The sequence below is a fragment of the Ananas comosus genome, linkage group 2 (genome assembly GCF_001540865.1).
Source record: "Ananas comosus cultivar F153 linkage group 2, ASM154086v1, whole genome shotgun sequence".
Lineage (NCBI taxonomy): Eukaryota > Viridiplantae > Streptophyta > Magnoliopsida > Poales > Bromeliaceae > Ananas > Ananas comosus.
Genome location: NC_033622.1, coordinates 3,596,382 through 3,668,470, shown reverse-complemented (window position 1 = coordinate 3,668,470; position 72,089 = coordinate 3,596,382). Strand labels below are relative to the sequence as shown.

The following is a 72,089-nucleotide window of genomic DNA, read 5'->3' as shown; positions in this document are numbered from 1 at the left end:
GGAGTCGTGGCAATGGGCACGGGCGGGCGGCCGGGCCGGCGTGCGGTCGTACACATGACAGGGCCCCGCCCCCCCCCGGCTCTCCCTCTCTCTCTCTCTTGTCCTCTCTATGCGTGCGCACGCGCGGAGGGGGGGTCGCGCACATGGCGGGCCCCTTCCCCACATGGCTCTCTCTCTCTCTCTTCTCTTCTCTTCCCCTCTCCCCCCCGGCTCCCTCTTTCTTTCTCTCTTCTCTCCCTTTCGGCGCGTCGTGCTGCTGGTAGGGGCGCGGTTGCGCGTAATCGTGCAGGGCCCCCCCGACTCGGTCTCTCTCTTCTCCTCCTCCTCCCTCTCCCAACCTCCCCCCGGTCTCTTCTCTCTCTCCACCCCTCTCTGTCTCTCTTCCTCTTTTTCTCTCCCTCCCTTCCCCTTCCCCTTCCCCCGCCTCTCTCTCTCCCTTCTCTTCTCTCATCTCAACCCTCTTTTTCTCTACCCCCGGCTCTCTCTCTCTCCCACCCTTTCCTCTCTCCCCCCCTCCGGCTCCCTCTTTTCTCTCTCTCTCCGCTGCCTCGCGGTGACGCACAAGGTTGCGACGGCGCCGGACGCCCTCCCTGCACACATGCCAGCGGGAGGCGGACACAAGTGTGGCGCTCCGGCTCGATGCGGGGTGCTCGGCACTGGGGGCGGACGCACTGGCTCGGCGTCCGGGCCGTGGGCGCTAGGCGAGCACAACACGCGGGAGTAAGCGCGGCAGTGTGCGCGTGCACGCGAGAGGCGGGCGAGCGCGCGCCAGGCGGCGAGTCGTGGCAATGGCACGGGCGGGCGGCCGGTGCCGGCGTGGGTCGTACACATGACTAGGGCCCGCCCGCCCCCCCGCTCTCTCCTCTCTCTCTCTCCTCTTCCTCTCTAGCGTGCGCACCGCGGAGGGGGCGGTCGCGCACATGCGGGCCCCTCCCCACTGGCTCTCTCCTCTCTCTTCTCTTCTTCTTCCCCTCTCTCCCCCCGGCTCCTCTTTCTTTCTTCTTCTCTCCCCTTTCAGCGCGTCGTGCTGCTGTAGGGCGCGGGTTGCGCGTAATCGTGCAGGCGCCCCCCCCGCCAGCCATCGCGTCTCTCTCTCTCCTCCTCTCTGCTCACTCTCCCAACCTCCCCCCGGTCTCTCTCTCTCTCCCCCTCTCTTCCTCTTCCCTTTTTCTCTCCATCCCTTCCCCTCCCCTTCCCCTTCCCTCCGCCCTCTCTCTCTCCCTTCTCTTCTCTCATCCTCAACCCTCTTTTTCTCTCACCCCCGGTCTCTCTCTCTTCCACCCTTTCCTCTCTCCCCACCCTCCCCCCTCTTCTCTCTCTCTCACGCTCGCGCGCGTGACGCAACAAGCGTTGAGACCGGGCGCGCGGACGCCCATCCCTGCACACATGCCAGCCGGGGCGGACACAAGTGGGGCTCGGCTGCGAGCGGGGTAGCCGGCGACTGGGGCGGACGCACTGGCTCGGCCCGTGGCCGTGGGCGCAGGCGAGCACAAAAAAAAAAAAAAGAAAAAAAGAAAACCTACAGTGGCAAAAAGTCGGGACTCATTGCCTCCTTTTTGCACGCGGGCCATGGCAGCCGAGAGCGGTAGACGCGGGCGTGCAGGAGACAGGCCGGGGCACGGCCGTGGCTGGGCCAGGGAGCGGGGCGGGTGTGTGGCGTTGCGCGACAGCGCCGGGCCGCGGCGCAGCCATGGCGCGCTTGTGGGATGGGCCCAGCTGGGAGAGAGAGGTTTTTTTTTTTTAATCCTCTCTCTGCTCTCCTCAAATTTTCTTTTCTAAATTCGTCTAATTTTTCATTTGTTTTATAAAAAATTAAATATATAAATAATTTTTAAATAGTTAAATTATTTATTTAATATAAATTTTAATTAAGAATGAATAAAAAAAGATTAAAAATATATAAAAAAATACGTAAAAAATTAGAAATAAAATATTAAAAATGAAAAAAAAAAATAAAAACAAATATGATAGATGGAAAGAAGAATAAGGCAAAACTGTAAAACAACTAAATCATTTTTTCTTATAATTCTTAACTTTTTTTATTATTTTTTTATGTTCATCCTCTCTCTCTGCACACATTGGCCTGCGGGGCGCAGGCGCGTCGAGGGCAGCGGTCGTCGGGTACTTTGTTCCTGCAGCGGCACGGGGCTTGGCGGCCGAGGCCGGCCCTTGGCGTTGGCCGGACACGACGAGGGCGAAGGCGCGGGGCGAAGGGGGCGCAGGCGCTGCGAATCGGGCTGCAAGCCGAGGGTCGGAGGGCACGGGCGCGGCAAGGCGGGTCGCTCGGGCTGGGAGTGCGTACCGCTGGCAGCTGGGCACAGATGCCTAATGCGATACACTTAGCCGTGCGCAGTTTTTTTTTTTTGGCTTTTTTCCTGTGGGACCCCAGTCCTCTGTTGTAATCTCTCTTTTTTTTTTTTTTTTTGCTATGGTCCATAACAAAAAAATAAATTTTAGATTAATTTCGCTCCGCCGCAATGCGGAGGTCACGCGGGAGTAAGCGCGGGTGGCGCGGCACGCGAGGGCGGCGAGCGCGCGCACAGGCGCGAGTCGTGTGCAAGGGCACGGGCGGGCGGCGCGGTGCCGGGCGTGGTCGTACACATGACTAGGCCCGCCCGCCGCCCCCCCTCTCTCCTCTCTCTCTCATCTTTCTCTCTCTATGCGTGCGCACGACGCGCGAGGGGCGGTCGCGCACATGCGGGCCCCTTCCCCACTGGCTCTCTCCTCTCTCTTCTCTCTTCTTCCCCTTCTCCCCCCGCTCCCTCTTTCTTTCTTCTTCTCTCCCCTTTCCGCGCGCGTGCGCGTGGGCGCGGGGTTGGCCCGTACATGGCAGGGCCCCCCCGACCCCGACTCTGCGTCTCTCTCTCTCCTCCCCTCTCTCTCCTCTCCCAACCTCCCCCCCGCTCTCTCTCTCTCCACCACTCTCTGTCCTCTCTCCTCTCTTTTCTCTCCATCCCCTTCCCCCTCCCCTTCCCCTGTCCTCCCGCTCTCTCTCTCTCCCTTCTCTTCTCTCATCTCCCCCTCTTTTCTCTCCACTCCCCGGTCTCTCTCTCTCTCCACCCTTTCCTCCTCTCCCCACCCCTCCCGCCCTCTTTCTCTCTCTCTCTCGCCGCTGCGCCGTGCACGCACAAGCGTGGACCGGCGCCCGGACGCCTCCCTCACACATGGCAGCGGAGGCGGACACAAGTGGGCGCTGCGTGCGCGAGCGGGAGCGCGAACGGGGCGGAGGCACTGGCTCGGCCCGTGGGCGTGCGGCAGGCGAGCACAAAAAAAAAAAGAAAAAAAGAAAACCTACAGTGCAAAAAGTCGGACTCATTGCCCCTTTTTGCACGCGGGTCCATGGCAGCGAGAGCGGTAGACGCGGGCGTGCAGGCAGCAGGCCGGGCACGGCGTGGCGTGGGCCAGGAGCGGGGCGGGTGTGGCGTGGCGCGACGCGCCGGCGGCGGCAGCCATGGCGCGCGTGGGTGGGGCCCAGCTGGGGAGAGAGGTTTTTTTTTTCTCTCTCTTCTCCTCAAATTTTCTTTTCTAAATTCGATCTAATTTTCATTTGTTTTATAAAAAATTTTAAATATATAAATAATTTTTTAATAGTTAAATTATTTATATTAAATATAAATTTTAATTAAAATGAATAAAAAAGATTAAAAATATATAAAAAAATACGTAAAAAATTTAGAAATAAAATATTAGAAAATAAAAAAAATAAAAAAAAATACATATGATAGATGAAAGAAGAATAAGGCAAAACTGTTAAACAACATAAATCATTTTTTCTTATAATTCCTTAACTTTTTTTATTATTTTTTTATTTCATCCTCTCTCTCTGCACACATGCCTGCCGGGGCGCAGGCGCGGTCGAGGGCGCGTCCGGTCTTCCTCTGCGCGGGCACGGGGCTTGCGGCCGAGGCGGCCCTGGCGTTGCCGCGACACGAGCGGAGGGCCGAAGGCGCGGGCGAAGGCGGGCGCAGGCGCTGTCGAGGGCGCAAGCCGAGGGCGGAGGCACGGGCCGGGCAGGCGGGCGCGGGCGGCGAGTGAGCGTACGCTGGCGCGGGCACAGAGCCTAATGCGAACCTGCTAGCCGTGCGCGTTTTTTTTTTTTGGCTTTTTTCCCTGTGGGACCCAGTCCTCTGTCTGTAATCTCTCTTTTTTTTTTTTTTTTTGCTATGGTCCATATACAAAAAAATAAAATTTTAGATTTAATTTCGGCTCCGCCGCAATGGCGGAGGTGCATACTTGACGGCACTGGAGATGAGGAACCCGGTAGGGAGGGGGACCAGAATAATCAGGGCGCGGGGAGTCGCCGCAGCCGTGGCACGGCCAGGTGCCGGCGATCAACGGGCAGAGGAGCGGAGCGGAGGCGGGTTCCGGCCAGCATTTTTTTTTTTAGCTTACTTTTTCTTTTTTTCTTTATAATCAAATCTAATTATTTTTTCTTATTATAAAAATTTTAAAATATATAATATTTTCTATATAATTTTTTAAAAATAATTTAGATTATCTATACATATATTAACTGGGGAATAGAAGCTTCCCTAAAGTTTACAATTTTACAATTAAAAAATTTAAAATTTTAGCTTTCAAATATTAGATTTTAAATTTTATACCCTCCCCCTCTCTCTCACTCTCTCTCTCTCTCTACCTAAATTTAAAGTTAAATAGTTAAAATTTAAAAGTTTTTATTCTTTAAAATGTAAAGTGAGTTATTCCATGCATATAAAGCTTTAGAATTTAGAAAAATTAGGATTCAACAAAACTCTATATAAAATCATATATTCAAAATATACAAACTGAATTAAGATAAAATGTATTTTCTAAAATTTAAATTTTCAAATTTCAGGATTTAAACAAAAGGGAGTTAGAAATTTAAATTTTAAATAAATTACATAAATTTTCCGCCGCAAAGCGCTGGCCTACACTAGTATACATGAAGTGACACACTGTAAAGTTGTCTTTTCATACTAATCCTTTCATCAAAAGTCACATTTTTTTATATTCACCTACTAAGAGTTGCACTCTTTGATTTAGAATCACATTCACTCATTAAGAGTAGTATTTATTCACTAAGGATTGTATCCATCCACTAAAAATTAAATAATAAAATATATTATTTCAAAATTTTCCCTACACTCTCCCCTTCCCCTCTCTCATCCCAACACGATGCGATGAACAATAATAATTAACTTATGCAAACAACAAGAGTTTCATCTAAGGCCTCACCCTCCCTCTCTTTTGGGTGACTTGGATGGTGAGAGTCGGGACGGTGCGTGAGGCGTAGTAGCTAGACAGTCCTGTCAGATCCGGCGATAGCGTAGTGCGGTTGCCTTCTTTACCCTTTTCTTATCAATGCTTAGACTATTATGTGGTTCAGTTTATGATGATTATCTCGTTTTATACTTTGAATAAAAGTATTTCAAACACTTGGGGTTCTATGTGAAGTAAATGATTTTCTACACCTCGAGATAGTTTGTTTTCAAACAATTAATTTAGAGGTTTTCGTGTAGAAAACAGTTTTCAAAAGGTTTTCTAGCTTTTGAGACTCTAGTATTTCAAAATAAAGTTTCCAGCTGGGAAACACTTCAACTGATAGATATGGAATGTTTATGGATTATGTAATGTACAGTTGTAATTGTAATTTGTGAGTGGATGTGGTTTGTGACTTGTATTATGTGTGACGTCGTGCAAATACAGGGGAGACTATTTGTGTGGATAGAAAATTCTCTGTATTTGCGGCGGATCTGTCATCCCTTGAGTCAAGGTTTAAAAAAAAAACAATTGCCTATATTTCAGTCAGCTTTACGTGAAGAGATCCTGGGGCATGACAATATGAGGCCTCGCACGCTAGTAATAATAACTGGGGTAAAGTATTTTGGGCCGGTGGTTTGGCCCAACGAGTTATTATTGCTAGCAGGTCCGGTCATTGCTACGCCTTTGGGGAAGGAGCTTGTGATTGACCGAGTTTGTAGGAGTATGGTCAAAATGGACAATAAGAGTTTATTGGCAAACCTCCATGTTATGGACATGCATGACTTTGATGTGATTTTGGGAATGGACTGGCTTTCGTCCTATTTTGCTACTCTAAATTGTCAGGAGAAATGGGTGACATTCAACTGTAAGGACTGAGATTTTTGACTGTGCAACTAAACTCTCTGTTGACGATGTTTATGTGTGTAATTTAATTACATAAGCACTCGTCAAGTTTCAGGANCCTGTATTTGTGGCGGATCTGGCATACTCTGGGGTCAGGTTTTCAAAAAAAAAAAAAAAAACTCAGACGCTTTTCCGCTTTGTTTTAAACTGAAAAGGGACCCCGGGGCGTGACATCAACATTCCTGGGGAGGGAGATTTTATTTTTCTCGAGAGTGGAGCTTACAACCCACTTCCGATTATTTCTTGCTTGCAGGTTACTCGTCACTTAAGGAGTGGCTGCACTGGATTTGTGGCCTTAGTGAAAGATCTAAATTCAAATATTTCGAGATTAGAAGACATTTCGGTAGTAAATAAATTTTTAGATGTATTTCTCGAGGACCTCCCTGAGCTACCGCCTGATAGGAAGATTGAATTTTGTGTTGATTTAGCTCCAAGAACATATCCAATTTCGAAGACGCCTTACTGAATGTCACCAGTTGAGCTCAAGGAATTGCAAGTGCAATTTCAGAAACTTCTGGACAAAGGATTCATTAGACGTAGTGTCTCTTCTTGGGGCACTCATATGCTTTTGTCAAGAAGAAGAATGGTACTCTAAGATTATGTATCGATTATTGCTAGCTAAATAGAATCACTGTGAAGAATCGATACCCATTGTCTAGAATTGACAACCAATTTGATCAGTTTCGTGGTGCAGTGGTCTTCTCCAAGATTGATCTACGTTTAGGATACCATCAATTGAAGATCAAAGCCAAAAATATACTCAAGATTGCTTTTCGCACACATTATGGGCATTTTGAGTTTCTAGTAATGCCTTTTGGATTAACCAACACTCCAGCCGCTTTCATGGATCTAATGAATTGAGTTTTCAAACCTTTCTTGGATAAGTTCGCAGTCGTCTTCATAAACAATATTCTGATTTATTCTAGTCCAGTGGAGCAATCATTCTAAATGGGAAGCTACTTGGAAGTTCAAGAAGAAGGTGAGGACGAAATATCCTTAGCTCTTCGAGAGCCAAGGTATGTTAAGTTCAGAGGACTATACTTCTTTTTAAAAGGGGAGAATGTAACAACCTATACTTTATTTTTTTTGTTTTGACCCCTATTCTTTTAAAGTTTGGGCCTTTTTGTAATTATCAATTGTTGAGGGACACATATTGTATCTAATTAATTCCTAATTCTATTTTGCTTTCTATTCGTAATAGCCACCCTACCCACCTTTCTTTCTCTCTCTTTCTCTCTCTCACCTGACCCTCTCTCATACTCACATCCGTACGCCTTCCCCTCTCCCACACGCGCACGCGACGCCATTCATCACCATAATCGTCGTCGTCATCCGTGGCTGTCGTCGTTGTAGTTGTGTTCTTTAATCTCTATCTGAATTTTTGGTTTGCCGTCGACGGCATCTTGTCATCGATATTACTATCTTTGAAAAGGTTCGTTTCTTTCATTTTTTTATCCCTATTATAATCTTGAGAACATCTAACCTTCTTGTTCATGGCTATATGATTATTTCCGAATACTTATCTCTTGATGATTAGAATGAAAACTATTTAAATCTGATTTGCTTTGATCTAATTTTTATCGTTTGAATTGAACTATTTAATTTTATATCACGTATTCTCCATATGATTTAATTGCGTAAATTTTGTATATTCTATATACTTATTGGAATGCCTGTTACCTATTTGATAAAATGCCTAAGAGAGGGCGAATTTCGATTTTGTTTTCAATTTGATCCCATCTGATTGTAGATTGTAAAATTTTATTCCTACGTGTGAGAAATCCTCTTTTCAAATATTAAAACCTTCGTTTATTATTTGAAACTCCATTCATGTTATGTTGTTTCTTTGAACAGTTGTCACGCCCCGGGGTCCCCTTTTTGTTTGAAACACAGCGGAAAAGCGTTTGAAATTTTTTTTTTTTTTGAAATCCTGACCCCAGAGTATGCCAGACCCGCCACAAATACAGAGATTCCACTGTTCACACGGACAGAGTCTCCCCTGTATTTGCACGGCGTCGCACAAGTACAACAGTACAAACAGGATACAACCACAACTATATGAATATAGAAATTACCATACGTTCATACATTCACCATTCACATCACAGATATGCATTCAATGTCTAAATATAAATCCATAGAAAATCCTTTGAAAACTGTTCCCTACACAGGAACCTTCATTCTTTAAAAATGCTACCACGAGGGGTAGAAAACTTTTTATTTTACAAAATCCAGAAATCCACATTTTCAAATGTAAATGAACACTGAACCACATAAACCAACTAGACTATTCATCAGCCAANAGTTGCACTGTAAAAAAAAAATCTCAGTCCTTACAACAGTTTAATCTTTGAAACTCTTCATCTTTTTAATTGTTAATTAAGTTTCGTCGAGCTTATTATTCTAAACCTCTTTTGTGCTCCGTTCTGACGTAACTGCATGCCTTTGTAATCAATATTGTCAACCTATGTGAACCTATCCAAATTTAAATTTTTGTACAAGCTCGTCTTCTAAATATGTATGTTATTTTTGTAATTTTATTTTGAGTAGCTTATAGAAAATCGTATTTTTCTATTGTAGGTTCCGGTGATTGATTTCTGTGCAATTTTCGACTGGCAACATCTTAGCTTAGAAGCTACTTTCGAAATAAGCGACTGGACATCCATTAGTTTTTCGTAAAATATAAAAAAATATTCTGATTGTATGAAAATTTTTATTTTATAGATTTCAAAATTAAGGGTTAAGCATATCATCACATATTTCTGTAAACTGAGTTTCAACTGTAATTGAAAGGTTCTTTTAGCAAAAAAATTTTGAAATTTGATAATATGTTCTGTAAATTAGCAACTGGATAAGTGTTTTAAATTATAATGTCTCTTTGTATTCTGTTATACTAATGTTGGTCAATGTCGACATGTATTATGTTATAGAAACTACCTTTGTTTCTGTATTGCACCTTCGGGTGTCTGTGCCTATCCGCACCTCTATTCTGTATTTGCGCTTTCGAGCGTCTCTCTTTTGTATATGCACCGGGTGTCTTTGCTTTATTTTGCACCTATGTGTAGTGTCCCGGGGGTTTTATATCGGATTGACTATAGTATTAGTGACTGGTCGACATATTTGGAGAGCGTCGGACTGAGTCAGAGCCGTTTTTGCACAAAATGGATACAGAAATGGACTTGGTGCACTTAAATAAGCAAAACTAGAGTTTTGCCAATTTTGGGCGCCCAGAATGTGGTTTGGGTCGCCCAGAACGTGGTTTGGGTCGCCCAAATCTTGAGTGCTGAACTGAACTAAAACTGGAAGCCAATTTGGATCTTGTGTTTCGGGCGCCCAGAAGTGAGCCCGAATATTCACTTTGGATTTAACGATTGCGTTGACACGTGTATAGTGGTAGGTGAGGTACGCCGGATCACGTTAGGGGCACAGTAGACTGTAGGCGGAGGAACCGAAGAAGGAGTTTTGTACGGGCTGGAGGATTCGGACGCCCAGTTCTTAGTTTCGGGCGCCCGAAAGTTCTGTTTTCTGCAGGGACAGCAGGTTTGTGTTTACTGTTCCTGGGGCTTACTGGACCCTTCTATCTCTCTATAAAAGCATGGGGATAACCCCCTAAGCTAGTTTTTCACCATCTTTCACAGTGAAGCCTAGATTTTGCACTCTAGTCCCTCAAAATACTCCAAATTACCCAATTCTACCTTGAGGATTGCAGTTCTAGGAGTTTTCCAGCAGCGACCTTCGGTGTTTTGGCTCGTGTGCGACATAGAAAGCTCCGATTGTTGCGAAACTTGGTTTTGTGGTTAGTGGACTTCTTGGAGTTTTCTTAGAGTCCATTTTAACAGCATTTGATCGAGGTTTGTATGGTCAATTTGACATTTTTCTGAGCTGCTGTTATGCTTGAGCTGAAATTGGAATTTTTATGGTTTTCTTGGATCAATTCTTGGAGGAAGCTGGAATGTCGACCAGAGAAGGTTGCTCCATCACTCTCTACTGGTTTTGGGACTTTTCTTTACCTGAATTGAGGATTGGAAGGCGGGTTTGACATTGAGCTTGTAGAGGATTTAAGCTTAAGGGCTGAAATTGAATGTATTGATGGAAACTTTGGATTTTTTGTGCTTTGATCCTTAGAGAGGTTTGTTGCTAGTTGGAGACTGATCTTGGCAGGGGTTTTTCCAACGACTTCTCACCTTGGTCGGATTCGTGCTTGAGGTGGGTTAATGTTTACCAGAATTTGCGGATTTCCTCCTAAGCCTATATGTTGACAGCATGTATTCTTGGATTCGTATAGCATGTTTAGTAGCTCAATTCGTTGATTTGCATTTGTTCTTGAATGAAATCTGAATTGGAGCTAAAATGTTAGTTAAATTATACATGTTGAACTTGGAATTGACTTAGGAGAAAACTATAGATTCTACACTGTCGTTTTCTACAAACTACCAGATTTAGTTTTAGGAGCTGTAGTTTGTTTGTATCGCCGCAGTTTGTAGGCGGTGGATACCCAGAATAGTGTAAAATGAAATTACGCTCGTGCTGAGATGCCGAGTTTATTTTCACAGTAGTGTATAGACTATTCCGGACTGTCGGGTGCCATTGTGGTTGACGGTAAACCCAGATTGCTATTTTTGCATCGGATTGTGCCGAGGGCACGTAGATTATGGTTGTTAGACCAGTTAGACCCTTCTGTATTGATTACAGTCTGTGAGAGCCTGATTGAGCTCGGCAGAGATACGCTTGCATACTCGGTTGGGTAGCGCCCACAAGTGCCACTCCGGAGTCGAGCTTTGTGCTTTTGCGTTGTTGTCGGTTTGTCCTAGTTGGACTTGCTCTCCACTGAAGACCCGGTGTGGTGGTAGTTAGTGTAGCTTCGGCAGGCGGGACGGGTGTGTTCACAATCCCTTCTGAGATTGGGTTAGGACTTGCATTTTCTACAGATAGTTAGTGTTGGATTACGATAGTATAGTGGCATATAGCTGTAAAATTATTCTAGCTTTCTTTACTATCTTTGAGCATACCTCTGTAGACTTAGTGGGTGAGCCGTTGAGGTCGGTAACGGTACCCACTGAGAACTATTTTTTTTTGCAGTAGTTCTCACACCCTGTTGTGGAACCCTTTTACAGAGTCTTCTTCTTCGGCTGCTGCTGTTGCAGATACTGATCGTGAAAAGGGAGTCGCGAGTTAAATCACTTCCAGTGTTGCTGCTGATCTAGAGATTTATCCGCTACAGGTAGTGTTAGCTTTTGGTTCTTGTACATAATGATGTTAGATTCTCGCTGGAGCGAGTGTTTTTGTATCTGGATACTATGTATGTATTTGAACCGATGTTATTTACATATATTTTCTTTTTAGCAGCTCTATACTATCGGTTGTAGTGTTGTATGATTACAGGTACAGGTACAGCTATCGCTTCGTATACAGGAAATATTTCTTTGTATACAACGGATTTGTCGGCGTGCCCGGAAAAACCAGTAATCCGGGGCGTGACACTATGGGTGCCTCTGAATCTCACTATAAGATCACACAATATAGTTAGTTGCCGGAAACTTAATTTTTATTTTATTTATTTGCTGAAAGAGAAAATATTTTGTAAATTTATAGTTCCTATTTGATCTGAATTTTAAATTCAGATAATCTTTATTTCTAAAATTTTACAAATTAAAGATCGATCACTTAAATTAATTTTTGTATATATTTATTTGTATGCTTAATCCGACTAATATGGTATATGGTTGCTTACTCAGGTATCAAGATTGATTTGCCTGGATGGGGTCGGGACCGAGTTAACATTAAATGTAGTTAGTGTTTGATTTTAGTTTCTTTTATTTTATGTTTAGAATATGTAAATGTGAATTTTTGAACTTCGTAAATGATCATTTGTTTATCTGCTTCTATTTTGTTATTTCTACGTAGCTACATTTTGTTATTTATGGTATTTAGTGACCAAATTTTTTTTTTGTGTTTTGCAGTAAAATTTAGTTTTATATATATGTTAGAATTCATTTTGAATTTAGTTCTGTAGTTATATATTTTGAATTCATTTTGAATTCATTGTTATATATTTTGTTTTTTCTACGTAGCTACATTTTGGATTTAATGGAATCTTTGTGATCATCATTTTGCCTATTTTCTTTCTAGTTCTGTAGCCATGTATATCTATTAATTTAGTAGATATGCGGGCATCTATTACGCCTCGGATTTGGGGCATAACAGAGAGAGATAAAAAGAGAGTCCAACTATGGTACTTTTGCAAGCACCAAACAGGTTTTTCACCGTTAGATCTATCCCTTTGACCAATTCCACCCCTTAAATCATGCCATTCCACCAACCACCCATTTAATCCTAGAGAATCACTTTTATCCTAACCATATAATTAAGTCTTCATTTAAAGACCAAAAATCCATAAGCACCGATGACTTGTACTTTTAAAAACATAGAAGCTCAATTTTATAAAGATTGGCTAGGATGCTTTTAAAAGCACTAAGACTTAGTTTGGTATTGAGACCTATCTAACGCTATTATATAAAATAGAGTTGAGAAAAAGTATATAGGAATATACTTCTGTATTCTCCGGTGGGACCGCAGAAAATATATCATAACCGACTCATCATGATATACGGAACACAATATTACATATAGAAATAAACAAAATATTTTCGCCTAAGTAATTAGTGCTAGTAAAATTTTCACCATTGTATCTATATCTTTGACATCTTTAAAAAAAGAAAAATGAAAATTGCCAAGCTAGCCCTGAGTGAGCAAGTAAAGATGATAGCACGTGCGTGGGCCCCAATATTTATGGTCCTTGTATGGTTAGGTAAAATGGAGTCGTCGTCAAGAACAGGGGGAAGCTGTATTGGTGGGTCCCTCCTCTCATCCCAAGTAGAAAGGTTCATATTTGTACAACAGATTTAGATTTTCCCTCTCCCTTTCAAATTTTCCCTCTCCTTTTCAAATGTCCCCGGAAAAATTGATTGAGAATGATTTGGCTTTTCACACTTGAGATGGCGACAGTTTTCATTCCGTTTAAACACAGTCCCCTGTAAAATTTCAAAATTTTCTTGTGTCCTTAAATATCTAATATGATTTTTCATATATCCCTATGGAAACAATTAAGGGGTCAAATCATGTAGTACAACCATCTAAAAAGTTTTGCCCGTTTACTTTTAACTATATTTATTTTAAAATTTGTTATTTGTTATTCAGATTTTTTTAAAATTTTATAGTTAATTACCATCTAAGTTTATGTATTTACCAATTTAAAGTGACTAATGGAGATAATACGTACTCGTGTCTTGTTATTTCAATATGAGCAATTAACGATAGGGGTCCACCGCACCAAAAGAGAATGCTTTTCCCTTTCTTTTTTTTTTCTCTTTTGTTTTTTTCTTGAAAATATGTTGGTAATATTGGGTTCACTTAGGAATAAGATTCATCCTAAAGTACTAATTTCATTCTCTTGAGGAATGGTGGGTATTCTCATATTAATGGATTGGGATAATTATAATATGTCTAATCTCTTTCTTTTTTCCTACCCGCTGGCTAATTGATATTATTTTTTTTTACACTCTAATCTTATATCTCTCTCTAAACATATTTTTCTCTCTAAAATTTAACTTTTTTTCTCTCTCTAAACTAAGCTTTCTTTCTCTCTCTCTTTCTAAAATTTCAACTCTCTTACTCCCTCTAATTTCGACTATATTTTTCTTTCTATTTTTTTAATTATGCTCTCTCTCTCTAACTTATACTCTCTCTTCCTTTTTTCTAAAAAGATGTTGAAACTTTTGATAACATTATCTAAAATTAATTAAATAAATAAATTAATTAATTGTATATTTTTTGTAATATTAAATAACATGGCTAATTAATATTACCGTGCGAACCAAACACAGAAATTCCACATTCTTAGTAATAGAATGAATAAGAACAAGATTCTCGGATATCTTTTATTCCTAGTAATCATTCATAATGCGAACCAAACGCACCCTAAAGTTAAGCAGGATTTGTACCGAGGACATATTGCCTTGAGGTGGTGGCAGAGAAAGCGGTAAAATGTAAGTGATACTCATATTCTAATTTCATTAATATTCTTCCATCTAATTCAAAAGAAAAAGATATATGAAATTTGATTTCTATTCAATGGAGGAGAGAACAATAAATGGATAAGAGAACAATATCGAAAATATATGAAATTTGATTTCTAAACACTTCAAGTGGTATAGATCATGTTCAATGGTGCCGATCATCGATTTGAACGCTCCATCATCGAAAATAAATGGGTGACAACGGAGCCCGTTTGCTATCGATAGTATTCTAGCTCAACTATATATATATATATATATATATATATATATATATAGCAGGGCTACTATGCTATTAGGAGCACAGCAGCCTTTGTGCTCCTAATTCTTTAACCGCCCATCAATTTTGATGGATGGTTAGGATAAGAGAGAAAAGAGAAATTTGAGAGAAATTCAAAAGGAAGAGAAATTGACTGCTATACTATCTATATTACCGGAGCTCCAATACTCTAATCTTATTTTCAATCTTAGAGTGTTCAAATTAACGATACATACCATTAAATATAATATAGGGTATATGAAGTTTTTATGAATAAAATTTTAGTTTTTTTTCGACATCGTTTACTTAGTAAATAAATTATGTCAAAATGGACGGTGAAAATTGAATAATCTTTAAAATTTGATTATAGGACTTTTAAATTCAAGATCAAGAATGTTGACCTTAATCTAGATAGTTTAAAGTATTTTCTATCAAAATTTGAAGAAATTTAGATTCTTCTACACCGTTAACTCCAAACTAGCCATAATAGCCATTGAAAATTGACAATTTTGAAATAGTTTGATCATAAAATAAACTATGTCGAAAAAATATAAAATTTTATCTCTAAAAACTTTAAATATGCTAGATCAATTTTAACGGTGTGGATCGTTGATTTGAACACCCTAAGATCGAAACGAGACTATAGTACCAAAGTCCTGATACTATAGATAGTATAGGTGACTGGCTCTCTCTCTCTCTCTCTCTCTCTCTCTCTCTCTCTCTCTCTCTCTCTCTCTATATATATATATATATATATAGAGACATGCACACACACACTAAAAGGCCCGGTTATCAACCATCCCCAACACAAGTGGCAAAGGATTTGGTGGTTCGTACCCGATGTCCCAAATTCGAATCCTAGTTGATTCACATTTTCAGGTAAATTTATTTCTAAATGAGATAAACAAAACAAATAGCATACTACATATCTCTCCAAAAAAAAAAGAAAAGAAAAAAAGGCCTGGTTTAAGTTTTTAGGTTTGATCAATTTTTAGATATGTTATATCCTCAAATCTATGTGGGTTTGGGCTACTACCAAATAACTACCGAACAAAAGGTTTGGCGATTTTGGGTTATTCATTTAAGTGGTGTGATGCAACCAGGTTATAACTCTTATGAACATGATGAGATTGCGAAGAGTTATTATAACGTGGCATGATATTTGATATATATTCAAAAATAGTTGGGTTTAACAGGTGCAGCTTAGGAGTACGGATTCAAATAGTTGGTGCACTCAAAATAGTAGGGTTGTAGAGCCACGAGCCCACGAGTTAACTAGCATCGTGCATAGATTCTGATAAGTGAGTTTGCCGTGACTCAAAAGAAGCTTAAGAACATGCATTGGATGAGAGCCAAAAGTGTCTCTCTACGATACTTAGGAGAGTTTAAAACGAACGGAACTTACCTGGATTATTGGTCATCTTGAATTTACTATCTAATCTTTTAAAAATTTTGATTTTACTATACAATTTTTTAATTTGTTTGATCTAAGACAACCAACAGTACTCTAATTTCAAAATTAAAGCTATTTTTTTACTTTAATAAATTTATAGTTGTATGAATTATATGAAGTATACTAACTGAACTTATAAAAATAAATGATCTTTTCAAATTTGAAGTAAAAGTGTTGTTTGCTAATTCAAATCCAACAAGATTGATTATACTCCCCAATCTTTAAATTTGTTTGATTTGACTCAGTAAGGAGCAATTTGATTTTGAATTTTAAACTATTTTTTTATTTTAATGAATTTATAGTTGCATGAATAATATGAAGTATACTAACTAAACTTGTAATGATAAACGACACATTCAAATTTTAAAGTTAAAGTACTTTCGTGTAGTATCCCTGGTGTTTGACTGCCTTTGAGGTTTCCGCATCTGAGGTTTGTCGACATGTCTGGAGAGTGTCGGAACAAGTCGGAGTTGTTTTGGCGTGAAATGGACGCAAAACGGACTCAGGACGATACGAAAGCAGAAATCTGACACTGAAATCCACAAAGTGCAGGAGTTCAGTGTTGAGTACCGGTACCTGAGAGGAGTACCGGTACCCCTGCTGGATGGCAGAGATGAGAGCTCTCGAGTTTGCGTGAGGAGATGCTGACTACCGGTACTAACCTATCGAGTACCGGTATCGAGCTCGGGTACCGGTACTACATCGGGCTGGTACCAGTACCCAGTGTGCGAAGCTGCGGGCTGAAGACCCGAGTACCGGTATTCAAGTGGAGTACCGGTACTCTAGCTGGATCTTTGAGTAGGTAAGGGGTAGTTTGGTCTTTTGATTGGTCGTTCAACCCAATGTTCCTCCCAACCTTTATATTCATAGAGAGAGTTGTAGGGCAGGGGTTTTAATTCTCATTTCTCTCTCTCTAGCTTGTGGATACTGTACATGGAGGAGGTCGCGGCTCGAGCTCGGGGGGTTTTCGACGTTGATCCGGAGGGCCGTTCGAGCGTGTGTGCGTCACGGTTGTGCCGTTGGAGGTCGGGCGAGCGCGTGGATTCCCTCCTTTCGACTTCTCGCCGTGGTTGGACAAGCATTTGAAGTAGATTAATGTTTACCGAAATCATCGAATTACCTCCTAATCCTTAGCACCGTCAGCATGTTCGTCGGTTTGGTTTCTGTTTGCTAGCACTTGAATTCATGAAAATTGTATGTTAAAGTATTAAATCTGAATTTGGAGTTGAGCTAGTGTTTGTATACATGTTGGACTTGGAATTGATATAGGAGAAAACACTCTAAATCCTTCATCGTCACTTTTCTGAAAATTACCAGATTTAGCTTTAGGAGCTGTGATTCTTTTGTATCGTCGCTGTTAGTATGCGGTGGATGCCCAGATTAGTGTAGGATGAGTTTACGCTCGTGCTGGGATGCCGAGCTCGTTTTACAGTAGTGTGTAGACTGTTACGTACTGTCAGGTGCCGTCGCGGTTGACGGTGAACCCAGATTTTTATATCTTGCATCAAATTGTGTCAAGGGCACGAAAGCTTTGGTTGTTAGACCAGTATGACCATGTTGCTTTGACTATAGGCTGTGAGAGCCTGATTGAGCTCAGCAGAGACACGCTCGCATACTCGGATGAGCCGCGCCCACGAGTGCCGCTCCGGAGTCTGGCTACGTTGCGCTGCATTGATGTCGTAGTAGTCTGGTTAGGACTTCGCTCTCTACCTGCAGCCCTCGGGGTGGTGTTCGGTGTAGCTTAGACAGGCGAGATACGCATATCGCCATCCCCAGTGAGATTGGGTAAGTGATTGTATTTTTTCTATATCTACAGATAGCCAGTGTTGGTTAGCGATAGTATAGTGGCATAAAGTTGTAGGGTTTCCAGCTTTCCTTACTATCTCTTGCATATTTTTCTGTAGACTTAGAGAGTGAGCCGTTGAGGTCGGTGACGGTACCCACTGAGGACTACTCTATTTGTAGTAGTTCTCACACCCAGTTGTTGACACCTTTTTGTAGAGCCTTCGTCCGCGGCTGCTGCTGTTGTGGAATCCGACCGAGGCAAGGGAGTCGTGAGTTAGAGCCATCCCTTCCCTGGTTGATGTGCTAGAGGAGTACCTTCCACATGTAGTTTTGGGTTCTTTTGTACATATGGTCACGTTTTCAGGATATTCGCGGGAGCGAGTGGTATAGTAGACATTTTGTATATACAGGAACCCCTCGAAGTTTATATATATATATATATATATATATATATATATATATATATATATATATATATGTGTGTGTGTGTGTGTGTGTGTGTGTGTGTGTGTGTGTGTGTGTGTGTGTGTGTGTGTTTGTGTGTGTGTGTGTGTGTGTGTATGTGTGTGTGTGTGGTGTGTGTGTTATTTTCAGTTTAACAGCACTTTACCTTATAGTTGTAGCTTGGTTTTTTTTACAGGTACAGCTACCACTTCGTATACAGAAAAAATTTCTATATATACGGCGGATCTGTTGGCGTGTCCGGAGAAACGTGGTAATCCGGGGCGTGACAGATTAAGTTGGTATCAGATCTTAGAATTAGGTCGTTGGGACCTAGGAACCCTAAGTTTGGCAAACTTCAGGAGATCTGGACGCGAGAGGCGTGACTTATCGCGAAAGTCGGCGATTGTATTATTTTAACTCTTCCAAGAGTAGAGTGAGTGACTGAAGGAGTGTCTGTTTCAGCGAATTAAAATTATGTCGGCTGCAGACGGCATAATTTTTAGGAGGTCTTCTAGACTTTCGCTTGATTGAGTCGAGAGTTGGGTGTGTTTTGTATCTGACCATTATTTTGGTTTCGGGTAGCCATGTATCGACGTAGAGGTCGACCGCCGACGCGAGATCGTGACGCGCCATCAGAGATGCCTGAGCAGGCAGGGCCGAGTGCACCCCCTGATCTGAGAGAGCAGTTGGCTGCCCTAACTGAGGTGGCCAGGCAGCAGGGGGCATTATTACGGAGGATGTGTGAGACTTTTACTCAGCTGCTGAGTACAACGCCCAGAGCACCAGAGCAGCAGGTGCCACCTCAGACTACTCCAGTGGCTGCACCAGCCATAGCTGTACCTCCACCAGTAGCAGCTTCTACCGTACCAGTTGTACCTTCCAGAGAAGTGTCACAGATGTCCGAGGCTGAGCAGGAGCAGATGACCGAGAGGCTTGCTCGCTTCTGTCGGTTTGATCCGCTACACTTCAATGGCAGTTGCATGGAGCCCTGGGTTGTAGAGGGCTGGGTGAGTGCGATGGAGAAGCTATTTGAGGATTTGTTTATACCAGAACGAGAGCAGATACATCTAGCTGTTCACTGTTTGGCAGGTGATGCCTACGCTTGGTGGAGGAGGATGAGGTAGACTCGTGGATTGGTTGCTCTACAGATGAGGTGGGACGAGTTTTGTGGATTGCTGTACTGGCCTATTTCCCAAACAACGTGAAGCAAAAACTCGAGGAGGACCTGAAGAAGCTACAGCAAGGGGAGCGGTCAGTTCAGGAGTATACTCGTGAGTTTACATGGCTTCTGAACTGTGTACCGTTCGTAGCCAGGGATGAAGCCCACAAGGTGTATCTGTATGAGCGAGGTTTGAGGCCAGAGATCTTTGTTCTGGTTCAAGCGCAGAGGCTGAGGACCTTAGATGTGTCAATTGAGTAGGCACTTTGGGTAGAGAGGGGAGCTGTATTAGTCCGGGAGCGGGCATTGGTACCGGAGTAGAGTCAGGATAGGAAGCGCCCGGTCCCTGATGATGGAGGACAGTCTAATAGCAGGCGTCCGCCGAGGCCTCTACGATCACGCTCTCAGGGTCGTGGGTCTTCGAGGCGACAGCGTTCTAGGGGACCTCGTTAGCAGAGACAGTAGCAGAGTGCTCAGTAGTGTGTGATTTGTGGGGGACCGCACGGCCTCAGCCATGTGAGCAGAGGGAAGGCAGGTGTTATATTTGTGGACAGCCAGGGCATTTGCAGGCAGCCTGTCCCCGAGCAGCATCACCAGCACCTTCGACGGCATCAGCACCGCCGGCACCCCAGCAGACCTATGGAGCGTCGCCGAGCTATCGTCAGGATGACAGAGTGTCAGCTATCGTCAGGATGACAGAGTGTCAGTGCCGTGACAGAGTGAGCGGCAACAGCAGGCCTCGAGTGCTAGGGTGTATGCAGCCCAGGTGGAGGACTCTACAACAGCCGATCGGGTGGTGGCAGGTATCATTTTGATTTCTGGTAGTAGAGCTCGTACTTTATTTGATATCGGTGCATCACATTCTTTTGTTAGCCGAGCATTTACATCATTACATGGTCTAGAGCTAGGGCCGTTGTTGCATGCCCGAGAGTTGCAGATTTTCGACCATATTTTGTAGGTAGCAGAGTGCTGTTGGTTGTGTCCGGTACAGTTGGGCTCATGGATTATGCCTGCAGACTTGTTGGTCTTGAGGCAGTTGCAGGACTTTGATGTGGTGCTTGGCATGGATTGGCTAGCGCGGTATTATGCTACGATCGACTGTGGAGTGAGGACGGTGACGTTCCGCGAGCCAGACCAGGAGGAGTTCACGTACAGGGGCTGCAAGAGTACGTTGTTTGCCACTTGGATCTCGTCTGCGAGGGCTAGGCAGCTATTGAGTAGAGGATGTATCGCTTTATTGGCGACTGTAGTAGAGGTGCTTATGGCAGCGCCGGGACTCGAGGATATCCTTATAGCCCGCGAGTTTTCGGATGTTTTTTTTCCGGAGTTGACGACTATACCGCCGTATAGAGAGATTGAGTTCGTGATTCACGTAGTTCCTGGAACTGCGCCAATCTCGAAGGCACCCTACCAAATGGCACCGGCAGAGCTGAGAGAGTTAAAAGGCGTAGTTTTAGGATTTGGTTGATAAGGGGTATGTGAGACCCAGTATATCGCCTTGGGGAGCGCCGGTGTTATTCGTGAAGAAGAATGATGGTTCACTTAGACTGTGTGTGAATTATCGGGAGTTGAATAAAGTGACCATCAAGAACAAGTATCATTTGTCGTGCATTGATGATTTGTTTGATCAGCTGTAAGAATTTTGTGCCTTTTCGAAGATTGATCTCCAGTCAGGTTACCACGAGTTGAGGGTGAGGGCCAAGGATGTTCTCAAGACGGCTTTTCGAACTCGGTACGAGCATTATGAGTTCACAATGATGCCTTTTGGATTGACGAATGCCCCTGCCGCATTTATGGATTTGATGAACCGAGTGTTGAAGCCGTTCTTGGATAGATTCATGGTTGTATTCATTGATGATATTCTGATACACTCCTGGAGTGATGTTAAGCACGAGCAGCACTTGAAGATAGTGTTACAGCTTCTGAGAGAGAAGAAGTTGTATGCTAAGTTGAAGAAATGCGAGTTTTGACTTCGGGAGGTTTCTTTCTTGGGCCATGTGATTTTTGCAGCTAGAGTGGCAGTTGACCCGAAGAAGATTAATGCTATTTGGGATTGGCCCAGACCGACGACGGTTACCGAGGTAAGGAGCTTCCTTGGCTTGGCTGGATATTACCGTCGGTTTGTAGAAAGCTTTGAGAAGCTTTCCACATCCCTCACTCGGTTGACTCGGAAAGGAGTTAAGTTTGTCTGGAGTGAGGATTGTCAGAGGAGCTTCGATGAGTTGAGACAGAGGTTGATGTCGGCTCCTATTCTTGCCCTTCCTGTTATGGGGGAAGGATTTGTAATCTATAGTGATGCATCGTACAGCGGGTTGGGTTGTGTTCTGATGCAGCATTGTAGGGTAATTGCTTATGCTTTCCGGCAGCTGAAGGATTATGGGAAGAATTATCCTACGCATGACTTGGAGCTTGCCGCGGTGGTTTTTGCTTTGAAGTTGTGGCGGCACTATCTGTACGGTGAGCACTGTGAGATTTTTACTGATCATAAGAGTCTCAAGTATCTGTTCATCCAAAAGGAGTTGAACCTGAGGCAACGCCAATGGCTGGACTTGTTGAAGGATTATGATATCAGCATTCAGTATCACCCCGGCAAGGTGAATGTGGTGGCAGATGCGTTGAGCAGGAAGTCAGTGTAGAGCTTGAGCATGACGATTACTCCGCAGAGACTGTTACTCGAGGAGTTGCAGCGGTTAAGGCATGAGGTAGTGTCCCCTAGGTCTACTGCGAGATTGATGTCTATGGTCTTGCAGCCAACTCTGTTTGACAGGATCCGGAAGAAACAGAGTGGAGACTCTCATTTGTTGAGGATTCGAGAGCAGTTAGAGAGGGAATAGGCAGAGGCCTTTGTTGTGGACAGTTCGGGAGTACTGCGGTACAGGGACCGACTATATGTGCCTATGGTTTCAGAAATCCGAGAGGAGATTTTGAGAGAGGCTTATTACTCACCTTATACGGTTCACTCCGGTGGAACCAATATGTATAAGGATTTGAAGGTACACTTCTGGTGAAATGAAGAGAGATATTGGCAGATTTGTGGCTTTGTGTTTGACTTGCCAACAGACGAAGGCTGAGCATCGAATACCTACTGGCAAGCTTCAGAATCTGCCAATGCCCGAGTGAAAATGGAAGTAGATCACGATGGACTTTATCGTAGGTTTACCGAGAGCACAGAGTGGTTTTGATGCGATTTGGGTGATAGTGGACAGGCTGACCAAGTCTGCTCACTTCCTACCAATGCAAACCATCTGGTCCAGAGAGAGACTTGGTCAGTTGTACTTGGATGAGATTGTGAGGCTGTATGGTGTGCCTACCTCGATAGTATCGGACAGAGACCCAAGGTTTGTCTCGCATTTCTGGAGGAGCCTTCAGACGACCTTGGGTACACAGCTATATTTCAGCACAACATTTCACCCACAGACAGATGGTCAATCAGAGCGGACCATTCAGACTTTGGAGGACATGTTGAGAGCATGTGTCCTAGACTTTGGAGGAGGGTGGCATCGACATTTGAGACTGGTTGAGTTTGCATATAACAACAGCTATTAAGCGAACATTCAGTTGGCTCCGTTTGAAACGTTGTATGGACGCAGGTGTCGATCACCTTTGCATTGGAGTGATGTGGGTGAAAGGAAGACTCTAGGACCTGAGATTCTGATGGAGCCAGAAGAGAAGGTCCGAGTTATACGACGACATCTTGAGACTACTCAGAGTCGGCAGAGAAGCTACGCTGATACCAGTAGACAAGACTTGGAGTTTCAAGTTGGAGATCATGTATTTTTGAAAGTCTCACCATCCTGAGGGATAGCAAATTCGGAATTCGTGAAAAGTTCAGTCCACGATTTGTAGGCCCTTTCGAGATATTGGAGCGAGTCGGACCAGTAGCCTACAGGATTTCTCTACCCCCATGACTGGCCGGTATTCATGATATTTTACGTCTCGGCGTTGAGGAGATACGTGTTTGACCCCTCACACATGATCGACTTCACTCCGCTGGAGCTTGGCAAGGATTTGAGATATGAGGAACGACCGGTGCGGATTCTTACTTGTGAAACGAAAGAATTGCGCAACCGAGTCATACCTTATATAAAGGTGCATTGGAGTAATCACGAGAAGCGTGAGGCGACTTGGGAGCCGAAGATGGTGATGCAAGAGTCTTACCCCTATTTGTTCAAGGCTCAGCTTTGAGGTATGCTTTTAAGTTTCGAGGACGAAACTTTTTGTAGTGGGGGAGGATGTAATGTCCTTAGTGTTTGGTTGCCTTTGAGGTTTTAGCATCTGAGGCTTGTCGACACGTCTGGAGAGTATTGGAACAAGTCGGAGTCGTTTTGACACGAAATTTGAAAGGTTGGATTGTCATTTCATAATAGTTCATAATTTAGATAAGTTCTGTATATTTTTACCTAATTAAGAAGTCAAAAAAGTTTGATTTTAAGGAATATAATAGAATCAATTCACCTGCAAAAGTGAAAATTTATTAGGTTGGATTAGTTCCACTAGATATGTCTCACACATCCTAATTGTTCAAAATATCTTTTTCGTTTTTGTTTTTCCTCCATCGGAGAATAAACTTATTTCTTAATGAGAAATTTGTTGACTTAAATAGGCCAGCATCATGCCCTGTGGCGGGAGACTATGTTGGACCAAGTCATGTTTGAAATGGCGTGAGACTGGGTGGGCCAAGTCATATTCAAAATGGCATGAGGCTTGTTGGGCCGAGTCACAATTGAGACCCGTGGGCGCTGTATCTATACATTTTAATTGAATTGGTTACGTATTTCTAACAGCTCGAGTTTTTTGGATTAATGGTTAGCGCCAACGATTCGACAAAATTATGTAGAAGACCTATATACTATGCTTCCAGAAGTACAAAATAGGTTTGTATTTTTAACTCTTCGGCCTTTAAATCAAGAATTATAATATTAGAATAATAGTGGTCCTCCCTATAATCTAGTGGACCCCTTAGGCGATTAATATTAATCTAAGAGCTCGAAATGATCAAAGAGTTGTTCCCAGGATTAAAAAAGTGAAAGCACCAACTATTTTGTAATTTCCAAACTCAGAAATTATTGTCTGGACCTAGCTAGTTTTACATCTGCCCAGGAAAAGATCTTAATTAGTGGTGGTAAATCAAAAACAATATAGTCTCCCAGAAAAGAATATATGCTCCGATTTTGACATGAAGCAATGAATAATTCAGTTCTTCATGAATAAATTGGGGTAGACTACGTTGATCAAGCAATAATTTCTCGTTGCCGACATCATCAATAAAAGTTTCCACACTCAACAATTAACAAGACTGGGGCCCTACTACTACTAGCTAGGTTTTGATGTCTCATTTCGATGGTACGGAGAATCGCTATTAATTTGACTGAGAAAGAGAAACTATTGCTCTTCTTCAGAGACTTAAAATTAACTATTAAAAAATAATATTTCTCTTATTTTATATTTAATATTTTTTTATATCTTGTTTATTTTATATTCAGCAACTTAAAACTATTAAAATTTTGATGATTTGTACTTGAGATCAGAAGTAAAAAGTCTAGTTACTTTATATATTTTTTTAGCTAAGTTCATTTAAAAAAAATAAACAAAACAGTTATTATGCTATCTTTCTCTCTCTCTCTAAAAAAAGAAAAAAAAAATCAATAGAGCCAGCTACTTGGTCATGTAGTCAGATAATTGTAAAGATTTCTTAATGATTATAAATGTCTACAAGTAGCATTGTTCGTAGAAAAATGATATTTGTATGCTTATATACAGGTATAAATCTTATATTTTTTTATTCTTAGAATTACCAAATTTTAAATAAATTTTAATTTTTTTTAAAAAAATAAGACTAGAGAGAGAAAAAAGGCCGTAGGATGAGTTGGGTATATATCTTAAAGGGTTAATTGCATACACGTCCCTGCAAATATAGTGAATTGCGGAAATATTCCTACAAAACGAAAACTTCATAAGTTGTCCCTACAAAAGTCCTAATTTATGCAGATATGTCTCTCTGGTTAACATCCGTTAGAGAACTGTTTATTTTTTAACAGTTTTCTTGTGAAATGACCATTTTGCCCTCATAAATATATCCCTCCAAAATACCATTCTTCCCCTTCTCTTTCTCTTCCTCTTTGGGCCGCCGGAGCAGACGACGGCAGCGGCGCGGGGTCGGGTTCGCCGACGACGAAGAAGAGGGAAGAGAAAGAATGAGAGGAAGAAGAAAATGGAAGAGGATGAGGGAGAGGGAGAGGGAAGAGAAAGATGAAGAGGGAAAGGGTTCGCCGCCGCGCGCCGCCGCTGCATCTCCTCCCTCGCCGGCGACGAAGAAGAGGGAAGAGATAGAGGAAGAGGAAGAAGAAGGGCAAAGAGGAAGAGTGAGAGGAAGAGGAAGAGGGAGAGGGAGGGCTCGCGGCCGCCGCCGCATCTTCTCCCTCGCCGGCGACGAAGAAGAGGGAAGAAGAAGAGGAGGAAGAAGGAGGGTAGAACCGTAAATTCGCGTTATAATTAACCATGGTTAAGTATTTTAACCGTAGTTAACGAAAATTTTCTAACAGTCCTTAACGATAGGAACATATCTGTATAACTTAAGACTTTTGTAGGGACAACTTATGAAGTTTTCGTTTTGCAGGGATATTTCTGTAATTCACTATATTTGTAGGGACGTGTATATAAATAACCCTATCTTAAATATAGTCTAGAAGGTATATAGGTATCATTGCTCTAGATAATTATTAGTCTAAAATATTATTCTAGAAAATTGCTACATGTACACCTTATATACGAGTGTACAACATCTTGTACCTTTTCATCCTGGGATTGAGAAAATTTCTTTAGATTTTAGTTAAAAAAAAGTTGATAAAACTAGTGGTCTAATTCTAACCATAAAAAATGTCATGGTCTCAAACTTCGACCAACTATCTAGGTATACACTTAGCATTGCTCTTTATAATAAAAGCAATGCCTGTACACCTACGTATTCTATATATATATATATATATATATATATATATATATATGTGTGTGTGTGTGTGTGTGAATCTTACATTATAGTATTTAAAAAATTAGGATTTACTTATCTTTTATATCAACTTATTTTTTAATACCAAGGGCGTGTTTGGTTCGCTTCTTTTTTACCATAAAATCAAAAACGGAATAGATGAATTCGTTTGTGGGTGTTTGGTATGTGAGAGTCCCATTCTGATTTCGATTCCCGAGTGGAATGGGAATCCCCAATTACCTTTTTTTCCAATCCGGCCTAGAAGGCCGGATTGGAAGTTGAATCCGGACGGAATGGATATTTATTTGGATTAAATTTATTTTTTCAACTTTTTAAATTAAAATATGAGTTTAAATTTAGAAATTAAATTTATAATTTTAAATTTTAATTTGAATTTGAATTAAAAATTAAAACTTAATCAAGTATTTTGAATCTAACTTATAAATTTGAATTTAAATTAATATATTATAAAGATAAAGTTAGCATATTAATTTGATTACGTTTTTTCTATTTATCTAAACCAAACATTGATAATGGAAATGATTTATTCCGATTTCGATTCAGGTAACGAACTAAACAGAATTAGGTAATGAGTCATTCCAATTCCGATTATAGCTTATTTCGATTCCGATTCTGATTTTAATTCCGACTTCAAACCAAATGTGCCCTAAAAGTCTAAAGTGATTTTGTAAATTCTTTAGATTCAAGAAGGATTAGATGTACACTCCTATACGAGATATACAAGAAATTTGTGCCTTTTTTTATTTTTTTATTTTGGGAAAACTTCAAAAACCCCCCCTGTGGTTTCGTGCATTCTCACTTTGCCACCCTGTGGTTTAAAACGTATCAATTTACCCCCCTGTGGTTTCATTTTTATTTTTTCGGAAGCTTTTTCGTTAATATTTCGTTAAATTATATACAAAAAACTTCAGATAACCATCTATATTTATCAAATAGTCACTTTAGTATCCTTTAATTTTAACTTTGTCACTGATTTTAAAAAATAATAATAATAAAATTGATAACAAAAAGATAAAAACGAAACCACAGGGGGGCAAATTGATACGTTTTAAACAACAGGGTAGCAAAGTGAGAATGCACGAAACCACAGGGGGGGTTTTTGAAGTTTTCCCTTTTATTTTCCTTATAAGATAGAGCAATGCTATCTGTAATTCCTAGACTAAGAATAGAATGTACACCAAACTCATCCAAAGACCGTTCTTTAGATTCAAGAAGGACTTGGTGGTTGGTATCCGAGATCCCAATTCGATATCTAGTTGCTTCACATTTTCAGCTAAGTTTATTTTTAGATAAAATAAACGAAGCGGGTAGTGTGCTACTTATCTCTCAAAAAGATATATATATATATATATATAGAAGTGGGTAGTGTGCTACTTATCTCATATATATATATATATATATATATATATATATATATATATATATATATATATATATATATATATAAAATTGAGCTCATATGTTTTTAGAAGTACCCAAGTCTTTCGTGCTTGTAAGTTTTCCGTCCTTGGATTAAGGAATGTGTAGTTAGGATGATGTGGGCCCCCTAGAGTTGAGTGGTTAGTTGGTTGAATAGTATAATTTAACGGGTAAAAATGATCAAAAGCGTAAATCTAACGGTAAAAAATTTACAACCACCAAATATTTTGTGCTTTTACAAGCACCATAGCCGGACTCTCTCTCTCTCTCTCTCTCTATATGTGTGTGTGTGTGTGTGTGTGTGTACAGGTAGTTATTTTTTTATTTTTTAAGTACTACTCACTAACTGTTTCTTTCTTTCTTTTGAGCTTTATACTATGCACTTGAGTCATCTATTAATTAGTTTGTACAGGTTTAGGGGCCTATAGACTTGTTTTTTATTTTTAAATTTTTTAAAGCTAGGGACTGCTATCTTTATCTTTCTCTATTTTATGTAATTTTTGGGTTTTTTAATTTTGTTTGCTAACTTGTATTTCTAAAGACTCTGCTTTGTTCTCTCTCTCTTTGAAACAGTATCAATTGTTATCAAGCTCTATCATAGTGTAATCAAACTATGACTTCGTTTGGTTCGGATATAAAAAAAAACTAGTTATTACAGGAATAGATACAAATATGGAGATAAAAAAAATAGTATTTGGATAAAAATTGGGTTGTTTCAGGGGATAAGAAAAATAACTTTTGGATAGATAATATGGAATAAGAAAAATAGTAGATAGTTATATATAGAAAATTGAGGTGTTGGTGGGAATAATTATACCAGCTTATTTTGGATACCCGAAAATTACTATTCTCGGGTAAAAAATTTGCGTTTGGATAAAGGGGGGATAAGGGGTTATCCCTCCCCTTATCCCTGATCCAAACGCTACCTGAGAGTCGGATGACATTTTAGCCTCCAACTTTAATTTATTGTAATTTATAGCGTGAAATTTTAAAATTATTACAATATTCAAATTCTACAATCTAATTTAATTGATTAAATTTTAACGTATTATTGATATAAAGTAACATGACATCTTAATTATTAAGGTATTATTAAACGCATGCAGTACTGTTATATCACCTCTATATTAGCAATATATTAATATTTAGTTACCTAAATTAGGCTGTGGCACTTAATGACAATATATAATTCTGAAAGTTCGCGTTAAAAATCATAATAAATTAAAGTTTGAAATCAAAGTATCACAAGTCTCATAGTTTGAGAAACAAACGTGCAATTTACCTTTTACATATTTATCGGTAACTTTTTATTTTTGAGAGAAATATTTATCGGTAACTTTTAGTCCAAAATTATAGACAATTTTTCTTTTAAATAAAATACCATCGTACATAATATCAAATCTCCTGCTTAATTAGTTTCACCTTTAATCTGGTTTAGCCAATCCAATTTGATTTTTCAAACATATTTTAATTGTGAAAAACAGTAAAGTGCAAAAGGTGATATTTTTAGAGATGTTGCATACAATTTAGGCTTAGGCTTCGGTTGAAATTACCATAAGATTCGGTTATATTTTGTATGTAATATTATATTGCCCAAATCATAATAAATAGATTAGTATATATATACTAATCTATTTTTCTTACATAATTACTGTTGCACTGAAAGACACGAAATCATAATTACTGTTGCCCAAATCATAATATTGCCCAAATCATAATTACTGTTGCACTGAAAGACACGAAGCCAAATTCCTGTATGCTTCCGTCCTCGCTCAATTTTTTAGAACATATTCTGAAAAAATAGTTTCCTGAAAACTGTAAAGTATTTTTCTTACATTTACTTGTGAAAAAAAATAGTTTTTTTGAAAAAGTTTTCTTTTTCCAAATTTTTACGGAAAAGTCTTTTTTGTTTTCTGAATTTTCTATCCAAAACTAAAAAAATACGGAAAAAAAATTTTCCATAAAAATATTTATTTTTTTTCAACAAATATAGTTTTCATAATTTTCGGAGTAACTGAACAATTCCTAATCCCTAATAACATTATTAGATTATCTTCAACACTGAACAGACTCTTAAATTAATAGTCCACATAAATACAATTTTTATGAAAATTCTTTTAGAAAAAATTCATAGAAATAAAGTGTGTATTTTAAGAAGATGTACGATTTACTCTGCATTAAATTTTTTTTATTTGAATCCGAATACTATATTGGATGACAGATTTAGAAGGCCTTGAGTGGAGAGAAAAACATGCCCCTAATTTAAGTTTAAAATATAGTGCATAATATATATATGTTCATCAAATCTATCTGTTTGACATGCTCATAAGAAAACCTCCCGGACATTTTTTGACTACATTTCCATTCCTACGTTACCGACACGATAATCTAAAGAACGGACGGAATGTTCTAACCAGGAGATTCCATCAGGAAGATGCCGAAATCGGACGGTTCCCATTCCGCCGATTTTTTCCGCACCCTCCTATCCCCACCACCCAATTTAAAAAACCATATATTCCTGGAATTATTCCGGTACCTCACGCTCTCACAGCAGGAGCCATGCTCCCCATTCGAAGGAAGTTTGTCCTGCACGGGGTGTATCGTTCCATTTTAATGCACCGTTTTTTTTTTATTTTTTAATTCTATCTTAGGGTAGGGCAAAATTAAAACTCTGATCTACCGTCGATAGTCCCTAGCGTAAGTCGTAAAGAACTTGATGGTTGATAGCCAAGATCTCAAATTCGAAGCTTAATTGCTTTACATTTCTAGTTAAATTTGTTTCTAAAAAAAATATAAATGAAGTAGATGGTATACTACCTTCCTCTTTCTAAAAAAAAGACTCTGATCTATCAAATCATTCAAAAGTGAGAGTAAATTTTATATCCCATCCATCTAATGAGCAATATGACTTCTGTGCGTTTCATGATATTTAGACAAATTTATGTAAGGCCAATTTGTATAAAAAATCTACAAGTTTTGAGCTTTTGCATAATTGAGCCGTCTTTTTTTATTTTACCGATTCGGTCCAGATTTTCAGTAAACTAATCAAAATATTTTTATACCTTTTTCTCTCCTTTTTTTTTTTTTTTTTTTTTTTTTTTTTTTTTTTTTTTTTTTTTTTTCTCTTCGAGGAAGGTGGAGGCGGTGGAGGTGGAAACGACCCCCCTCGCCTCTACCCCTCACGCCCTCGCCCTCGCCCTCACCCACGCACCCCCCGCCCTCTTGGCCTCCGACCCCGCCGAGGCCGTGTCGGGACTATCCATTTTATTTTCTCTTCGACCCTCCACCGCCTCCGCGGTCCTCCGCGATGATAGCGAGGACGGTACCGCATCCTCTTCCTCCGCCTACGCCCTCGACCTCCACTGCAGCAGATTTTCTACCCACCAAATAAACTCGCATCCCCACCGCCACTGCCAGTAACGAAGAGGAAGTGCTTCTCGGGGCCGAGAAGCATGCCGGCGAGGGAGGAGGAAAAAAATAGCTACACTCCGGCGAGGACGGTAGCTGTGATAGAGGGCAAGGAAGAGGTCGTAACAAAAAAAAATTATAGAGAGAAAAAAACGAGAATAATAAAAGTTAAAAAAAAATTTCCTACAAGGAAGATAAAAAATTATAGAAAAAGAAAAAAAAGATGAAATTGTTCTGTTAAAATAAAGTTACACTGTTTTAAAAATTTTTGTATTATTTTAAATAAAAGTTGTACTCTTTAAGATAGAAATTATACTCTTTGAGATGAGAATTACACTTTTAGGTGAAAGTTGCACTCTTTGAGTGAAATTTACACAATTTCTCATTCTTCTTCTTTCTCTTCCTCCTTCCCCTCCGACCCTTTAGGTGAAAGTTGCACTCTTTGCAAATTTTTTCTACAATTTCCATCAATCTCTTGCAAATTTGATCCCTTATTCGATTGAAATCGCCTTATTTTTTAGAGAGAAGGAGAGTGGAGAGGGGAAAAAACCCGATTTTTCTGTTTTGATCGCTTTCTTACCTTGGAGAGAGTAAAGAGAACCTCTTCAATTCAACCCCTATAGCTTCAAAATCTCAAAAAAAGGAAAAAAATAGGCTAAATTACAGAAAACCCCCTGTCAAAACCCGATTTTTCACTTTCCCCCCTGTCATTTAAAAACCTACACTTTGTTCCCTTGTAAAATAAAAAACGTGCACTTCACGCCATACCGTTAGGATTTTGTTATAAAATATTTTTCTATACCAAAAATACTCCTCTGCCCTCTTTCCTGTTGCTTCGCTTCCTTCCGGCTCGCCGCCTCGCCCTCCTCCGCTGCCTCGTCGTCGCCCACATCCCCTTTGTCGTTCTCCGCCGCCTCGCCTTCGCCCTCGTTGCCTTTGCCTACCTCTCCATCAACTCCCACCTCGATTTTCTCCCTATTGTCACCGAAATCGAGGGGCGGCGAGGGTGCAGGAGGAGAAGGGGAGCAGGTGGAGAAAAAAATGGAGAGAAATCACGGTCGATCGAGGTGTGAATCGCGGCCGATCGAGGCGGCGGTTGAGGAAGATAATGAATGAGGCAAAAATGGTGAGGGGCAAAATAGTCATTTTACATACCGTACCCCATCGTGAACATTTTTCATTTTACAAGGGGGCAAAGTGTAGGTTTTTAAATGACAGAGGGGAAAAGTAAAAAATCGGGTTTTGACAGGGGGCTTTTATGTAATTTAGCCAAAAAAGAAAACCTTTTTTTGGGTGTTAAAGTTGATCTCCCTTGGGTTGAAGCAGTAAAGATTTGATATAGAGTCGGGCACAGAGGGGTACGGGATCGCGAGCCTGTGGATGAACAACTCGTCGATCTTCCAGCGGGGCATGAGCTCATCGATCTTCTGGCGAGGGGACGGCGTCTTCACGATGTCGTCGTGCGACGAGGACGACGAGGAGGCCCTCAAGTAGCCGGTACTCGAGAAGCTACCGACCTACATATTTTTTATTAGGGGATCCGCAAGGAGATCGACATCGACAGCTAAGGTTTCCAGGAGAAGAAGAAGTTGCTTGCGAGGCTTGTTCAAGTTGCAGGAGGAGGATAACGAGAGGTTCCTGTTGAAGCTCAAGGATCAGATCGATCGGTGAGGAGTTCTACAATTTTTTCTTTTATCGTTTTGATTCATTAGCTGATTTTATTTAGATTTTGGTTATGTTTAACTATGAATCCTCATGTTTTAGGAGCAAATTGAAACTGATCAATAAGGTTAAGGACCTACCCCAGTGGGAGTTGCCATCCCTTAGATTATGTTGTCACAATTATGTTTTGATGAAGCCCAACATATATTTGATGAAATTCCTCTATAAATCTTCATACTCGGACTCAATTTCTCTACGATCGAGGTGCGGTACGAGCACCTCAACATCGAGGTACTCGCTTATGCGAAAGCGGAGGGGAAGGAGGAAGAAGAAGAAGAGACAGAGGAATGGTGTAAATTTTATCCAAAGAGTGTAACTTTCGTCTAAAGAGTGTAATTTCTGTCTCAAAAATTACAACTTTCATTTAAAATATACAATAATTTTTTAAAACAGTGTAATTTTATTTTAACAATACAATTTCATCTTCTTTTTTCTTCTTCTATGATTTTTGATCATTCCTGTAGGAAATTTTTTTATTTTTTATTTTTTATTGTTCTTATTTTTTTTCTCTTTACAATTTTTTTTAGTCACGACCTCTCCCTTTCCCTCTATCGCAGCCACCGTCCTCGCCGGAGTGTAATTATTTTTCTCTCCCTCCCTCATCGTTGCCGGCGGCGATGGTGGGGACGACGGATTTGTTTGGCAGGTAGAAAAATCTGCTACAGTGGAGGTGGAGGGCAAAGGTGGTGGAAGAGAATGCGGTACCATTCTCGCTGTTGTTGCGGAGGACCGCGGAGACGGTGGAGGAGGGTGGGAGAGAAAAAAAAAAGGTCGTGGCGCGGCCTCGTTGGAGGCGAGGAGGACGGGGGGGTGCGCGGGTGAGAGTGAGGACGTGAGGGGTAGAGGCGAAGCGGGCTATTTCTGCCTCCACCTTTGTCGCCTTCTTCGGCGAGGAAAAAAAAAAAGAACGCAAGAAAAAAAGAGAGAGGAGAAAGTATAAAAGTATTTTGGTCAGTTTGCTGAAAATCCGGACGGAATCTGCAAAATCAAAAAAAGCAGCACAGGTTTGCAAAATCTCAAAACTTGTGGACTTTTTATGCAAATTGGCCCTTATATAGCAAGGAAATCAATATTTGGTAAATCAAATCATATTCTTTTTCACAACTTAGTTTGTCTTTTAAATCAATAATGCTTGAACATTCAAATAATCGAATTGTGCTTTTTTTTTTTAATATCTTTAACTAGCATTTTAATTGTTTCAAAATTATTAGGGTAAAAACATGTAGCACTTATCTGAACTACGGACCTTATAAATTTTCGCTATACACAATAATCACCTAAGTAATATTATTTTTATTATGTTTGGTTCATGAGTTGTATAAAATACACGAAATGCGCGCAACAAACAGCGTGTCCTTTCTCTGTATCCGTCATTCCTATTCTAGTCTAGTCTCCTTTCTCTCTCTCCCGAATTTGTCTTCTTGGCCTTGGCTGTGCCAGCTTGGACTGTTCTCCTCCCAACCGTTGATTTCCATCCCTCACATATAATAACTCCCCCTTCTCCCTCTCCGCTCCTCCCTTCAAACGCCTCTCTCTCTCTCTCTCTCTCTCTCTCTCTCTCTCTCTCTCTCTCTCTATATATATATATTTATATATATCCCTCCCACTCGATCCTTCTCCTTCTCCGGCGGCGGCGGCGGAGGAGGAGACGGAGGAGGAGGAGGAGGAGGAGCCATGGTGATGTCGGTGGCGTCGCCGCGGCGGTCGATAAGGGAGGCGGTGGTGCAGAGCGTGCTGGCGTACCACCAGCAGCAGAACCAGAAGTATCGGCGGAGCATATCGTACGGGGGCGAGGCCGGGGCCGGGGTCGGAGGGGTCGGGGACGACGACGAGCCCGGGTTCTGGGAGGAGGAGGAGGGCACGGTCGAGCTCGCCCAGATCGGGGCCGAGCGCACCAAGAACGTCCTCATCCTCATGAGCGACACCGGCGGCGGCCACCGCGCCTCCGCCGAGGCCATCCGCGACGCCTTCCGCCTCGAATTCGGCGACGAGTATAAGGTCGGACACTCTCGCCTTTTTCCCACCTCATTTTCGCTCAGATTGCGATTTTGGTGTCATCTTTTCCTCTGATCTGAGAATCTGCGGTTCAGATCTACTAATTTCTTCTTCGAATTGCAAGGGGATAATGATGTTGGAAAGAAATGAGGGATTGATTCGTCTATTGGTCTATTATATATATATATATTTGGGGATGGAATTTGTAGGTGTTTGTGAAGGATCTGTGCAAGGATCACGCCGGGTGGCCGCTGAACGACATGGAGAGGTCGTACAAGTTCATGGTGAAGCATGTCCAGCTGTGGAAGGTGGCCTTTCACAGCACCTCTCCCCGCTGGGTCCACTGTTTCTACCTCGCCGCCCTCGCCGCCTTCTATGCTAAGTAAGTATGGATTCTTCCTCCTCCTCTTCCTCCTTCACTCATTGTAACAATCTCTTTTTGTAAAACTTGAATCTATGTGATTGGATGCGTCAATGGATGGATGGGTCTCTCTGTTCCAGTTATTATTGGCCAGGACAGGAGGGGGAAAAGAAAAAAAAGAAAAAAGTTACCTCTAAATTATTTTCATGTTGTTGTGAACATCTAGGTAACTGGTGCGCACTCAATTGGATAGTATTTGAGATAGGGAAAAAAAAAAAAAAAACAAAACAAAATAAGAGTTGCATAACTAAAGCATTAATTAAATCTGTATGTTTTTCATACAATGCTTCTATCACTTGGACTCATTTCTTCAGATTTAAGGCAGTTGGGCTGTCGCAATCTATGGAAGATTGAACATGTGAATACCTTTGAATGATTTTTCTAAGATGTCAGCACTTGTGTCCTTATTCTTTGATTTGCCGGGAAGTTTAGGATTTTGTTAAATGCTGAGGGACTGACTCCCTGTAAGTAATTGGTTTCATCGAGTAGGATCCCTGAATTTGATTATATTCGGCAGCGATTGGTATCGTCTACGTAATCTCTTTGAGTTTTTTAATTATCTCTAGTGGTGCGCTTTTGGTAATGTAGATGAGGACAAAATTGAAAGTCTACTATTATGGGCTTTTAACCATAAAGAACTTTGAGAAAAGTAATAAAAAGTGGAATTTGATAGGTTCTGACATGCTTAACTTTTGTGACTAAAGGAAGGTTGAGGCCGGGCTGAAGAAGTACAAGCCGGATATCATAATCAGCGTCCATCCCCTCATGCAGCACATTCCTCTGTGGGTGCTCAAATGGCAGGGCCTTCAGAATCGGGTTGTTTTCGTCACTGTCATTACGGATCTCAATACATGCCATCCCACATGGTATTCTGTTTGTCCTTTCTGGGAAATTTGGTTTTTGATAAAACAATAATTCATTCATATGCTCTCAAATTGATTGATGAACCCCTTGTACTTTTTCAGGTTCCACACTGGTGTCAATCGATGCTACTGCCCGTCGGAGGAAGTTTCGAAGAGGGCATTGCTCGAAGGGCTAGAACCTTCACAGGTCCGCATTTTCGGTTTGCCGATTCGACCGTCATTTTGTCGTGCGGTTCTTGTCAAGGTTTGTCTGTTCTTCTCACTTTTGAACTTCGCTTCATTGCCTGCTTGGCCTGGTCTCTAGAATAGCTTGTCTGCTTTGAAAAAAGCTGTAGTCAGGCATTTGGCAAGACTAAGATTCTGAATCTCTATTAGAGGAGCTCCAATTTGAAGCTTTTACTTTCACCGTGGAGGGAAGCTAAAGGGGAGCATGTTAGTATAAAAGTTGTCAATGCTTTTACAAAGACAACTTTTACTCACCAGTACTTTTACAGAAGCACCATGCTGTCAAACAGGCTCTTTATCTAATTTCATGCTATTAAATTGATCTAATAAGCAGGATGCTTTGAGAAGAGAACTACAACTGGACCCTGAATTGCCTGCAGTTCTATTAATGGGTGGTGGTGAAGGAATGGGCCCGGTTAAGAAGACCGCGAAGGCCCTTGGAGAATCATTATTCGACAAGGAGAGTGGCAAGCCAATTGGGCAGCTTATTGTCATCTGTGGACGTAATAAAACCTTGAGCTCCACACTAGAAGCTAGTCAGTGGAAAATTCCTGTGAAGGTATCTAATGATATAGCTAGTCACAGAATATCTGAAATGTTCATAAAATTTTGACACATATTTTTTTTCTGTGATGACAGATAAGAGGATTTGAGACCCAGATGGAGAAATGGATGGGGGCTTGCGATTGCATTATAACAAAGGTATGCTTTATCTTTTCATTATTTGACTCAACAAACGGGAAAGAAGAATCGGTGTTGAACTTGCTTTAATCGCATATATTCTTATCATGCTTTTGCCTTTCCATTAATTATCTTCTTCCGCCTCATTCATCTTTGTAATTTTTATTTTTATTTTTATTTTTATTTTTTATTTTTTGATCAATCTCGTCACTAGGCGGGACCAGGTACCATTGCTGAAGCCTTGATAAGGGGACTGCCAATCATCCTCAATGACTTCATCCCTGGACAGGTTTATGCTTTAGCTTTACTGCAAACCTTGTGAAACAATTTGTGAAGCAACACTGTTCTTTCCAGTTTACCATCTTGTTATAACTTCATTTTTAACCAACAACTAACTCTAAAGGCGGCACTTGAACTTTAAATTAGTGCATGCTTCTTACTGCCTATATTTATATTTAACACCAATGTTGGAATTGGGATATGTTTTTCTAACTAGGTTGCTTATGAAGATACGAATCATTCATCATCTCCATTACGTAGTAATACATCTGTTAATCATGCGTAGACAGTTCGTGTCAAACAAATGTGTCGTTATGTGCTAACGAATGTTAGTATCTACTTGCCCCTAGATAACATAAATGATCTATATTATGATTTGGAAGGAAATTCTTTGTTCAATGATCTTGCCGCGGTAAGTTACAGCGGTTATGTTGAATAGTTGAATTGGGGATTGCCTCTGAGAGCCTATTGAATAGAAGAATTTGCTTTACCTCTTAGGTGGGTCCTTTTATGAGCTATTGGGTCTAAGTTCCCTATTGATTGTCTCGACTACATGCTGTACTCACGAAGCTTGACATTACTTGTCTTGAATTACAGGAAGTTGGCAATGTCCCATACGTGGTCGACAACGGGGCTGGAGTATTTTCCAAGAGCTCAAAGGAAACAGCCCGACTAGTTGCCCGCTGGTTTGGACCTGACTCGGAAGAGTTAAGGAAGATGTCGGAGAACGCACTGAAATTGGCTCAGCCAGATGCAGTGTTCGATATTGTGAAGGACATTCATGAGCTAACGCAGCAGCAAGGGCCGATGTCCCACATCTCCTACACCATCACTTCATCTTTTTATCAACCAATGTAGTAATGGATTATTCACGCCAAGTAATTTATGACATTTGGTGGGGTTTCAAATTTGTGTATAGCTAGGTTGATTGGCATTCTTTTAGCCTCAAGAGGGGATTCATTTGTTCAATGAAATTCCCGTTAAAAAAAAATAAATAAATTCAGGCAGGTGAGTTTACTGGGGATCTGCTTCTGTGACTCGTGCCGATTGGGGTGGCTGAGGGCCTGCAACTGGAGTTTACTGGGGATCTGCTTCTGTGACTCGTGCCGATTGGGGTGGCTGAGGGCCTGCAACTGTAGTCCAGTTCTCAGAATAGAGCAGGAAAAAAGAGGAGAATGTCGGAAGTCAGTATTCTTAGTAACCTTCCCCTGTTCCAACTAACCTGTGTTGCAGTTCCATGTGGTGTTAATTCTTTTCTTTTCCTACGTCTGAACTGTAATATTTACCTAAAAAAAAATTCTCTTTTGAGTGTAATCTGTTGAATTGATTCTGAAATTTCACTGCTTGATTTTGCTTGACCTGTTGAATTGATTCTGAAATTTTGCTGCTTGATTTTGCTTGACTCTATTATTCATTCATTAATGTCACTTCACAGATAAGATAAGAGTGTGTACTGTTCCTGCTATGCGCTGGTGTTAAAACAAAACTGGGATCGGTGCTCAGGTGAAAAGCAAAGCAGGAAAAGAATAGAGCAGGGCATGTCCCATATTGAGCTTAATCATCAAGCCATGCCAAGATGCCATGTTGTTGGTGTGATTGGCCATGTATTTCGTGTGAAGTAACGTATGATGTAATTGTCCCAATCAGAGCTTTAGCTCCATCTAAATCTGACTCTTTCATGGCCTTTCTACTATTGCTCAGTAATCGGTTGAATGTTTCCACTAGTTTTGACTGAAATGCTGGCAAATAGTTGCTCGGAAGCTACCCGAAGTACAAACTGTGTGAGCTCCAACCAAAGCTGGACACTGCATGACTCGTTAATTCAGGATCTATATCTTATTTAACCAATCAAATTCCCACGTTATGTCCATGGTGAAGGAAACAATTGTAAACTAATGTGTTCAGATTCTTACATCCTTTGTTTCATGGGAAGCTTAGATTGTCTGATAACACAAAGTCAACCACGACGTCCACATTTTAGAGCATGTTCACGCATAATTTGTGGGAGGCGAAGTTGATAATACATGGTTGATGGGTTTTGGCCTCGAGTTAGTGCTTAAGTAGATAAAATTTACAGCATCTTTGAGTTATAAAGGGAAGAAAAAAAAAAAAAGAATAGGACAGTACCACACAATGGTGGATGACTTAGCATGATGTCTCAAGTGAAGTCGTAATTTGGCTCTCTTAATAATTTCGTCGAAAGCGATTTGGTTTGGATTATGGTGCGCGACGAGTTTCAGGTGCACCAGAGTGCGTATGCAGCTGGTGTTGACGACGGAGATCATCAGCAAGAGCACTGGTACACTGGCAACGACCGTTCGACGCGGGTGGCCAACTGCCTCTTCTACATAGGGTTGTCAATAGGTATGGATACCCGAAATTTTATCCGAATCCGAACCCGAATGAAACGGATATATCCGGTGGATATGGATATGGATTCGGATATAGATATCAAAAATAGAAACCCGACGGATATGGATTCGGATATGGATTTTGATTGTACCCGACCCGAACCCGAACCCGACCCGAACCCGAATTTATTTTGTATTATATATAATATATATATAAAAATTTGATGTTATATTTGAATTTGTATTTTAAAAATTTAGGTTTAATATAATATAATATTTTGAAATATTGAAAAAAGAAATAATTGTTTCGGATTCAAATTTTCAGGTTCAGGTTCGGTTTCGGGTTTCGGATTTTTGGTTGGGTTCGGGTTTGGATATGGATTTTTAAAATCCGTCGGGTTCGGGTTCGGGTTCGGGTCTCGGGTTTGGAGTCGGGTTCGGGTTCAGGTTTTTAAAAATCCGCCCCAAATCCGACCCGTTGACATCTCTACTTCTACATGGGCGGCGCGGCTGTGCTCCTCACCACTAGTGTCCGCGTTCCACTGCCGCATTCGGTAGAGTTTGGTATTGTTCGAGAAAATCCGTTCTTTCGGTAGAAATATGTTATGAAATCTCAGAAATATGTTAAGATCTAAAATGCTTTTGAAGGCTATAAAGAACAATAAATAAATTCAAGCAAGCAGTGAAGAATCTCGTATTAAGCTGTAAATTATCTCCTATTAAGAAGTGAACAAATTGTATCTGAGTAAGTAGTGAATAAATTGTGTTAGAAAATAAACGGTGCTGTACCAAGCGGTGAACAAATTCTACAAAGCAATAAACTGTTTATATAAAACAGCGAGCAAAAAATATAAGTTTAAATATGGCATGTGAGTCAAGGCATGCGATGCACTGTCATAGAGTAAGATTGCCTCTCTACTTGCGAGGCTACCAGCAGTCATGTTTAATGATACGGCGAGTTCCGATGGAAGAAGCCACTTGCTACTCCATCACAAGTTTTCAAGGTAGCACAAGGTGACAAATTAATAACAGAGAGTAAAAAGATAGAGAATAAGATTCAAGCTGAAGGGTAAGTGAGCCCAAACTTAATAGCGAAGATCGTGCCCGCCTCGACTCCTGCCCGTGCCGTGCACCCACATGCGTGTGAATAGTGGATTGCACAATTCTTTTACCAATACAATGAGTCCGGCAGAATAGGTCGCTTTCTATGCCGTCAGCACGTCTCCAAGGTAGCACAAGATGAATCGAATAAGTTTTCGAAGATTCAGCAAATAGTGGAGAATAGAAATATAGTATAGAGAATAAAATTCAAGCTTCGGTCTGAAAAAGTGTTCAAACCGCAAGACCTCTCTCCATATAAGCTGAGATGAATGATAAAACCATCAAGCTATCAGGTGGGCATTAAAGGCTAACTTCAAAAGGAGGAATGCTGGTTCATTCCCCCAGTCTCCGGTAGCTAATTTGAGCTATAAGTAATGTAAGAGAATTAAAATTAAAATTAAAATTAAAATTAAAGTGTAATTGAGCCAAAATTGGATTAGCCAAATCTGTGCTCGACTCGTGTCCGTGCACCGCACGCGCGTTCGTGTGACATTGTGGAGTGCATTCCTGAAAGGGTGACGGGGGGAAGGTAGAATACGTAAAGAACCAGCATTTCTCCTCTTTCGTATTCCATCTAGGGCTAAACCGAATAATATTTAGAGCGCCAGTAATCACAAGCACACCGCACTAGGTATTGGGCCACTTGGGAGGCCCATTTCCCAAACTAAAATGTAATCACACAATCTATTACCCTATATGATTTTTCAATATTTTTTGCCACGTGACAATTTTTTCTTTACCCTCATTAAAATTTAATTTAAGCCACCTAATATATTTTCATTTAAGCCTTTAAAATAAGAATAAAAGATTTGCACACCAAGAAGCTCTTCTAATCCACTCTCATTAACAATTATAGTTTTAACGTGCAACACCCACTACCATGAAGCATTAAAACCTAAACTATAACTTAACCACTAATTACATGCGTTTCAATAGCCTTTAGATTCTTATTACATGATTAATTAATTAATTAACTACGTTAATCATCAAAGTTATATATATCTAATCTAACCATAAGAACCATTATAATTCTAACGTGCAACACCGACTACCACAAGGCATTAAAAGCCGAGACTGTCACGTCTCTAGACCTCTTTTGTAAAGCTTCTTCGAAAAAAAGACTAGTTCGAAATTAAAGCCAGCGGAAAAAGCTTCCTTTTTTTTTTTACGAAATACAAACTTGTCGCGGGACAGAACATACTCGTCACAAATGCAGGTTTTTGCTTATCCACTAGGACAAAGTTTCCCTTAGATGTGTACGTTGTACCACTACAAGAATTGTTGCAACTCTAACATTCAATCACACAATCAGCAATCACAATGTAGATGCTTATGTAACACCCCTGCACTTTATCCCTTTTGTTTTGTCCTATTTTCTTTTAAACTATGGACCTTTTCGTAAATACTAATTTTTGAGGGACTTGGCAGCACATTGTGCATTTAATCCCTAATTTTGTTTCGATTCCCATTCCTAATAGCACCGTAGCCAACCTATTTTTTTTCCTCTCGCTCGACTCCCTCTCCCTTCATGTCCGTGCGGCCTTCCATCCGCTCCGCATGTGCGCACGACGCCGCTTGATCAACGTCGTCGTCATCGTCATCCGTGGCCGCCGCCACCGTACATCTCATGTATATTCGTCGTTGACGGCACTCCATCGTCGTCGTTACCGTCTTTGAGAAGGTTTTCTTTTTTTCCCCTCATGTCCGTACGGCTTTCCATCCGCTCCGCATGTGTCAACATCATCGTCATCGTCATTCGTGGCCGCCACCGCCGTACATCTCATCTATCGACATTTTTGTTCGGCGTCGACGGCACTCCTCCATCGTCGTCGTTACCGTCTTTGAGAAACGTCTTTGGGAAAGTAGACTCCCTCTCCCCTCATGTCCGCATGTGTCAACGTTGTCGTCATCGTCATCGTCATTCGTGGCCGCCACCGCCGTACATCTCATCTATCGACATTTTTGTTGNACATATTTTGGAATGCTCGTTACCTGTTCGACAAAATGTCTAAAAGTGGACGAACTTTGTTTTTTTTCTAATTTTGATCCCATCTAATTGTAAATTGTCAATTAATGTTTCAACATTTGAAAACCCTCTTTTTCGAGCATTGGATCCTTCATTTATTATTTAAAATTTCGTTCGTGTTATCGTGTTTATTTAAATAGATCAATCTTTGAAACTATACATCCGCTTGATTGTTAATTTAGTTTCTTCGAGTTCATTATTGTAAATCTCTTTCGTGCTCCGTCCCGACCTATTTGCATGCATTTGTAACCGACCTTGTCAACCTATATGAGCCTTTCTGAATTTAAATTTTAATATAACCTTGTCTTCTATATATATATGTTCTATTTGTAATTTTTTTTTGAGTAACTAATAGAGAATTTTATTTATCTATTTTAGATTCCAATAATTGATTTTTCATGCGATTGTCGACTGGTTAGCTTTTTAGCTACGAAGCTACTTTAAGGTAAGCGACCGAACACCCGTTAGTTTTTCATAAAATAATTTAGGAAAATATTTTGGTTATGTGAAAATCTTATTTTGTAGATTTTAAAATTAAGGGTTAAGCATATTATTAGATATTTTTGTAAATTGAGCTTCAACTGTGATTGACAAGTTCTTTTAGCAAAAAAAAATTTTAAAATTTTATAATTTGTTCTGTAAATTAGTGACTGGATAAATTTTAAATTATGATATCTCTTGATATTCTGCTATGCAATGTTGGCCATGTCGACATATATTCTGTTATAGAAGCTAGCTTCGTCTCTATATTTGTCACGCCGCAGGGCTGATTTTAAAAGTCTTTTTATAATGAACACTATTTTAGAAAACCAGAGTTGTGGAAAACGTACTTTTTTTTTTTTAATTCAACTTAGCCCACGTGATGTACAGACCCGCCACAAATATAAAGTTCCTTTGGCCACACAGGCATAGTCTTCTTTATATTTGCACGGCGTACCAACAACTGTTGGCCTAGTGGTAGGGATGCAAACGGGGCGGATCCGGGGGCGGGAGAGTTCCCCCACCTCCCGCTCCATTTCTTATCTGGGCGGGGCGGATTCGGGGCGGGTTACTTCTCTTTTTTTTTTTGGCTCCCACTTACCGCTCCATTCGGGGCGGGAGCGGGGCGGGAGCGGATTTTTAACGGATCGGGGTAGATTGAAGGAAAAGAGTCTCCCGCCTCCCGCTCCATTTACTTGGCGAATCGGGGCAGATTCGGGGCGGGTTATATTTTTCTATATTTTTTGTTCCCACTTACCACCCCATTCGGGGGCGGATCGGGGCGGAGCTCCACCAACCCGGATCCATTTGCATCCCTACCTAGTGGCCCTAATCTTTCATTAGATTTTGATGATAACAAATAATTACGATTATTAGACTAATTCTTTATCTTGAGTTTTGTGTTTTAGATCTCTCTATCTTCAAAAGGACTCAAGATGGGCAATCTTCTAGCATCGAGCTTCACCACTTGAAGCTATGCTTCTTCCTTTGTCAAATAGACAAACTCACTCTCTATTCTTTAATTGATTAATATTTTGCTCTATGATTAGAGTGAGAAATTTTGAGCTAAGTTTAATCTATTCCTCTTATCACTTTATAGCTCATTTGAACAAATCTCTAACTTGTGATAAGGTGTATAGGATTTTAAAATATTCTAAAACTGCTCAAAAATTTGTGTTCTGTCAAGTTACTGTTTTTGGACTCTGTTCTCGGCGCCCTAAAGCTGATCCGAATCTCATGTGTTTTTGGATCCTACTGTTTGCTGTTTGGATGGTCCAGAAATTTCTTTACCTGATCTGGGCGCCCGAATGTTTGTTTAGGGCGACCGGACTATTTGACTTGACAGGTTGCGTGTTCCGGACAGTACGACGGACCAACCCGAAAAGTTTTGACGCGGCGCGGCGCAGGCGGCGCGCATGCTGGAAATCTGGGCGCCCACATCTTCTAGAAGCCCAAAATGATTCCGCTCAGAGAAAGCGGCGCACGTGGTTTGTCTATGTCAGAAAAGTCAGCGCGCATGTTCTGGGTGCCCACAAATTCTGAAGGCCCGAATATACGAATCCAGAAAAGCGGCGCACGTTGTCTGACAGGCAGTTGGAAGCGCAGTGCGCGTGCACAACTTCTGGGCGCCCGAAATCTGGTTTAGGGTGCTCGAAAGTGCAACGGTCTAGAGTTGGCCGAGGCTATAAATAGATGACTTTGAGGCCTTTCTCAGCCTTTTTTTTTAGACAGTCCACTTGAGCTTAAAAATTTTAGTATTCTATATACTCTTAGCTCTAAATTCTCTCTCTAAACTTGAGTGCAATTTGTAGTGAGATTTAATCTTGTAAAAAGAGAGAAAATCAAAATCTTGGAGCTTGAAAAGAAGAAGGTGTTGCTGTGAAGGCTTGGTGCTTGCCTGCAAAAGCATCAACTAGTAGAGATCCAATATTCTCTAGTGTTGAGAAGTTAGCGGGGACGTAGGCAAAGTGCCGAATCTCGAAACAAATCGATTGTGTGCTTTTTGAGTTTACATTTCTTTAAACTTTTCTCTTTATTATTTGTTTCGGGTTTTAAATTGCTTGATTATTTGGCTTTTTATTTTAGAAACCTAATTTACCCTCCCTGTCACGCCCCGAGCCCGGTCCTATTTGGTGGGTTCGAGCGCGTCGAACAGACGCCGAACGGACAGAGCCTCCCCTGCCCGCCCAAGGCTCAACAACAAGTACAAATAGAGTACAAAATTTGCACATGCGGAAGCATACATAACGGCTTGCACGAGGGCAAGCAATAGCCAATGTGAAAGTACTAAACTAAATTTCAGCAAGTAATATGATTAACTTTAAATCACATACATGTATACTACTTTAATCAAGTTCATTTACATGCTCTTTCATTATTTCTTTTTACCTCACAATGCTCAAAAATATAACTTTTGACATTTAAAATAAATATTTTTTACATCATACACATAAGCATCTAGAATCATCAAATACAAAAGATGATAGTAAAGGGAATGCAACTACAAAATATGAAACCATCTCGGGTGGTCTCTATCTAGGGCGCGATGCCCTTACCAAGGTCGTCTGCTGGCTCGCTCGGTCCCGGCTCTGGAAATAGTGGGGTGAGAACTACAACAAAATTTTCAGTGGGTTCGGCAACCAACCACGCCGACTTTCCCACTAGGTCTAAATTAGGCATAATAGAAGAATAGATAGATAGTAACTAACTAAACAAATGCAGCTAATATGCCTGAACAACAAATAATGTGATGCTCGATAGAATACTCATGATGAATGCAAGGTCATAATTTTATTGCCCAATCTCTTGGCTAGCCCGCAGGTTTCGCCCTTAACAAACTCACCAACCCAAATCCCTACTATCGGGGAGATACCCGCTACAACCCGACGGGACCGTCCCCTGGAGAGATACTCGCTACGACCCAGTGATGACTACTCCGGAGCTCACCGCCCGAGGGGGGAGCTACCGCCCTCGAGTAAGGACTTACAGGCCTGAGTACGATCAATCCTTAACTTTAAGGATTCCATGTTCAATCTATTCCTTAATTTTAAGGAAAACCATGCTCATATAACCCTTAACTCTAAGGTTGCAATGTCATAACGTCACTCTCTCTACTTACTTGCATTCTTTAACCTTCACTAGTGTCATATACACTACTTTGTTCTTCGTACTTATACTCAAGTGCCACACTTGTTCAAGACTCGTCAATGCCACTTTCTACATTCATGTCAAGATGTCACATTTGTTCTCTAAGTCCACTAAGTTCTTATCATTTATCATGCATACATAGGGTTTATAGATTCTCACTTTGTCACTAGTATTCACATGCATTTGAACTCACAACATGCAATAAGAAGCTCATAATTAACCCTACTATGCAATATGCTCAATACATACATATGCTCAAATATGACACTTTAGACATAAAAGAAATTTCGAGGTCCTTGGAATGCACCACCCACCTTGTATGGTTGCAAAGGTGCTACGGTGAATTTCTTGAAAATTTTGAAGCCCTATTCCGCGTGCTACGGCTATCTGTACCAAAACGAAGCCAAATTAGGCTTTTTTCCAATTAACTTCACGTACTCTCGTCCTATTGTCGAACCGAGCGCACCAACGCGTTCGTTACACCCCCAATTAGATTTCTACAAGGTCAATTTATCTTGAAAACAACCTAGGGCAAAAGCCCCAAATTTGGTGCCCTGACAATGCCATATGTCAAATTTCTTGGGATTGATTTTGTAGCAAAGCAAAATCAAGCTTAGAACCATCAAAGGAGCTCTCTAATACCATTCCTAAACCATTCCGACAATTCCTAGGGCATCAAAAGCTAATCCTAGAGGTTCACCATGAGAGCTCATAAGAAATACATGAGTGTCATGTGTTTCATGGCCTCAAGGTAGTTTTTAGCCTTGCAAGAAGTTCAAACCCCAAGAACTTAGGGTATAAATCCAAACCCTAGACCCAATCTTGCATAAAACTCACCTTAGCCCACTAGCTCTCCAATGTCCACCATGTAGGAGAGCCCAAACCCTTCAAATCTACCAAAAATCCTTTCTAAAGCCTTCTCCTCCTTCTCCTAGCTCTTGGAAGTGATCTCCAGAGATAGAGAGAGGGAAATGAGGTGGAGGTGGGTTCTCTGCAGTGAAGAGAGAATAGAGGGTGTTTTCCTCGTAATTTGACAAACCTCAGCATCTTTTCCAAATGGCAAAATCCGTACCCGGAATTCTAGGATTCGAGCTAAAAAATAATTCATTAGCTTCAGTGCTTGAAGTCTCGGTTGGCATTGCCTAAGTAAGGTCCGGCTCTGTTTGCGTCCTTCTCTCAAAAACGAACTCATGTCCAATCCAAGAGCTAAAGCCAGACTGCTCACTGGATCAAAGGGTGTTATATAGGTTGCTACAAATGCAAATAAACCCTCCATTTCATTTTATTTCGCAGCAGACCATCCCTACTGCCAGAGCCAAAGTGTACCGGTACACGGGTTCTTGTACCGGTACACGGGTTCTTGTATCGGTACACATTTGCACAGAGGCCAAACCCGAGAGCAGCTCTTTCTCGGGTTCGTGGCATTTGTACCGGTACAAATCCATTTTGTACCGGTACACTTTCAGCCAACCTCTAACCCGAGAGCTACCCCCTTCTCGGCCTGCTAGTTGTACCGGTACAACATCAATGTTGTACCGGTACACTTTGCCCAGACTGTAGTTTGGCATCGTTTCGACTCTATTTCGCACCGGTCGATGCTAAAACCTTCCTAACCCTTTTGGAACTCTCTTTTAACCCTTCCAACATGGTTGGAATGTTAATTGGAACTTGCCCAACTAATCCTTTTGCGCACTTTAGTCAATTTGGCTAAAGTTCGATATTTTCTACCGAATTTTTGGTATGTTACATTCTCCACCCCTTAAAATTAGTTTCGTCCGCGAAACTACTTAATTAAAATCTAGATCCATACCTTAATCCAGGTTCTCGAAGAGATGGGGATGACGCTCTTTCATCACGTCCTCAAGCTCCCAAGTATCTTTCCGATCGTCGTGGTTGCTCCAATGGATTTTAACATACGGAATTTCATGGTTCTTTAGTTTTCTCACCTCTCGATCGACGATGAATGCCGGGAACTCCTCATAAGTCATATCCTCTTGAAGTTCAATCGGTACATACGAGAGAATATGCTCGGGGTCGTAAACATACTTGCGGAGATTTGATACATGAAATGCATTATGTACTCCCGCAAGCCTCGGTGGTAATGCAAGCTTGTATGCCACCGCGCCGACCCGCTCCGATATTTCATACGGTCCTACATACCGGGGACTTAACTTCCTATGGACTCCAAACCGTTTCACTCCTCGCATCGGCGATACCTTTAAGAACACACGATCTCCAACGACAAATTCTATATCTTTCCTCCGTTTGTCAGCATAGCTCTTTTGCCGAGATTGCGCCGTAGCGAGTTGTTGACGGGCGAGGCGAACCTTCTCCTCCGCCTCCCGCAGTACATCGGGGCCAAGGGCCACCCTCTCGCCCACGTCGCTCGAATGAATAGGAGAGCGACACTTCCTTCTATAAAGGGCCTCGAATGGCGCCATCACTATACTCTCTTGGTAACTATTATTATATGCGAACTCCGCCATCGGTAGATGATCATGCCAACCGCCCTTGTAGTCAAGTACACAAGCTCGAAGCATATTCTCAAGTATTTGTATCGTCCTCTCCAATTGACCATCATTTTGAGGATGAAATGCTGTGCTATAGTCGAGTCATGTGCCCAACGCCTCCTGTAGGCTCCTCCAAGAGTAAGATGTGAACCTCGGGTCCCGATCCGATACAATTAATACCGGAACCCTATGAAGGCTCACAACTTCGTCGATATATACTTGACCCAACTTGTCCCCTGACCATGTAATATGAATCGGTAGGAAATGCGCCAACTTGTCCCCCCTTGCATAATCGCCTTGCGAATGTCCTCGTTCTTGGGTACACACGAACGATTTCGGAATCGAAGTGTGCCATCGGTCCCAATGCGAAAATCATCGGCACTACCGCTCTCAACTTCATCGTGCACCTTTTGGAGATACTCGTCGGAGGCTTGCAACTCTTTTATGCTCTCCAACAATGTCGATTGTACCACCAACGCGACAAGTGTAGCCGACACTCCCGGCGCTACCACTTCTAATCCAAGACGTTGCATTTTCTTTTGCAACAACGGTTGGGGTGTAATTGCCGAAGCCAAGTTTTTTTTCCGATTTTCTACTAAGTGCATCGGCCACGACATTTGCCTTCCTGGGGTGGTATAGAATAGTAACATCATAGTCTTTCAATAATTCTAACCACCGCCGTTGTCGCATATTCAGCTCCTTTTATGTGAACAAGTATTTAAGACTTTTGTGATCCGTGTAGATCTCACAATGTTCACCATACAAGTAATACCTCCATAACTTTAGCGCGAAAATCACCGCCGCTTGCTCAAGATCGTGAATCGGGTAGTTCTTTTCATAAGTCTTCAATTGGCGCGAAGTATAAGCTATAACTCGCCCATTTTGCATCAAGACACATCCAAGACTGACATAAGAAGCATCACTATATACAACAAAGATCTTCCCTAGCGTCGGTAGAGCAAGTACTGGGGTCGATGTCAACCTTTCCTTTAACTCCTCGAAGCTCCGATCGCAATCATCACTCCAAACATACTTCACCCCCTTGTGCGTGAGGCGCGTTAGTCGAGTGGTTATTTTGGCGAACCCCTCCACGAACCGCCGATAGTAGCCCGCTAGACCAAGAAAACTGCGGACCTCCGCTACACTCGTCGGGCGAGGCCAATCTTTAATCGCCTCTACTTTCCTCGGATCCACTGAGATCCCCTCACCCAAAATCACATGGCCTAAGAATGTGACCTCCGAAAGCCAAAAGCCACATTTCTTCAATTTGGCATATAGCTTTTATTTTCAGAGTATTTCCAATACGGTCTTCAAGTGCTCCTCGTATTTTTCCTCACTTCGTGAATAGACCAACACGTAGTCAATAAACACCACGACGCACCGGTCCAACAACGGTCGGAAGACCCTATTCATCAAGTCCATAAATGCTGCCGGGGCATTAGTAAGCCCAAACGGCATAACTATGAACTCGTAGTGGCCATACGGCGCATGATACGCCGTTTTGTGCACATCCTTGGGCCGTATTTGCAATTGATGATACCCCGATTGAAGGTCTATCTTTGAATACACCCTCGCCCTTGCAACTGATCGAACAAATCATTAATTCTCGGCAATGTGTACTTGTTCTTAACTGTGACCTTGTTCAACTCGCGGTAATCCACGCAGAGTCGAAGTGTGCCATCTTTCTTTCTAACAAATAACATCGGAGCTCGCCACGGTGACACGCTCGACCTCACAAAGCCTTTATCGAGCAAGTCTTGCAACTGTGCCTTTAGCTCTTTTAGCTCCGTCGGTGCCATTCTATACGGAGCCTTCGAAATTGGCGCCGCCCCGGGAATCAAATCAATAACTAACTCGATCTCCCGGCCCGGTGGCAATTCCAGTAACTCCGCCGGAAATACATCCAAAAATTCGCACGCCACCCGAATACCACTAAGTTCCGGATGCTCCTTTTGGGCTTCTACCATTGTTGCCAAGTAGGCTACACATCCACCCTTAATCATTTTCCTCGCTCTAGCCGCCGATACGGTTGCCGCGAAGCGGTTGCTTTTACATGCCCGGTACACTAACTCTTCTTGATTAGGCTCACAGAACGTGATCACCCTACTTTCACAATCTATCACGGCATAATACTTGGAGAGCCAGTTGATCCCCAAGATTACATCGAAGCCCCACATCTAGTTTAACACCAATAGGTCTATCGACATGACCTAATCACCTATCTGTACTGGGCACACCAAGCACTCATCATGAACACGAAACGAGTGCTCGGGAGTATTCACCATCCAATAATCCTCATTATGCGTGACCTCCATGTCATGAGTTTTTGCAAATGATGCACCTATGAATGACTGCGATACACCTGTGTCGAATAAAGCTCTAGCTCTAGTGCCTTTGATCGAGATAATACCTGCCACGACGTCATCGGGAACTGCAGGCTGCTCCTCCACCTGAGTGGCAAAAACCCGCCCACTCGGTGCTCTGGATGCCTCTGGCTGACGTGATGAAGATGAGCGTCCAGCCGACATAGCTAGTGGTAACCCCGCAAGCTGTCTCGGGGTGGAAGGAATTGACGCCGCTGTCGGTGCAAATGACCCCCAACTTGGGCACTCCCGTGACATGTGCCCTAGTTGGCCGCACTTGAAGCACTTTCCCTCGCGCTGCGGGCATGCCGGCGGTCGATGGTCACCGCCGCAAATAGCACAACGGGAAGGCCTCCAACTCCTCGACTACTGCCGGGGATACCGAGGGGGTTTCTTTGCACTTGGCCTGCCCCCGGTGCCACCCGCCGCCCGCTTCTTTCCCTTGTCCCGCGACTCCGCCATTGCTTCACACTCCTCTCGCGCGTGGGCGCTGCCATGCTCCGTCCATAGAGCTCGGTCAAAGACCTCTGCAAAGGTCGTCAGCTTGAGGATTTGCACCGCCTCATAGATCCTCAGTCTAAGTCCTCGCAGGAACCAATCGGCCCGGTCCCGGTCATCACGAACAACCTCCGGGACGCAATCGATAATGTGGAAGAACTCCTGCTCGTAGTCCGCCACTGAGCGATCTCCCTGCCTCAGCTTGCGGAACTTTTCTTGCAGCTTCCGCTTCACCGTGTCGGGGAAGTAATTAGCGAACACCGCCCTCTTGAACTCCTTCCACATCATAGGCGGAAGATAGGGAGACCGATCCCATTTAACTCGCTTCCACCACACCTTCGCCGCCTTCTCAAGGCAATGTGTGGCGAGGTACACCTTGTCATTCTCCAAGGTATACAAATCCTCAAAGAGCGTCTCCATAGAGTCGATCCATGACTCCACAACCGCCGGTTCCGCCACCCCCTCTTCGAAGACAGGTGGGTTGAACTTGTTGAACTGTACGAAAGCCACTAACGCACGCTCCCGTTCTGCCTCCACCGCCGCACTATTGGGGTTTGAGGTCCCTGACCCGGCCGGTATCGCTGTAACTGGAATGGCCGCCGCGGCAACCCCCGCCGTTACTCTCTCGGCCACTATCGGCACCACTGCAGGGGGCGCAGGATGCTCGGCCTCCACTTGTGCTGCCGCCGTCTGCTGCCGCTCTAAGGCCTCCTGGAGCCTTTGGATTTCCTCCCCTTAGCGCTCAACAGACTCCGCTTGTTGCTGCACTACGTTAATAAGCGCGACCATCTGCTCCCGAAGCTTCCTGTCGCCACCCACTCCAGGTTGCATGGGAGCCGCACTCGGTTCCTCAGGCATAGACCTCGTTCGCGGTCGACCACGAGGCATCTTAGGTCGTCCACGAGGTGGCATTGCTTTCTGAAATAAAGCAATTCACATTAGTTATTCAATACTACACTCGACTATACCCAATTCGGCGAAAGCAATAAGTGTATTTATTTTCCTTCCAAAGCATCATGTCGTCGGCCGCCGATCACAACACAAGGAAAAAAAAATAAATATCAACTTAAATTTAGTCCCTAACCACATTAGAGACATATTAACATTAACCTAATCATAAGCTTTTGCTATATTTTGATTCCACGTCGCACACGTCTCCTAGATCCTTAAGGTTTTCCATTCCTAAGGGTCTCTAGGTCTATCCTATTCTTTCACTTTTAGGCTCTTTATGCTCTGATACCATTATATTTGTCACGCCCCGAGCCCGGTCCTATTTGGCCGGTTCGAGCACGTCGAACAGACGCCGAAAGGACAGAGCCTCCCCTGCCCGCCCAAGGCTCAACAATAAGTACAAATAGAGTACAAAATTTGCACATGTGGAAGCATACATAATGGCTTGCATGAAGGCAAGCAATAGTCAATGTGAAAGCACTAAACTAAACTTCAACAAGTAATATGATTAACTTTAAATCACATACATGTATACTACTTTAATCAAGTTCCTTTACATGCTCTTTCATCACTTCTTTTTACATCACAATGCTCCAAAATATAACTTTTGACATTTAAAGTAAATATCTTTTACATCATACTCATAAGCATCTAGAATCATCAAATACAAAAGATGATAGTAAAGGGAATGCAACTACAAAATATAAAACCATCTCGGGTGGTCTCTATGTAAGGCGCGATGCCCTTACCGCGGTCGTCTGTCGGCTCGTTCGGTCCCGGCTCTGTGAAAATAGTGGGGTGAGGACTACAACAAAGTGTGGGTTCGGCAACCAACCACGCCGACTTTCCCACTAGGTCTAAATCAGGTATAATAGAAGAATAGATAGATAGTAATCAACTAAATAAATGTAGCTAATATGCCTGAACAACAAATAATACGATGCTCGATAGAATACTCATGATGAATGCAAGGTCATAATTCTATTGCCCAATCTCTTGGCTAGCCCGCAGGTTTCGCCCCCAACAAACTTACCAACCCAAATCCCTACTATCGGGGAGATACCCGCTACAACCCAACGGGACCGTCCTCTAGGGAGATACTCGCTACGATCCAGTGATGACTACTCCGGAGCTCACTCCTCGAGGGGGGAGCTACCGCACTCGAGTAAGGACTTACAGGTGAGTACGATCAATCCTTAACTTTAAGGATTCCAAGTTCAATCCATTCCTTAATTTTAAGGAAATCCATGCTCATACGACCTTTAACTCTAAGGTTGCAATGTCATAATGTCACTCTCTCTACTTACTTGCATTCTTTAATCTTCACTAGTGTCATATACACTACTTTGTTCTTTGTACTCATACTCAAGTGCCATACTTGTTCAAGACTCGTCAATGCCACTTTCTACATTCATGTCAAGATGTCACATTTATTCTCTAAGTCCACTAAATTCTTGTCATTTATCATGCATGCATAGGGTTTATAGATTCTCACTTTGTTACTAGTATTTCACATGTATTTGAACTCACAACATGCAATAAGAAGCTCATAATTAACCCTACTATGCAATATGCTCAATACATACATATGCTCAAATATGACACTTTAGACATAAAGGAATTTCGAGGTCTTTGGAATGCACCACCAACCTTGTATGGTTGCAAAGGTGCTACGGTGAATTTCTTGAAATTTTTGAAGCCCTATTCCGCGTGCTATGGCTATCTGTACCAAAACGAAGCCAAATTAGGCTTTTTCCCAATTAACCTCACGTCCTCTCGTCGTATTGTCGAACCGAGCGCACCAACGCGTTCGTTATACCCCAAATTAGATTTCTACAAGGTCAATTTGCCTTGAAAACAATCTAGGACAAAAGCCCCAAATTTGGTGCCCTAATAATGTCATATGTCAAATTTCTTGGGATTGATCTTGTAGCTAAGCAAAATCAAGCTTAGAATCACCCAAGGAGCTCTCTAATACCATTCCTAAACCATTTCGACCATTCCTAGGGTATCAAAAGCTAATTCTAGAGGTTTACCATGAGAGCTCATGAGAAATACATGAGTTTCATGTGTTTCATGGCCTCAAGGTAGTTTCTAGCCTTGCAAGAAGTTCAAACTCTAAAAACTCAGGGTATAAATCCAAACCCTAGACCCAATCTTGCATAAAACTCACTTTAGCCCACTAGCTCTCCAATGTCCACCATGTAGGAGAGCCCAAACCTTTCAAATCCACCAAAAATCCCTTCTAAAGCCTTCTCCTTCTTCTCCTAGCTCTTAGAAGTGATCTCTAAAGAGAGAAAGAAGGAAATGAGGTAGAGGTGGGTTCTCTACAGTGAAGAGAGAATAGAGGGTGTTGGGGTATTATATGGGTTGCTACAAAGGCAAATAAACTTTCCATTTTATTTTATTTCGTAGCAGACCATCCCTGCTGCCAGAGCCAAAGTGTAACAGTACACGGGTGCTTGTATTGGTACACATTTGCGCAGAGGCCAAACCCGAGAGCAGCTCTCTCTCGGGTTCATGGCATTTGTACCGGTACAAATCCATTTTGTACCGGTACACTTTCAGCCAACCTCCAACCCGAGAGCTACCCCCTTCTCGGCCTGCTGGTTGTACCGGTACAACATCAATGTTGTACTGGTACACTTTGCCCAAACTGCAGTTTGGCATCGTTTCGACTCTATTTTGCGCCGGTCGATGCTAAAACCTTCATAACCCTTTTGGAACTCATTTTTAACCCTTCCAATATGGTTGGAATGTTAATTGGAACTTGCCCAACTAATCCTTTCGGGCACTTTAGTTAATTTGGCTAAAGTTCGATATTTTCTACCGACTTTTCGGTATGTTACACCCCCTCTTAGGTTGCCATTTTCATCCTCAACAACAACATCAGAATTACAATAACAACCTACATTCAACAATCTACAAACAATTCATGCGATACATTTTCATACAGCTAGCGATCCTTGGGGATTATGCATGTCTACATTACTTAGGCGCTGGATAATGCGATGCACAATAAAATAATTATCCTAATTAAAAGTGCTCCCACTCGGAAGCTTTGTTTTTAAACACTATTTAATTATTTAAAAAAAAAATCATTCGAAAACCTTTTAAAACTGTTTTCTACTCGGAAACTTCATTTTTGAAAACCGACTACCTCGAGGGGTATAAAACCGCAACGGATAAATCCAAATACCAAAGATCCATAAATCTCCAATTGTAAGCATTATAGGAAAACATCAACTCAAACGAGTTCACGAATACTCAAACATTAATAGTGGTCATCTAACTGAACCATTTAGTTATTAAAATCACCAAATGTAGAAAGAAAAGTAACTAGGGTGATGGTCGCTTTTGCAGTCTAGCTAGAACGTCATCTTGTCGCGCCAAAAGCCAACTCCTTACTCGAGTCACCTGAAAAAATAGGGGGGTGAGAAACCGCAATCAAGGTTTCCCAGTGGGTACGACAGAGCAACGAAGGCAAGTCATATTTACTGAAAAACAAAGGAGATAGGTCAATTGATATATGTGTAAGGATACGAAGAATAACTACAGTAGCTAAAACAATAGATATAATAGAGAGCAAATAATAAAAACTGCTACTGTAAGGAATACAATGCTGAACATGCATCAAGGTAATCAAACCAAAACTGTACCCAATCTGGTGCCTGCCATATTAATCCGCAGACCTCAAGCGTTGCCTGTCACAGAGCATACACTGACTTGATTCATGCGTCCACTGACGACCTATCCGGATACGTACACCCCCTGGTCGGTGGCCAAACCAACTGGTGTCTAGAACACACAGTGCTGTGACTAAATCATGCTGATATGCTTAATACGAAAAACTGGTAGAAAATCGGTGCCTTGGCCGAAGCCAGATACAAGGGTGTAAAATACCGAACCATGATCAACTAGATCAAAACACACGACAAAGGAGTCGATATGTTGCCTGGACTCAAGGTCCACAGATTTACAATATATGCAAGCCTGCTCTACATGTCTACTAACAACTATCCTTATGCAAGGAATAAGTATAGATGAACGAACAATAAACAAAAGCAACTGACATGTAGAAACTAAAGTACTGATATACAAGAGCAAGAGTAAGGAAGAGGAAAGTGAAACGATCTCACCGACTACCAGCTCGAAGCACCCACCTGTCACAATCGCATCAGAAACCTGGGTGCGCAACAAGTCAACCGGACCTATGAAGATCCACCGGGTCAGTAACCAACCCACCAATCCAAAATACCCAACTCACGAACTCCACACAAAACCCCGAAATCGGTTTCGTATAACTGATCACCATAACTCGCCGAAAGTCCCGAAAATCACATCGGGACGCCGTAGGGACTCACTAAGTGTCCCGAAACTCACTGACTTGTGCCACGAGTCACCCGCTGCCACAAAACACATCGATTTGGATGTCTTGGTAGCAAACACAAGGTTACACAACCAAATAATTATTGCTGGATAATTGTTTGGATCTGGGTTCCCAAAAGTGTCAATTTCGACACCAGAACCCACCGTCGCTCACTCGTCATCTCCGAACTCACGATATGATGATGGTGACCAGCTGACAAGGCTCAGAGACAAAACTCAAGGCAAACAAACTCCGTCGAATGAAGTCCGAAGGAAACTGTGTTCCGCCGGCAATGTTTGCCGAAAATGCACCAAAATCGATATTCGATTTCCGTGAAAGGCTTCGGACCTTGGATGATTAGTCTAGAGGTCACCTACCACAGAAACATACTGCTTACAGTAGCCACAAGATGCAAAATTTAACAAAAGTCAATACATTTACATAAAATCCTATTATTTTATGTAAATAGGGTGGTTTTGTGGCTCGTTACCGCAAACCGAGGGTTTCCGAGGTCAGTCGAGACACGTACTGATAGGTCTCGATGTGCAAGAGGCCGTGCTTATGATTCGGAGCACAACGGCTCACTGTGGGAGGTGCGGGAGCGACCCAAAAATCTGCGAACTGCGCGCACTCGGGGTAAACCACGCCGAAAACGCGGATTCAGAATCCGCTGATCCTAAGTGAGGGGAGCACAATGATCAGCACTGACCAGCGATCACTGTGCTCACCTCCGGAGGCATCGGGACAGCCTCGGATCGTCGGAAAAGCGAGCACAATCCAGAACTGCAACCAAAAAACCCTTAACTATGCTTACCAAAGCAATGGGAACTAGGGCACAGCCGGCAGCGGCTCGATGGTGGGCGCGCAGGCGGCAGGTAGGACCCACGAGGGGAGGCCGAGACTCGCGCTGGCAGGCGGCAGGAGGTGGCGGTGGTGCAACCCGAGCCCGAAAAAATGAAGCTCGGGCTCGGCGAGCTTCTCCGGCCACGGCAAGGGTCGAGGTGGCCGAAGGAGCGATGTGGGGTCCCTCTGGGACCGAAGGGGAAGGGCCGGGATGGCTGCCAGCGGCTGGGAGCACGGCGATGTAAGGCTCGACCGCACCAACAGCAGCTTGGCCGCAAGCTGCCGCAGCGGTGCGGTGGCGCTCGGGGCACCTCGGGGTTGCGGTGACGGGCCGTCTGAGGTGGAGGGAGGCCGCGGGGCTGGCCCAGGGTGGTGGCGGTGTGGGGAAGGAGCCGCAAGCAAACCTCAGCCTGAGTTTGCCCTAGATGGCCGCAGAGTGGTTACAGCGTGGCGGCGGTGTTCGGGGGTGGCGGCAATCGACGGGGAGGGTCGCCAGGGCTCCGGGGGTGACGCCGGATAGGGGCCGGAGGGGAAGGTGTGCCCTGCTCCAACCTCGGCCAAGAAGATAGGGAGTGAGGTGGTGGAGGAGATGAAAAGGAAGGAGAAGGTGGTTGCGGCTGCGGCTGGCCGGCCGAGGCTCGGTTGGTGGCCACTGGGAGGCGCGTGGCGCACGAGGTGAGTGGGGAAAAAGAGGCGACTAGGTTAGCTGAGCTGAGGTTAGGGTTTGCATGTAGCAAACCCTAAGAGGGCGTTTGGATTGGGTACAAGAGGGGGGATAAGGGGGTTATCCCCCCTCTTGTACCCAAACAGAAATTTGGGTGGGTGGGAACACTTGTTCCCACCCATACCAGGTTGTACCGGTACAACCCGGTATGAGTAGGAACAAGCTTGTACCCATCCTGGGTAGAGAGAGAGAGAGAGAGAGAGAGAGAGAGAGAGAGAGAGATATTTATTTTAAATTAGAATTTAAATTTTTTAATTTAAAATTATAAGTTTAAAATTTAAAAAATTAAATTCAATCTTAGGGGTAATATCATTATTTTCTATATATAACCATCCAAACATAATTTTTCTAGTTTCAGCTTATACTCACATTTTCATCCAAACAAAAAAATATCCTTGTTCTTACAAAAATCTATACTTGTACCTATCCCTGGAATAACTAGTTCTTACTAATTTCCGAGCCAAATGAAGCCTAAGTGGCCTTATATACACATGGATGAAATTTTGTGTATAAGTCCACCGAAACTTAGGTTTTCTTACTGAGTCTCTCACAGCGCGAGTAAAATGCGCGAACACACCCCCAAATTCAATTTCATGCAAAACGGTACATAAAATGTTAGTTTTATCACAAAATTACTGTTTTGCCACCTATGACCCCTCCTTGATCATCGCGCGATATTAGGAGATCCGTCTGTCATATTTGCGAACGGATTGCACCAGTGCGTTTAGCACGACAGAGATATCAAACCCACGATTTTGCTTTGCTTGGTTTGGTCGCAGATTCGCGACGAAACCCATCCTCTGCCCAAATCCGCAAAACCACACACACACATATATAAAATACATGTATATCCAGTTATCTCAAAATCCGTGTATCAAACCTAAAATCCGTCAATGCCATTGGATCCAGGATAATTGAACCATTGAAAACGAGCTATTGGACCACTATAAACGGAGTCCGATACGCGCCAAAAGCCATCTCTACTCATTGGCCTCTCCAAAAACCTGCGTTACTATTCACTTTAAGTAAAAAGTAAAGATCGCGTAAAATTTCCATTCTAACTTGTTTTGCCCTGAAACTTGACCAGTGCTTTTGTAACTAAAATATACACAAAAACATCATCAACCGAGAGTTTAGCTACACTACCAAATTCTCAGTCCTTACAATATTGTGCCTTCGGGTGCTTGCGCCTATCCGCGCCTCTGTTTTGTTTGCGCCTTCGGGTGTCTCTATTTTGTACATGCACCTTCGAGTGCCTCTGTTTTTTACATGAACCTTCGGATGCCTCTGGATTTCACCAACGGATCATATGATATAGTTAGTTGCCGGAGACTTAATATTTATTTCGTTTATTTGCTGAATGAGAAATGCTTTGTAAATTTAGAGTTTCAATCTGATCTGAATTTTAAGTTTTGATAAATCTTGTTTTATAAAATTTTACAAATTAAAAACCAGTCGCTTAAATTAATTTTTGTATTTATTTATTTGTATGCTTAATCCGACTAATGTGGTGTATGGTTGCTTACCCAGGTACCGAGACTGATTTGCCGTGCAGGGCTGAGACCAAGTGAACGTTAGATGTATCTAGTTTTGATTTTAGTCCTTTTTGTTTTTATATCTAGTATTTTTTGATGTGAATCTTTGGACTACCTAGATGATCGTTTGTTACCTACTTTTGTTTTGTTATTTTTTCGTACCCACTTTTTTTACTTACGGTATTCTGTGGGCCAAATTTCTCTTATGTTTCGTAGTAAGCTTTAGTTTTATAGATGTTAGTATTCAGTTTGATTCTAGTTAAAGTTCAATTTCTTAGCCTCTTCTTTTGATTATTTGAATTTAGTGACAATTTGGTAATCATCTTTCTGCTAGTTTCTGTCTGGTACTGTAGCCTTGCATATTTGCTAATTTAGCAGGTATGCGATGTCTATTACGCCTTGGATTTGAGGCGTGACAGAGAAATGGTATCAGAGCATAGGTTTAAGTTCTCTAGGAACTTTTAAGGTATGAGATTGTGAGAGCTTATTAGGACGTGTGAGGATGGGTAGAAGTAAGCATATATTTGAATTTGTTTCGCTACTGCTTTGTAGTTTCGATTAACATCCCGTGTTTATGTGTTTGTGATCCCTTCTTTTAATTAGATGGTGCATTCGTCCCGCCGTAGTAATACCAACAATGAGCAACCAAGGAACCCACCTCCAGCTGGATCCGGAGATGCAGATCTGAACGCCACCTTAGCCTCACTTTTGAACACCATATCCTTGGCGGTTGTTCCACCTCAGACCATTGTTCCACCTACTATCCAGAATCCGCTACAATTAACCGCATCGCCTCAGACGAACCCTTCGGTTTTTGCTCTACCTTTGCAGCAGGCTACTAGTGCAGGGATGCCTTCGACAACTGTTCCTACTGCTATTCTGTTTTTGTCGTCGACTATACTTTCCGATTTTGTTCTGCCTCTATGACAAACCACTATTCCCACCCACTCCGCCATTTTACCGCAGAGCACCACGATGGATCCCCTGGTCGCCACTCTGATACAAGCTGTTGTCGGGCTAGTGTAGACTCAGCAACAGAATTTGCAGCAAAATCCCGCTCCTAGTGTCGCTGAGTCCATTTCTAAAGTTCGAGAGAGGAGCATCAATGAGTTTAAGAAATTCGCTCCCCCATATTTTTCAGGCATTACAAATCTGGACGAAGTAGAAATTTGGATCAAAGAGAGGGAAAAGGCATTTTCAGCCATGCAGTGCATCGATGAGGAGAAAGTCAGATTCGGGATGTTCATACTTCAAGGCAGAGCAAATAATTGGTGGGAAAGCGAGTTGAGAACTCGTGATAATAATTTAGCAGCCCTTTCATGAAAGGATTTTCGATCAGTATTTTATGCAAAATACTTCCCAAGGAGTAAGCTTCGCCAGCTTGAAAGACAATTTCTGGATCTAAAACAAGGTTCAATGTCTATGGAGTACGAGGCCGAGTTTGACCGACTTTCCCACTTCGCCTCAAAATTGGTGGATGATGATGAGTCACGAGCCAAGAGATTTGAGGAAGAATTGAATGGACATATTCACACTGGTCTCGCACTACTACACCTTGAGGCATATGATGATGTCGTTTCTAGAGCGAAATCTTTGGATTCAGTATAGAGGTAGACTCGAGAAGAGCGAAAGGCAAACCAGAAAAAGAGGAATAGAGATTCTTTCAAACAAAGAGATTGAAATTCAAGAGACTCTGTTAGATCTAATGGCTCGGAGAAGTCGTGTAATACGCCAACTCGTAGTGGACCATCAAATCGGGATCAGAAACCGAAATGCTCAATTTGTGGAGGATCACATAAGGATTCGAATTGCAGGCACATCGCTGGTGGTTGTTTCAAATGTGGGGAATTGAACCATCGATAGCTAAGTGCCCTCTGTTTAGCATTGACTTTGGCACTGGATCCAAGCCTCAGGAGAAATCTATTGCTCCAACTGGTCGTGATCATGCCCCTCCTACCAATCAGTCTAGAGGTGGAAGTCCTCAGACGCAGGGTCGTGTTCAGGCTCTCTCCTATCAAGATGTCCAGGCATCTAATGCCGTAGTCCCAGGTTTTCTTCCTGTGGCTTCCACTTTTACTTGTGTTCTCTTTGACTCTGGAACTACTTATTCCTTTATCTCTTCTGCTTTTATTCGAAATCATTTGTTACCCTCCAAACCCCCTTTATTTATATTTTATGTGTTGGGTGCTTTTGGGGGAGGAGCTTGTGATTGACCATGTTTGTAGGAGTGTTGTCGGAGTGGACAACATTCTGGTTTATTCTAGTAGTCCAGTAGAGCAATCTTTCTGAACAAGAAGCTATTTGGGAACTCGAGGAGCAGATGAGGATGAAGTATCCTTAACTCTTCGAGAGCTAAGATATGTTGAGTTTAGAGGACTAAACTTCTTTCAGGAGGGGAGGATGTAACACCCCTGCACTTCATCCCTTTTGTTTTGTTCTATTTGCTTTTAAACTGTGGAACTTTTTGTAAATATTAATTTTTGAGGGACTTGGCAGCATATTGTGCATTTAAATCTCTAATTCTATTTTGATTCCCATTCCTAATAGCACCCTAACTAACATACCTTTTTTTTCTCTCGCTCAACTCCCTCTCCACTCACATCCGTATGGCCTTCCATCCGCTCCACATGTGCGCACGACGCCGCTTGATCAACGTCATCGTCATCGTCATCAGTGGCTGCCGCCGTCATTACCGTCTTTGAGAAGGTTTTTTTTTTTTTTTTTTTTTTTTTTTTTTTTTTTTTTTTCATTTTTGTCTCTATACCGAATCTTGAGATCATCCAACCTTCTTGTTCATAGTTATATTATTATTTTGAATACTCGTCTCATGATGACTGAAATTTGAAACCGTCAAAATTTGATTTGCTTGTATATAATCTTTGTAGTTTCAAGCGTTTAATTTTATATATTGTATCCTCTATATGATCTATTTACTTAAACTTTGCATATTCTACATATTTTGGAATGCTCGTTACCTATTCGACAAAATGCCTAAGAGAGAGCGAACATTTTTTTTGTTTATAATTTCGATCTTATTTAATTGTAAATTGTCAATTAATATTTCAACATCTGAAAACCCTCTTTTTCGAGCATTGGATCCTTCATTTATTATTTAAAATTTCGTTCGTGTTATCGTGTTTATTTGAATAGATCAATCTTTGAAACTCTACATCCTCTTGATTGTTAATTCAGTTTCTTCGAGTTCATTATTGTAAATCTCTTTCCTGCTCCGTCCCGACCTATTTGCATGCATTTGTAACCGACCTTGTCAACCTATATGAGCCTTTCCGAATTTAAGTTTTTGCATAAGCTTGTCTTCTATAGAGTGTGTCTGGTGTGCTTCTGGAAGCACGGAGCACTCTGTGCTTCCAAGTCATTTTCGATGTTGGGACTTTCGAATCGACGATCGGCTCCATTAGACTTGATCTAGAGTATTTGAAGTATCTAGAAAATAAATTTTATGATTTTTCGATATCATTTGCCTAGTGATCGAAGTGGCTCAAAATCAACGGCTGAAAATAAAAATCTTACAAACTCGCGAGGCACGATGGCTATCGTATCATCGGCCTGAGATATATATATATATATATATATATTCTGCTCACCCGACCATACGAAGATCTTCGTGCCTCGGAAGGTACGAAGGTCCAGCAAAAGCTACAACACTGAAAGCTTAGCTGCTAGCCGAGGTAATCTCAACTAGATCTCATAAACTTCATGGATCTTTTATTTAAAACACTAAAAAGTTATAGTAAACGGATCACTAACTTCCCCGAGTTTTAGTTATTAAAATTACCGGCATCACTCGGCAAACGTTCAAATTGCCACATCTTTGTAAGTTTAGTGCACTTTAAAACTATCTTTTAAGAAATATGATATTTTTTGTTCTAGTTATTGAAACTAGATTTTAAAATTACAGTATAGTAGTATCACCGATGATTGACTATGAACATTAAAATTTTAGACAAATATTTGATTTTTTTTATAGTTATAAAGAGAATTTTCTATCAAAATTCTACGTGATTTGAATGTTTCTACAAACCGTAAAAACTGCCAAACGGCTTCACTACGGCCTCATTAAAATTATTGATTTTGAGGCCCCTTCAAGCACTAGGCAAATATGCATATTGAAAATCACATAAATTTATTGAATTCTAGCGTACTTCGAAATACTCATAGATCACTCTAATGAACGAGCCCGATGTCGATTCGTAAAGTCACAACATTGAAAATGACCTGGAAGCATGAAGGCTCGTGCTTCTAGAGAGCAACAGCCACTCTCTTATATATATATATTATATATATATATAGAGTTCGGCTCGTATTGCTGATCGGTAGACGGAGCGCTCCGTGCCTAACAACTGTTGTTTTCGATTGATGCGGCTTCCAAACGCGATCGGCCTCCGTTAGACTTGCATTACACTATGAAAATTTAGGAAACTAAATTTCAAATTTTTTCGACATCATTTGACTAGTGATCAAAAGATCTCAAAAATTGACATTTTAATGGCGACTTGTGGTGTGTTTGTGAGTTTAACGGTTGTAAAACAATCCAATGCGATGAAAATTTTATAGAAATTTTCTTCATATTTAGAGTAAGGATCAGTATATCTTGATTGAATTTTAAATCTTTTATCATATTTTTCATGAGATTTTTTATTTTCAAGCCGATTCAATTTTAGACTACTTGTTTTATAGGTAAAGATATCCGAAAATATTATATGAAATTTATTTCTAAATACCTTTCAATAGTGTAGATCAGTCTAACGGAGCGATCGTCGAATTTGGAAGTCCGCATTATCGAAAAACAACTCGGTAGCATCGGACGCTTCCGTAGCTATCCGATAGCTATAGATTAGTATTCTATATATATATATATATATACTACTATAATATAATATTATTAGAGTTCTAGGCTGCTATGCTATCAGCATAGCCCAACAAAAAGTTGGTGGCTATCAAGTTTTTTTTTTTTTTACCGTCTAGTTAACCTTTGATGATTAATTTTACCCGTTCGTGTTAAGATTTATACTATTCAAGCCAAACCGCCCACTCATACCTGATGGCCCCACATCATCCTAACCACACCTCTTATTTAATCCTAAGGGCGGAAAACTTGAATAGCACCAAGTCATTTCGGTGCTATTAAATAGTATTTCTAGGCTAGTTCTCTCTCTCTCTCTCTCTCGTATATATTATATATTACATAATATATATATATATATATATAACACATATATATACATCATATATATTATACGTACATAATATATAGTATACAGTATTATATAGTGTAAGTGACTGGATAAATTTTGAAGTATAATGTCTCTTGTTATTCTGCTATGCAATGTTGGCCATATCAACATGTATTCTGTTATAGAAGCTAGCTTCATCTCTGTATCGTGCCTTTGAGTGACTGCACCTATCCGCGCCTCTGTTTTGTTTGTACTTTCGGGTGCCTCTGTTTTGTACATACACCTTCGGGTGCCTCTATTCTATTTGCGCCTTCGGGTGCCTCTGAATCTCGCCAACGGATTATATGATATAGTTAGTTTGTGGAGACTTAATATTTATTTCGTTTATTTGTTGAAAGATAAATGCTTTGTAAATTTTATAGTTTCAATCTGATATGAATTTTAAGTTTTGATTATTCTTGTTTTCTAAAATTTTACAAATTAAAAACTAGTCGCTTAAATTAAAATTTGTATTTATTTATTTATATGTTTAATCTAACTAATGCGGCGTATCGTTGCTTACCCAGGTACTGCGACTGATTTGTTGGGCAGGGCTGAAACCGAGTGAACGTTAGGCGTAGCTACTTTTTGATTTAATCCCTTTTGTTTTTGTATCTAGTATTTTCGGATGTGAATCTTTGGACTACATAGATGATCGTTTGTTACCTACTTTTATTTCATTATTTCTTCGTACCTACTTTTGTTACTTATGGTATTCTGTGGACCAAATTTTTCTTGTGTTTTGTAGTAAGCTTTAGTTTTATAGATGTTAGAATTCAGTTTGATTCTAGTTAAAATTTAATTTCTTAGTCTCATCTTTTGATTATTTGAATTTAGTGGAAAATTGGTAATCATCTTTTTACTAATTTAGCAGGTATGCAGTGTCTATTACACCTCGGGTTCGGGGCGTGACATCTACGTTCCAATTAGTATAGAAAATCCTCATACTAAATAAGATATTACCGGATAACTTATTCTGACGTCGAAACAGGGATTAAATGTGATAAATATGAAGGATTTAATCCCACAGGAACTTATTGGGCAACTTATTTATCATAAAAAAAAAAATCTCTTTCCACACCATTTATTTGCAAGATAGATGGTTGCATTTTCGTAACATATAGTTGCAGCACAANTAGTAAGCTTTAGTTTTATAGATGTTAGAATTCAGTTTGATTCTAGTTAAAATTTAATTTCTTAGTCTCATCTTTTGATTATTTGAATTTAGTAAAAAATTGGTAATCATCTTTTTGCTAGTTTCTTCCTGGCTCTGTATCCTTGTATATTTGCTAATTTAGCAGGTATGCAGCATTTGTTATGCCTCGGGTTCGGGGCATGACAGATTATGCTAACCAATCAGCTAGCAATTCTTGAGATGATGCATACTCTAAGCACTCCTTTGGCGAAGAATGATGCAAATGCACATTATAATAGTCAATTTGATCTTTTACAAATATTTTCCACTCGAAAACTTTATTTCGAAATACTAAGAATTGATAAAGCCATAAGGTAATTTGAAAATAGTCTCCCACACAGAAACTCATTCTTTTAAAAAATTGATTACCTCGAGGGGTAGAAAATCACATATCATAAAATCGAAAGCACGATATCACCAGAAATCCTAAAAGCATCACCATTCCAAATACTCACAAATAAATGATTATCCACAATGAAAGAATATTCATAAATCAACAATCACGAAAGCAGTTAATTGGATCACAGTTTACTAACTTATTAACAATAAAAAGGAATGGGTCGGAATCAAAGTAACCATAACCGACGTCGATAGATCGGGGCCTCTAGAGCTCGCGAGCTATCGCGTCTCACGCACCGTCCCGACTCTCGCCATCGAGATCACTTGAAAAAGGGTGGTGGTGGTGGTGGGAGGGGGGTGAGAAACCAACAAAGGTCTCCCAATTGGTACCGCAAGCCGACGAAGGTGAGTGTACTCATTGGCGAGAAGAATAAAACAGAGATAGATAGATATTCATGTACAATAGCGGCTAAATAAACATAGATATGAACAACAACAATCACCTACAGCTATTTTAAGTAATTAACATATGCATCGAATGTATGAAAAACTGATATCCAAACACCTCGCCATGTTGGTCTAAAGACCACAGGTATGCCACAGTATGCTCACCCACCGGCACAAAACGTCAGCTAGCACCTTGCAGGGGCTCACGGGTCGAGAAGACAACCACTTTTTTTTGGGAAAGAACACCTACACGGTGGCCAAACCGCTGGTGTACGTGACATGCTACGTGAGCTATGACGATCGATGCGAAATGCTCAATGGTCCACAAGATGGCAAATAGCCGAGAGTAAGTCAATAATCGACACCTGTCCAGACGAGATCACAAGATCGTCGAGCCGACCAACACCGACCTATCAGGTCCCACAGATAGAGATCATGCAATAAATCCAACACCACTCTACTACTAATATATGAAAGAGCAGAAGTAGTGTAAATAAACCGGAAGGCTAGTGGTGTAATGCTCATCAATAGTATGCAAAAGCAACAGAAACGAGTAAAGGACGAATATCATCTAGCTAAGCACCACTATACAGACTCCCGATCGAAAGATCCACCTGTAACCACAGTATCGTCTAACACCCAAGGTGTGTTGGGACGTCGACTGGACCTACAAAAAACCAACCAAGTCAAAGTGTACTAAGTCAACTCCAAAGCATCAACACACAACCTAGAAACCGCCGAAAGTTCCAAAAAGTCCACCGAAACACTTTTGAACTCAACAAAGTGTTTTGAAAGGCACCGTAGTATATTTTTGTCACGCCCCGGGGTCCCATTTTGGTTTAAAATCATAGCGGAAGTGCCCAATTTTTTTTTTTTTTTTGAAAAACCTGACCCCCAGGGCATGCCAAATCCGCCACAAATATAGGGAATCCACTGTTCACACGAACAGAGTCTCCCCTGTATTTGCACGGCGTCGCACAAGTACAAGATACAAGATTTACCATACAGGATACAACCATGCATATGCACATATACATAATCAAACACCATTCACAATCATATTCATAATCAGATTTATTCATAAATCCACAACTATTAGTTTAAAATGTTTCCTACCCAGAAACTCGTTTTAAAACACTAAATCATGAAAACCAAGAAAATCTTTTAAAAACTGTTTTCCACACGAAAACCGTTTTCTTTTAAAACTTGCTACCACGAGGGGTAGAAAAATTGTTTCCAATTCACAAAAATCCACAAATCCTTAATTACATTCATAAAACCGTATGAATTCAAAAGTAATAAGTCACTGAGCCAATTAACTGTCTAAGTCAATTATTTTAAGAAGCTGAGTTTGAGAATTAACCAAACAACAGGACGGTGGCACTATCGATCGCTAGACGCACTCCTCACGAACTGTCCTACTAGGACCCGCGACGTCACCTGTAATGGGGGGTGGGGGGGGTGAGAACATGTAAACATGTCTCCTCTCCCAGTGGGTACCGCAAGCCGACGAGGGCGAGGGGTACTCACCAGTCACTGAGAATAAACAAAGGCATGGGTAAGTGTAATACAGTAGCAATAATAATACATGAATATGATGTATAAGAACAACTACCGCTAATGTATGAATGCATCAACCAGATGACAAGTCCAAAATACGCAATCTGAAACCAATGCTCTGTTGGTCCGCACCGCAAACCTCAAGCCTGTGCCACTGCTACTCTACCTGCATCTAACCCCTCTTGGGTTCACGGGTTGGCGCCTGCAACCACTTTTTCGAAAAAGAACACTTTCTTGCGGTGGATCAGACCGCTGGTGTTCGTAAAATGTGTACGAGTATCGGGCGATCAATGCTAATATGCTTAATGGCCAACCGTCGGCAACTAGTCAACAATCCTGCCCCTCAGGGCACACCGACCGTATAGGTCATGAAGTAGTCCAATCGACCAAGTAGGTCACAATACCCATGCAATAAGCTGACCAAATAGGTCATAGATACGAGATACGAGAACCGACCAACCAGGTCATAGATACAACATATGAGAACCGACCAACCAGGTCACAGATACGAGATACGAGAACCGACCAGGTCACAGATATGACATGCAGATAAATCTACTCTACTCCTACTCATGATACTAGACATGAAAACAACCGAGTAGAGTATAACGAGAAGAACATAGGTGCAAGGCTCAATATATAATATGCAATATAAACAACAAGGAAGGAGTGAAAGGAATGTCACCGAGCGTGCACCACTGTACTGACTTCGGGTCGAAGTACCCTCTTCTGAGGTGCCCGAGGAAGCCGGATCTAGTGAAGTGCAGGAACTACGGGCGCAGGTGTCGGCATTGACCGGCATTGTACAGCGCCAGAAGAGTCGGTTCGAGCAGCTCCAAGGGCTCATGGAGTGGTATTTTGCGGCGGCAACTGCAGCTGCGACTGAGGGCCCACCACCAGCACGTGCGCCTACGGCAGCTGAGGGCGAGGGCATTGCGGCAGTTCTGGTGGCGGCACATCCTCCGCCGGCGAGCGTTCCTCCCGCAGCGTCGGGTTCTAGGACACCCGATGCGACGGCATTGGAGGCGGAGAGGGAGCGCGCGCTTGCGGCTCTCGAGAAGTTTCGGAGGTTCAATCCACCGACCCTCGAGGGAGAGAAGGTCGAACCATGGATGGTTGAGTCGTGGGTGGGCTCAATGGAGACCTTGTTCGAGGACCTCTACACCTTGGAGAGGGACAACGTCTACCTCGCCACTCATTGCCTCGAGCGGACGGCGAAGGTTTGGTGGAAGCGAATCAAGAGGAACCAAGCTTCTGACCTTCCGCCGTTGACGTGGGAGGAGTTTCGGGGATTGTTTTATGTCAACTACTTCCCCGATAGCGAGAAGAAGAAACTCCAGGCGCAGGTTCGAAAGTTGAAGCAAGGGAACCGCACGGTAGCAAAATATGAGCGAGAGTTCTCTCATATCATTGACTGCGTCCCCGATGTAGTGCGGGATGACAGGGATCGAGCTGATTGGTTCGAGCGAGGGCTCCGGGCTGATATCTACCGAGCGGTGCACATATTGAAGATCACTACCTTCGCAGAGGTGCTCGATAGAGTGTTGTGGGCGGGGCAAGGAAACGCTCACATTCGGAAAGAGCGAGAAGCGTCCGAGAAGGACGGTGGTAAGAAGCGGGCTCAGAGTAGCTCGGGAGCTCAAACCAAGTCAAGGAAGCCCCCGAAGTACCCGCGAACGCAATCCAAGGGCCGCGGACCGCAGCGGTGCACAATCTGCGGTGGGAACCACGAGCCAAGGACGTGTGATCAACAGGAAGGGAAGTGCTTCACGTGTGGACAGGTGGGCCATATCAGCCGCTACTGTCCAGTGAGAGCTTCGCCCGCCCCTTCGGTCGCGTCGGCTCCGGCGACTCCGGCGCATTATGGAGGAGTCCCACCTGCTGCGTCATCGGCTGGACGTGCGATAGTACCACGCCAACCTGAGGCAACGAGAGTGGCTCCGAGCGGGCGGGTGTTCGCCGCCCAAACTCAAGCCGAGGAACCTGCTGAGGCGGAAGACCGCCATATACTCGCAGGTATGGTTTTAATTAACAGAGTTCGCTCTAGGGCTATGTTTGATACAGGTGCTATACATTCATTCATCAGTAGGTCATTTGCACGCATGCATGACATAGAACTACAAGAGAGTAAAAGCACTTGGAGAGTATCGGGCCCCGGACGTGATTTTCTAGTCCGGATGGAGTGTCCGTCTTGTCCAGTGCGGTTGGGCGATTAGATAATGCCCATCCGTATGTTGGTGCTCAAAAGGTTGAAGGATTTCGACGTCATTCTAGGAATAGATTGGCTCTCGAAGTATTATGCGACTATTCACTGCAGAAGTAAAGTAATAACATTTCGAGAACCGGGTCAGGAGGAATTCACCTACCAGGCCTGTAGAAGCTCGCGCTTCGTTGCTATGGTGTCGGCGACGAGGGCGAGGAAGTTGATTAACAGCGGTTGTGTAGCCTATTTAGCGACCGTTGTGGAAGTCGAGAGGACGACTCCTATGCTTGAGGAGTTATCCGTGGTTCGGGAATTTCCAGATGTATTTCCCGCGGAGTTACCAGGAATGCCGCCAGACCGGAAGATCGAGTTCGTGATAGACTTGGTTCCAGGAACCGCGCCTATCTCGAAGGCTCCGTATCGGATGGCGCCTGCGGAATTGAAGGAGTTGCGGGCTCAATTGATAGATCTCCTTGTAAGGGATTTTTACGGCCAAGTGTATCGCCGTGGAGAGCCCCGGTTCTATTCGTGCGAAAGAAGGACGGATCGTTTCGGCTCTGCGTAGATTATCGCGAGTTAAACAAAGTCACGATCAAGAATAAGTACCTGTTGCCCAGGATCGATGATTTATTTGATCAATTGCAAGGATCTCGGGTTTATTCAAAGATTGATCTACAATCCGGTTATCATCAACTCAAGATCAAGCTAGAAGACGTTCAAAAGACCGCGTTTCGCATGCGGTATGGACACTACGAATTCACGGTCATGCCGTTTGGACTCACTAATGCCTCGGCAGCGTTCATGGATTTAATGAACCGTGTCTTCAAGGAATACTTGGACCGATTTGTCGTGGTCTTCATAGACGACATCTTGGT

The 72,089-nt window shown here is 42.0% G+C and overlaps 1 protein-coding gene and 1 long non-coding RNA gene across 4 annotated transcripts; both read left to right on the top strand.

Annotated features, from left to right (window-relative positions):
* Positions 34,454-38,705, top strand: LOC109706528 (probable monogalactosyldiacylglycerol synthase 3, chloroplastic). Its single transcript, XM_020227433.1, has 8 exons — positions 34,454-34,872; positions 35,079-35,251; positions 35,995-36,156; positions 36,256-36,397; positions 36,713-36,937; positions 37,018-37,080; positions 37,274-37,348; positions 37,936-38,705. Exons 1-8 carry the CDS (start codon positions 34,549-34,551, stop codon positions 38,194-38,196), a joined length of 1,425 nt encoding a protein of 474 aa, XP_020083022.1. The 5' UTR covers positions 34,454-34,548; the 3' UTR covers positions 38,197-38,705.
* LOC109726613 lies at positions 42,168-66,189 on the top strand. Of its 3 annotated transcripts, none has more exons than XR_002220576.1 (3): positions 42,168-42,471; positions 43,195-43,261; positions 65,998-66,189. It is a non-coding gene; the product is annotated as an uncharacterized LOC109726613 (long non-coding RNA). The 3 variants fall into 3 exon arrangements; XR_002220577.1 differs by lacking the exon at positions 65,998-66,189 and adding an exon at positions 60,232-60,451; XR_002220575.1 differs by lacking the exon at positions 65,998-66,189 and adding an exon at positions 44,616-45,290.

Excerpts from the sequence above, each read along its gene's own strand:
- LOC109706528 (XM_020227433.1), top strand. The coding sequence starts at position 34,549 with ATGGTGATGTCGGTGGCGTCGCCGCGGCGGTCGATAAGGGAGGCGGTG. Across the intron at positions 35,252-35,994 it reads CTCGCCGCCTTCTATGCTAA|GAAGGTTGAGGCCGGGCTGA; the intron begins GTAAGTATGGAT and ends TTGTGACTAAAG. Across the intron at positions 36,398-36,712 it reads GTCGTGCGGTTCTTGTCAAG|GATGCTTTGAGAAGAGAACT; the intron begins GTTTGTCTGTTC and ends TCTAATAAGCAG.